Source organism: Molossus molossus, unplaced genomic scaffold, assembly GCF_014108415.1.
Source record: "Molossus molossus isolate mMolMol1 unplaced genomic scaffold, mMolMol1.p scaffold_m16_p_8, whole genome shotgun sequence".
Taxonomy (NCBI): Eukaryota; Metazoa; Chordata; class Mammalia; order Chiroptera; family Molossidae; genus Molossus; species Molossus molossus.
The window spans coordinates 54,802,220-54,863,167 of record NW_023425402.1 but is presented as its reverse complement, the minus strand read 5'-3'; the positions used below and the strand labels follow the sequence as shown (position 1 = coordinate 54,863,167).

At 38.1% G+C, this 60,948-nt stretch overlaps 1 protein-coding gene across 1 annotated transcript; it reads right to left on the bottom strand.

Annotated features, from left to right (window-relative positions):
• Nucleotides 1-1,342: 1,342 nt before the first annotated feature.
• Nucleotides 1,343-33,262, bottom strand: CCNC (cyclin C). Its single transcript, XM_036248619.1, has 12 exons — nucleotides 33,076-33,262; nucleotides 22,199-22,305; nucleotides 21,272-21,356; nucleotides 21,037-21,106; nucleotides 18,329-18,380; nucleotides 9,691-9,746; nucleotides 8,819-8,854; nucleotides 8,058-8,149; nucleotides 7,351-7,418; nucleotides 3,761-3,840; nucleotides 2,721-2,839; nucleotides 1,343-1,933 (listed from the first exon to the last, which is right to left on the bottom strand). The coding sequence occupies exons 1-12, from the start codon at nucleotides 33,105-33,107 to the stop codon at nucleotides 1,882-1,884; spliced, it is 849 nt and encodes a 282-aa protein (XP_036104512.1). The 5' UTR covers nucleotides 33,108-33,262; the 3' UTR covers nucleotides 1,343-1,881.
• Between the last annotated feature and the right edge of the window lie 27,686 nt (nucleotides 33,263-60,948).

The following is a 60,948-nucleotide window of genomic DNA, read 5'->3' as shown; positions in this document are numbered from 1 at the left end:
TAGGAAGAAGGACTCTCAGAAAACAACATAAGGCAGATTCAAAAAGATAAATATTCAAGACACTGGTCAATATAGCTGGAGAATGTACTTTTATTCTTGCAGTTTTATACTAGGAAATCAACATTTAATTTCATAATTCATGGTTCACAATTGACTTATAAAAAATTTTTAATCGTACATCAATATCCTATGACTCCAAATTTTATTTATCACTCTCCTTCAAGTCTGAAGAAAATGATTAATTTATTAAGTTCCACAGACAGCACAGTCCCACTGACATAACATTTAGTCAAGTCCTACGCTCACGTGAGAATTAAGAGTAGCCAGTATCAAACTGGCCTGAAACCTGATTGTGTTCCTGGCTCAGGGTACCTGTCATAAATCTGTAATCCACACTAAGACACAAAAATAAACTAGAGTGTGTATGTCATATAAGAAGCTTTTCACAGTAGAGTAAAAATTAACATTAAAATGTTATCAAATTTCAACCATATTATATTTTATCCAATTAGCTTTTTAGATGCCTGATTTAACTGTGAATCAAATGCAAATAACTTCATGTAGGTTTTTTTTTTTTAAAGTTTGCCCAGCATTTCAAAATGGTTACAGAATTAATATAACTTTTAAAATGTCAAAGTATGCTATACATATTGCACTTTTCTGCTAGGCTGGGCTGGTATTTTCCATGCAAGATACTAAAACTACTGAATAAAATACGCTTTAAAATCAATAGGTACTTGATTAAATTTCCCTGAAATGATCAACATCATTACCAAAATCTTCCAGGATTTTGTAAGATTTGATTCCTTAAATACAGCTTTAAAGTTTAACTTAAGGAGGGGAAAATACCCTCATATATTTCACTTTTATGTCCTTTTTTGGTCCTTCAATGACCAAAGAGAATTTTAAACAAATTATGGTTCATGTTTCCTGGCTTAATAAAAAACTACAATTGCTATTATCCAAATTAAGAAAAATTATTAAGCAAAAGCTATTAATTTTGAAATGTCTGTCTATAGGTCCCCTTAGAAACTTTCCAAACTTCTGTAATCAAGAGACTTTCATCAACTATGTATTAGAATCAAATTAGGTAAGGAAAAACTTATTTTTCAAAAATAAAATCACTTCCCAATGCTTGACAGAAACAAGCTATTCATGTTCATTTGTGTTCCATTGAAGACATTACTGAAATCTGTCCAATGGTTTATTTCCAACTGGTCCACTATGGAATTCTTCGGAATGTTTTAAGATTGGCTGTAGCTAGAATTCTGACTTCCATTTGGACCCTGCTCTCCTTCACTGTTCAAGTGGGGAAGAAAGAGATTTTATACCAATTAAAAGATTCATTTTCAACACCCTGGTAAGCCTATTAATTTTTAAAGTTAGTTATTCTATAGTACAAACTTACAAAACAAAGACATTCCCAACTGTAAGACACAGATGTGGAAAAATTAAAATCCAGAAGACTAACATTTGGTTTTATATTTTTATTCTTATGTAACTTAGTGCCCTCACACATAACAAGCATTCTGGAAGTTAGTGTCCATATACAATCAAAAACTTAAATTAGGGTATGGGATTTCATTGTCATTACAGGTATCACTCAACATATAGATTAGAGCTTCTGAACAAATTTCCTATAAAATTAAATCTTACATATAAAATCTTATTCCTACTAACCAACTATGAAAATCAAGAAGTATTCTTCCAAAAAAATTACTGTCCAAAGGCATACTAAAATCATATGTAAATACAGCAAACCTTTATAAATCAGAAATATGGTAATTTCCTGGAAAATGTTGAATATTTAAAATAAAAATAACTAAAACTGAGAATACCAGTATCTGTGGCAATAGGATTATTGCCTTATCTTGTCCATCATCATCTTGCAGCTTCAGGCCCTGCCACTAGTGGAGAATCACTCAGGGAATTTCTGCAAAAAATGCATCCAAAGGTAGCTGTTTGAATGACTGCCTTAAAACAGCTCCTTGTATAAGTCAAGTATTTATTTTTTTCCCAACAGTGACATTAACTTATCAGACCTACAAATCTATCTCAATGTTTTATAACTTAAGTTTAAGTTAGTTAAGATGGGCAATATTTCTTTATTTTCCATCTGACCTTGCTTCCTTACCCCAAACGATCTGATGTACAGTGAAAGCTAAGAGCCACTAAACCAAATGAACAGATCCTAATAAAACAACAACAAAACCCCCCTTGGCACAACTGATTCATATTTAGCAAAATTACATTACTGGGTGCCATTTGGGTAACTCAAAAGCTAAAATTCTTTATCTTTATAATATCAGATAAATAATCTAATTTATAAAACAGGATAATAGCCAGTATTGGGGGAGAGTGGGGGGAGACAGCACAGAATCAAACTGACATGGGAATACTACAGAACTCTTTATCTCTGAATTTCTAATAAATTGGCCTAATTCTGTCCTGTTTAAACGTATGTATAATATATACCCATATGTTGAGGGATACCTGTAATAGACCTGCCAATCCATGAGGTAAAAACAAATGATCCAATTAATATTTTTAAATGAGACATTCTCAATCTATGAAGTCAGAAATTAAAAAAATTAATATGTATTATAAAGTTTTGGAATAAATTTTAAGGAAAAAAACACATTGTAATCTATGAAAAAAATGTGATAATGAGTATAAAATATATAATTAAATGGAATGTATAATTAAAGTCTACAAAGTACCTGTTTGGAGGAGGTTTTGGTTTTGGCATCTTACTAAGAATAGTTGCCATCTCTTTTCTCTCATCAAAATTCTTCCACTGTTCGTATAGTTTTAATATAACCCTGATTATTTCCAAAATCTAGAAGAAAATATTTGAAAAGTTCTCAGTGGCATTATCAAGCATTTAGTATATAAAGAATATACATCACTTACTAGGCATCCATCAGAAAACAGTGAAAAGACAGAGTCTCTCTCAAGTATTTATGCTAGACAATTCTGATAAACATGAGAGCAGTATTTGTATCACACAGCTATTTAGGCTTTTCCTTCTAGCCTCTCATCTATTAACATGGATGCCCTGTCCATCCTTATTCATCTCTCCTCAGTTGGTTTCCTTCTACCTGCTGATATCTAAACCAAAATAAAATAGTGAGGTACTAGGAAGAGGTCTAAATCATGAAATTTACCACTATACAGTGCTTTTCTAATACTAATTGTTTCAAGCAATTTAGTGGGAGGTAGTGCACAAAAGACATTATTTTTATTCTGTTAACTACTGTAAATGAGTTAAGGTGCTAAAAAATTAACAGCTACAAATCTGTCATATCCAGTTTCCAAATAAGCTCTTTCTTCCTTACCTGAGTAGACTTAACTTTGGGTAATTTTAATGCCATCAACAACATTTCAGCAGGGAAGATAAATAAAAGGGCAAAAAAAAAAACCCTGCTTTGCCAGGAGATAGGCTGTGCTCCAGAAGTTTATAATAGTTTTTAGTGGTCACTAGGTAGCTTTTAAAATAACCCAGGAAATTAGAGGCTGCTCTTCAAATAACCAAACTAAAAGTTGACCACTTTGTTTAAGGTTAAACCAAAAAGGGAAAGAGAACCTTTGTCAACATCAACTCTTTTTGCCAAACATGTTTCTTCATTTTTTTAAACCAAACATTTTTTTACCCTGGTAGACTTCGTAAGACTTTAGGCTCATGATAAGTAAATATTTAAAGTTAATGAACTTTAAAATGTTCAAGTTTATATTACACTAAGGGAATTTTAAAGAATACCTTCTCCATATCCACAGAAAGCTCAGCAAACCACTGTCTGGCATCTTTCTGCTGTACAACACAGGCTACATGTAGACAAGCTGGAAAGAAAATGAGACAAAAGCCCACATTTAACTACGAACATGTAATGTGTGGACTCAGAACTAAAGATAAAATTTTCACGTATATTTTCCAACATTCTTTTTAAAGATTGCATAGGTTCATATAATAGTTACCACTGACCATTAAATTGACCATCAGTTTAATCTGACAGAGATAGAAAAAATTACTAGACCATCTTAAGGTTCTTGACATCTCCAGCTCCTCACTGTGTGCTAGGCATGGTGCAGTTGCCTTGAGAGTCAGGGCATGTTAAAGAGGGAAAAAATCCAATGAGGATATTTAGAGCAGGGAAATGATCTCTGAAAAGTAACACAAAGTCGTGGTCAAAATATAATCAGAAGTCAGTGTGATGAAAAAAAACAAAAACAGAATAAAACCCCCTGGTCAGGTGGCTCAGTTAGTTGGAGCATTGCTCTGTACACAAAAAGGTGGTGGGTTTGATTCTGGTCAAGGCACGTACCTAGGTTGAGGGTTCAATCCTGGTCGGGGTACAAATGGGAGGCAACCAACAGATGTTTCTCTTTCACATCAATGTCTCTTTTCTCTCTAAAATCAATAAACATCCTTGGGTGAGGATATAAATAAATAAATAAATATAAAACAAAAACCCCAGCCCTGCTGGTGTGGCTCAGTGGTTGAGTATCCACTCATGCACTGGTTCGATTCCCGGTCAGGGCACATGCCCACATTGTGGGCCTGATCCCCAGTGGGGGGCATGCGGGAGGCAGCCAATCGATGTTCTCTCTCATCGATGTTTCTATCTCTCTCTCCAATCAATGAAGAAAAAAAATTAAAAAAAAAAAAAAACCCAAAAAACAAAAAACTCCAGCCAAACAATACACTAATAAATTTCAAGAATATTGACTATGTTTTGATATTTCAACTAAAAGTAGTGTTTGTTGCCTCTGCTTTTTTTTTTAATCCTCACCCAAGGATATGTTTATTAGTTTTAGGAAGGGGTGTGAATGGGGGGAGAGAGAAAAACATCAATCAGTTGCCTCCCATATGCACCCCGACCAGAGATCAAACCTGCAACCTAGGTATGTACCCTGACCGGAAATTGAATCCTGTACTGCAGGACGGTCCAACCAACTGAGCAACCAATCTAGGGCTGCTTTTTAAAGTTATTAGTATATCAAATTAGGTGAAAACTGGACACATTAGCACAGAATTGAATGTTGTAATAAAATAGAGCTTAGAAAAAATACATAATACACTGTATATAATTATATACATTATATACAACTAACAAAGACAATAAAAAATGCTCAAAGACAAGTTACATCATAATTTTGCCCAATATAATTCCTACTGAATAACTTGGCTACTCTGATCCTACCCCAGCTTGTTCAGAGTTATTTTCCCTGCTGTGGTCACACATACGACTTTGCTAAGGATGACATCATAGGCAAACAGTAACTCAAATGTGAACTGATGCTGTGGTTGTCCCAAGTCAAATGAAGCTATAAAGTAGGACTTAGATCCAGGAGGGATTAAGAGGCTAAAAGACTAAAATTATAACAATAGGTAATTAAAACACAATAGAAAACACCACAATTAGGGTAGCGTATATGTAGAGTCATTATATCATGCATGAGATGATGTAGGGAGTTTTAATGGGGGGACAGTATAGATAAAAAGGTGAAATCTGAGCAAAATCTTAAAAAAAAAAAAGGTGAGCCCGTCCGGTGTGACTTGGTTGAGCACTGTCCCGTGCACCAAGAGGTCACCGGTTCAATTCCTGGTCAGGGTACATGCTGGGGTTGGAGCTACATCCCCAGTAGGGAGCATGCAGGAGGCAGCAGATTGATGTTTCTCTCTCATCAATGTTCTATCTCTCCCTCTCCCTTCCTCTCTCTCTGAAATCAATAACATGTTTTTTTTTTAAGTGAGAGTGGGAGCAGAGAATGACATGTATATAAATGGTAAAAAGAAGCTGTGGACTTTATCCAAAAATTGGGGGAAGCACTTAAAGGTTTTAATTGGGCACAAATTCTGCATCATTTTCTCCACCTTGGCACTGTTGACACTGTGGGCTGGACAACTGTCTGAGACTGGCTTGTGCACTACAGGATACTTAGCAGCATCCCACTGCAGCTGTGGCAACCAAAACCATTGCCAAATATCCCCCAAGGAACAGAATTATCTCTGGTTGAAAACCAGTAATCTAGCTCAAGTGTGGAGGGCAGTGACTTGACTCTCTGAGAACAGGGATGCTGGAGGCCAACTGATAGGAAGTAGACTACTGTGGTAACCCAAATAGAAACGAGATCATAGCTATGAGATTATTAAAGAAAGGTATTAGTTACCAAGTAGGTGGACGTACTGAGGGAAATGAAAGAGTCTGCTGTGTTTCCAACTAAAGTAACTATCTAGTGGTATTCACCAAGCTAGCAGACATTCAAAGGAGCACATCTGGGGCAAAGTAGTGAGTTCAGTCCTGTTCATGAGTCTGAGATGCCAAGTGAAGCTATCTGTAAGGCAGGATCTAAAGAACTGCTCAGGAGCAAGATCTTGGTTAAATGAAGAAATGTAAATGTTCCAGAACCGAAGAAATAGACGCCACAGGCCTCAGTGGGGCACCCAGGAAGAATAAAGACAGAAGGAATGGCAAAGATGTGCCACGTGGCCTGCTACTCCTTCCTTCCTATCTACGCAGATCCCAGCATTCCTTCTCTCTGAACCCACATGCCACTTTAGAATTCTTCCGAATACAGTGTTTCCAGGGAGTCTCCAGTACTACTAAAATATAAGTATAACCTATGTGTCACCTGATGCAAGAAGGATAAGAAATATTAACATTTAAGGAATAAAAGAAAAAAAAGAATACAGTAAAGAATTTGAGGAAGGAATCAAGATGATAGAATCATGGATATCAATAGAAAAAAAAAACAACAAAACAAAAATGGGAACAAAAAGTACTAAGTGCCTAATATATGGCAGACAATATTTGGTGCTCTATAAGGTGTATCATTTAATTCTTACAACAAGTCTGTATGGAGATGTTAGTATCCCCCACATTTTACAATTTAGGAAATAAACTCAAAAGTTAGATAATTTCCCCATAATTATAAAGGAAGCAAAATTTAAACCTAGGATCATCTGACTCCAAAGACTATGTTCTAACCCATTATAGTACTGCCTTCCACAGATAATAGCATAGTAGCTGACTTTCCCCCCCCAAAGGCATTAAGGATCACAGAAGCTTCTTGACTCAACCTCTGAGGACTTTATTCTGAACTTTTCCCTCTAAACAAACACTAGTTAAAATTATTTTAAATGATTTTTAAAAACTTACCAAAAGGGGGGATTTAGGGGGACAATAATCCAGATGTGACAGTTGCAGTTCATATTATTGAAAGCTCACATGCAAGGATTAATCTATTACTTCATGAAACATAAAAACATAAAGTACAATAGGGTGACATTTCTTTTAGGATGACCTAAATAGGTTTTAATAATTTAACTAATAAACCACACTTACATACCTAAAGCTATCATGAAAGGAGGATACAGTAGGCAAAGATCCGTTCTGTAGGTATCATTCACTATCCTCCTATAGAAATGTAAATCATATTATTATTGAAAGCAGAACTACCTCAAATGATTGTACATTTCCCTCCAGAGAGGGCCATATTTCCCATCTTTGTATATATTATTTCTTTTTTATATTACTGAAGCACACACAGATATAAAGATGAAAACATCAAGGGAAAAAGATGGATACATGAATGATTCAATAAATAAGCATAATTTAATGAATAAAATTATAGCTAAATATATATTTTAAAATTTAAAACCTCATAATAAATTTTAAACAGATTTTTTCCTAATTTTTCAAAAATTAGAAAATCAGATAGGAAGCCAGAAATCATACAATAATTAATATGTACACTGAATACCACCAAAAAGTATTGATAATTTTAAAGATAAACTGACTTTTTAGGTAAACAGTCTGTTTTTCATAATAACCAAATTTTAATGGAAATATTCATCAAATAGATAACTTAAAGATCTTTATCATTTATCATTTGTATCAATATAATTATTAAAGTTCAACAAGTAAATATTTTGTTCAACATAAATATCTTGGGGAACCACTTTAATTACTTTAAAAATACTAAACTTAATATTTAGTTGTCAATCTTCCTAGCTAATAACATGTTACACTATGAATAACTTCTGTTCTAATTACCATGCAAGGGGAAGCAACATGTCTTCTTGGCCCATGTCCTGCACATACTGGAGCAAAGGTCTATAAGGATGATACACTATCAAGCAACAATCCTAGAAACAGTTTAAAAAATGTATATGTATAAAAACAGATTTATTACAACACAAAAACCTTATCATTACCCAACTGATTTGTTAATGTGTATTTCAAATGTATTTCTCTAACTCATGCTTGCTTCCCTCTTATTTTCTTAAGAAAGCAGTATGGCAGCCCTAAACTCTACTATAATAGTGAAGGCAGTGCTCTCTCTGGAATATACCTTGGAAAATCGGTTGGCAGTCAGTCAGCATCCATTCCCTTAGAGACTCAAAGTGTCACATCTGCAACACACTGAAACCTCTTATTAGCCTATAAATCCGTAATTCCCAACTGGAGGAGCAGAATTCTGCCAAAGACATAATCTATCTTTAAATAACACCACACATATACACAAATTGTGCAAATAATTAACAGTGGTTTAATGTCCCAACTGGTTTGCTTGTAATTCTTTTATTATAGTTACTATAGAACAGAAAAATATTCCCATCCTAAGTAGGATATACAAATTATTTTACAGGCTTCCAAGAGGATACAGGTGATGATGCTACTAGGTGCTATGATTTCACCATCATTATCACTTGTATGGTTTAAAATGTACCTCCCTACAAATCATTTCTTTAAATAATTTCTGACTTCACTAAATAAGTTTTACTATATTAATCATAGGGAAGAAATATACTTACCATTAGTTCTAAAAGGTAGAATTCACATTCTAATATCTGTTTAAAAAAGATTATAAATGTCAACATGAAACCAAATTAGATGAATCTACTTAGTCTAACAGCAATTTATAGGCACAGTAATTTATCACAAATTTTTACTAAAGTGTTTTTAAATCAGGAAAATGAACAGAGTAACATATTAGAATTAACATATGCAATAAAAATACTGCATATGTTAATATCACAGAATGCATGAAATTATGACTATAAAGCATTTTAATTCCTAAAAAAAAGCCAGCCTCATATAAGCACTTATTACTTATCTTTATTTAAAATAACCTGTATAAACTTCAGATTTTCCAATATAGTTTCCATTCACCAAATGCAAAACTGCACGTAAATGTTATTCTTATTATATTATAAATCAGTAGAAGGAAAGAATACAAAAAATGAAACCAAAATATACAAGTTAAATGGAATGAAGAAATCCCTTGCAAGGTGGAAAAGGGAACATGCCTATTAAAATGTCAATAGAGATTTATCTTCTCTCACAATGTAAAATTTGAAATATGGTTTTCATACTATTATTGCATTACAGTAGCTCCAATGCACATTAGTATCACCTGGAAGCTTTTAGAAACTATCGGTCCCCAGGCCTCAAGCCTGAAAATTTCCATTTAGTTGGTCTAGAGAGGTTCTGACATCGGTATTATTAGTTCCTCAACCACTGTTATGAAGTACTTTTTAAACATAGAAGTAATTTAGCATTCAGGTTTATATTATAGCATTTGAACCTACCATTTCTAGGAGACTATTCAATTTATTCTAATACAAAATGAAGCAAGTTTATATGTAACTTTGACAAATAGTTTTACTTTATACAATATACTTACATGGTTCATCCTGTAAGGAAATTCCTTTGGAAATGCATATGAAAATCTAGTTTTTACTGCAGAAAACAAAACAAAAAAAAACTTAAATTGAGAAAATGCAAAAGTGAATTAACCCCAAATTTCTTTAACACTGTGTAGAACATTAGAAATAGGGCTAAATAATTTTTAGTAGGGCACTGAAGATGCTTAGGGACCAGATTATTTTTATTTTCAGGTGAGGAGAATAAGTGGCAGCAAGCTCCAGACCCCCATCTATACTACATATGTTTAATATATTAAGGGTTCTGCAGCTTAAAAAATAAAGGTATTAGGAAAAAAAAAAAAATCACTAGCTTTTATCATCTCTAAAAATCTTTCCAGCTCTAGAATGGTATCTTCTTAAGCACCATTTCCATATAATTCCCACACAACTGGACAAAACACAGAAATATATGGTCATAGTTAAAGACAAAAAAAAAAAAAAAATAATAATGCTATAACCAAATATGAAAAGATACATTTTTTTCTAGGAATAACATCTTATCCAATAATCTTTAAAAAGTTTTTTTTCTTTATTGATATCACAGAGAGAGGGGAAGGGAGAGGGAAAGGGAGAGAGAAACATCGGTGAGAGAGAACATCGATTGGCTGCCCCTTGCATACCCCTCAATGGGGACTGGGCCCACAATCTGGGCATGTGCCCTGACTGGAATCAAACCAGTGACCTCTTGGTGCATGGGTATATGCTCAACGACTGACCCACACTGGCCAGGCTTATCCAATATTCTTAAGCAAAAACTTTCACTTGGTAATTTAGCTTAGAAGGAACCTGTTCACAAATATATATCCATATCTATATAAATTGGAAGGATAATACAACCAAAAAATGTTAACAGTGTTTATCTCTGAGATTTAAAGATTTTTACTAATCTGTACTTTCTAAACTTTTTATAAAAACAGGTATTTATTGAAAGATAAATTTTAATAAAAGCATGAATAAATGTGCAAAGGTTTCTAGGATTTTTTTCATATCACACATAAACACATACACACAGATACTACTCTTCTTAGTCACTAAGTACAAATGAGAAAACTATTAATTATCAATCCTCCATTTCCTCAAAATGATATGGGTACATTTAAATACCATTTGACATAATTGTATTCAAGTCTTACGATATATTTCATTCAATCCTGTAACTATGGATAGGTTCTAGAGGATCTGTTCTATGATCCACTCCATTTGTACAAAGCCAAGTGACCTCACAAAGATAAAAAGAAAAAAAGCAGAAAAAGAAAACAGAATTTATTTTATATATTGTATTTTCAAAAAGTTTTATTTTGTAAACTGAGTATCCTAACCGCTTTATTTTTTATTTTTTAAATTGATTTAGAGAGAGGAAGGGAGAGCAATAGAGAAAGAAACATCAATGGGTTGTCTCCCATACACCCCCCACCCCCAACCAGGGGTCAAATCCACAACCTAGGTATGTGCCCTGACTGGGAATCGAAGCCACCAGCTTTTGGTGTACAAGACGACACTCCAACCAAGTGACCCACACCTGCCAGGGCCTAGCCACTAATTTAGATACATAGTATCTGCCGAGATTCAAAACCTAAACTATTTAAACTTGACATTAGTATACTTATGTATACTTAATATTTCCTCTTCTCCCTTAGTGAATTTGAAAACATACCCATTAAGGTTTCTGAATTTCACAAATCCTTCTGATGTAAACAAGATGTGAAGTGTAACAAGTAAAACAGATACTTACATAATGCTAACCAATCAACAAGGTAACATGATCTCTATAAATAAAACAAATCTACACCCCTAACCCTGGACCATGACACTTAATTTACTGAGATTAAATTTACCTGATGTTATCAACTTCTCTCCTACTCTGTGATAAAAACTACTCTGCATGTTGATTTTCTATGCTCTTTTTTTTTTTTAATGTTTTTATTGATTTTTTTTTTTATTTTAAAGAAAGAGAGGAGAGAGAAACATCTATGAGAGATACATCAATCTGCTGCCTCCTGCATTCCTCCTACTGGGGATCGAGCCCGCAACCCGGGCATGTGCCCTGACAGGGAATTGAACTGGGACCTCTCAGTCAATGGGACGATGCTCGATCCACTGAGCCACACTGCAGGCTCATTTTCTATTTTATAATCCTTATCTTATAACTTTAAGGAAAATGAATCCCTCCTCTCTCTTGCTACCTGTACCACTTGTGCATTTGTTTTCATTTACTCAATTAATAGTTCCTACTTTTTTTTGCACTTTTAACCATTCCTCCTCCAATAAATCTGCCCCATCCCTTAATATGTTCAACTTTTCCTTAAAAACAAAAACATTACTTTTATGTGTCATGCCGCCTTAGATTCCACTCAGCCATAACAATTTTTCAGACTTTCCTTGTTTTTGATGACTTGGACAGTTTTTAGGAGTAATGGTCAAGTATTTTGTAGGTTCACCTTCTACTGGAATCTGTCTGATGTTTATCTAATGGTTAGACTGGGGTTTTGGGTTTTATGAAGGAAGACCACAGGATTATGTGCCATTTCTCCAGAATACATCAAAGGTAGACATATTAATGTGATTTTTCACTACTGATATTGACTTTGATCACCTGGCTGAGGCAGTGCTTGTCAGGTTTCTCCACTGTAAAGTTCTCTGCCCCTCACACTTTTCATAATGTTATATTAGAAGGAGGTCACTATGCACAGCCAATACCTAAGGAATGGAAATTTATGCTTCCCATACCTAAGGGTGGACTTAGCAACATAAAGTATTGAAATTCTTCTACATGGAGATTTTCTCTTCTCCTCTAATTATTTATTTGAACATTGATTTATACAGTATGGACTCATAAATATTCTGGTCTCCTCTCCTTGCTTATTTGTAAATTCCCATTCCAGCACTGAGAAAACTGGCTCTTAACATCTGCCATCTCTTTACCATGAATATATCTATTTAGTGGAATTGTTCAACTTCACCATACATTTGTAACAATATCAAAATCGTTAACTTGTACCACTGTACAAGTTAGAGTGCTTATGTACACTTTCTTTTGCCTTTAGTCTTACAGACTAACTCATTTTCAAAGTTACTTAGGTCAGCAGCTTCCCCTCTCACCTAAGCCCATCTTTGGAACACATTTTCTTCTATGCAGCACAAGACACTATGCAACTCTATCTCCTTCTTAAAATTTATCAAGTCCCAAATTTCTATCACTGGCTTCACATTTCTAGGAGGATGTTTTACTGACAGATTTACAACTAGAATGTCTAAGATTAAATTATTTTCAGAACCCCCTTATTCTCCTCTCTTGCTACCTCCTTCACCTCCTCAATGCCCAGGCACAAACCATCAAAAATCGGTATTAACTCTTCTTAAATCCTTTCTTTTCAAAGGTCGTATTGACTCTATCATTCAAATCTAGCTTGCTTGTTCTCCTGGCTGGCTGGCTGGATGCCAAAACACTACTTTAAACCTTTATTAGTGCTCACCAGGATTACTTCAATAACTTAAAAAAAAAAATGTTTTTCCAACTTAAATCTGCTTGCTTTTTCCTACTTCTGGGAATATATCCTAATTAAAAACCCTGAAACACCAATCAAAAAGAATATATTTACCCCTATGTTCACAGCAGTGTTATTTACAATAGCTAAGATTTGGAAACAGCCCAAGTGCTCATCAGTAGATGAATTGATAAAAAAAAAGCTGAGGTACATTTACACAATGGAATACTATACGGCTATAAAAAAGAAGGATCTCTTACCCTTTGAGACAGCATGGATGAACCTGGAGACTATTATGTAAATGAAATAAGCCAACCAGAGAAAGACAAATATCACATGATCTCACTTATATGTGGAATCTAATGAACAAAATGAATTGACCAACAAAGTAAGTCCTAAGGCATGGAACAGAGTGACATACAGTGGGAGGGGGCGGGGACGGACAGATGAGAAGAGATAAACCAAAGAACTTATATACTTATATGCATAGCCCATGGACACAGACAATAGTGGTGAAGGCATGTGGGGGGGGGGGCATAAAGGCATAAAGGAGGGAGAGAAATGAGGGACATTTGTAATACTGTCAACAATAAAAATATATGTATGTAAAAAACAACAAAAAAGAACCTGTTAGCTTTTATTTCTCACAGCACCCTGTAGTGACTGCATTCACTAGTTTACAGTTTTATATGTATTTCAGAGTTTTTATTTTTTATCTTTTGATTGTTTTAAAATTATGGTAAAATACTACATAGAATTTAACATCTCCCCCCTGCCCTTATCTTCAGATAGAGCAGGAGGGAGGGAAGGAGGAAGAGAGAGAGAGAAACATCAATGTGACAGAGTCACATCAATAGGTTGCCACCCACATGACCCCAACCGGAGCTGGGGACGAACCGCAACCGAAGTACGTGCCCTTGGCCAGAATTGAACCTGGAACTCTTTGATCTGCGGGCCAACACTCTAAACGCTGGGCCAAACGGGCCAGGGCAGAACTTATCATCTTTAACATTTTTAAGTATACAGTTCAATAGTATTACGTACATTCACACTGTTGTGCAACAATAACCACAGTTCATCTCCAGAATCCTTTGCATCTTGCCATACAGAAATTCTACACTTATTAAACAATTACTCCCTGTTTTCCCCTCCCTCTGGCCCCTGGCAGCCACCATTCTACTTTCTAGCTCTAGTAATTTAATTATTCTAGGTACCTCATAAAAGTAGACTCATACAGTATTTATCTTTTTGTGACTGATTTATTTCACTTATAATATCCACATGGTTCATCACTGTGGTAGTATGTGAAAGACTTCAAAATGTGTCTAATTCAATTCATACTTTCCCTCAATTCATCTGACATAATTCTGCCAGATTCACCTTCCTGATATACAATTCTGGAATCACCCTCAGGTGGAAAATAAGGTTTTCAAAGGTACCACCACTTCCAACAAAATAAAATTCAGATTCCTTTTGAAGGCCTTCCATTATCTGGCCTTAGCCAGGTAGACTTTCCCCACTATTTCCTTACTTAAGGTCCACTGAATGTAAATCATTACCTTTCCCTATTTTTTTTTTTTTTATCCTCACCCGAGGACATTTTTACACTTTTTGTTCAGGTAGAGTGGGAGGGAGAGAGAGGAACAGAGAGAGAAACATCGATGTGAAAGGAACACATCGAGTGGCTGCCACCCGCACAACCGACCAGGGCCGGGGACAAACTGCAACTGAGGTACGCGCCCTTAGCGGGAACCGAACCCGGGTCTCTCAGGACCGCAGGCCGATGCTCTAACCGCTGAACCAAACCGGCCAGGGCAGCTTTCCCTACTTTTGACCAAAACTATTCAATGTTTTTAGACTGTCCCCCACATTTCCCCAGGTTCAAATTTTATCTTACTTCACTAAATTCCATGTAAACCTTCCCAGATTCATCTAAAAAATAATCTTTTTGCACTCAAAACATTTATTGTATTCTGTTTTTTATGCCATTTATTGTCTTTTGTATTAATATATACGTGTCATATTTTCTCGTCCTTAAGTTCTGTGTATTAATCTTTGCATCCATCACTGCATGCAGTATGGTATTTTCCAGTGACAATGACACTGTTGTTGATGACAGTAGCTACTAAAGTTTAGTAAGTATTATGGACTGAACTGTGTCCCCCTCCCCCAAATTCATATATTTTAGCCCTAACTCTATATGTGACTGTATTTGGATGGGGCCTTTAAAGAAATAATGAAGGCTAAATGGGGTCAAAGGATGGGGCCTTAATTCTACAGGGTTGGTGTCTTTTTAAGAGAAGAGACACTAGGGGTACACGTGCACAGAGAAAGGGCCATTTGAGAACACAGCAAAAAGGTAGCCATCTGCTAGGCCAAGGAGAGAGGCTTCAGGAGAAACTAATTTGTTGACATCTTGATCTTGGAATTCCAGTGTCCAGAACTGTGAGTAAATAAATTTCAGTTGTTTAAACCACTGACTCTGACATTTTGTTATGGCAGCCCTAGCAAATTAATCCCTGAAAAAGGCACTATTCTAAGAGCTTTATTATTTCTCATTTGATCCTCTCAACAGCCCCATGACACAGAGAGGTTGTGTTTTGCTCAATTTTTTACATAGCACTGGAGCAGAAATTTGAAATATTAGCTGTCTGTGCCTATATAATACACTATAAAATTTATGATATAATGAAAATAGTGTACCATAACAGTTTCCTATTCATTGAAAACCAAATTCTTATAAATATACCTTTAAGCCTCTTTGCATGAGAAACAAACCTTGGTAACAGATATTTTACATATTAAAATTTATATACCTTCATCATGGCTGGTGTGCCTCAGATGGTTAGTCGTTGTTCCGTGCACCAAAAGGTTGCCGGTTCGATTCCCAGTCAGGATACATGACCAAGCTGCAGGCCTGATCCCCGGTAAGGGTCATGAAGGAGGCAGCCGATCAATGTTCCATTCTCACATCAATGTTACTCTGTCTTTCCCTCTCCCTTCCTCTCTCTCTAAAAATCAATAAAAGTTAGAAAAATAAACAAATAAATAAAACTACCAGGTGACTTTATTATGCAGGGAAGCTTAAAAAAAAAAATGTATGCCCTGGCTCTGTAGTTAGAGCATTGGCCCGCAGACCAAGGAATCGTGCATTCGATTCCAGCCAAGGGCATGTACCTTGGTTGCGGCCAGTCCCTGGCCCTGGTTGGGGTCGTGCAGGAGGCAACCATTCGATGTATCTCTCTCACAGTGATGTTTCTCTCTCTCTCTCTCTCCCTCCTTCTCACTCTATCTGAAGATAAATGGAAAAAAAATATCCACCGGTGAGGAGTAAAAATTATAAACAAATACACACACACACACACACACACACACACACATTCACCTTCTAAAAATTTTGGAAAACAGAGATCAATAATGTAAGAAGAAAATAAGGCACCTATAATCTAGAACTCAGAGATAAACACTGCTAACATTCTGATAGATTTTCTTCTGGTTGTTTTTCATTTTGTTAATAATTTAAGTTTCCAGAGGGCAATTCGATACTTCATCAATATCATGTATTTGGCATATTAAATTCTGGGACAAAACTGACTACTACGCTTCCATCCTCAAAAAACATAAGATATGGTACAGTAAAGAGTAAACTAGATTATTACACTCTTCTCAGAAATGGGAATGGCCCAAAAATCAGTCTGGCTCCAAAATATAAAAATACAAAGCCTTCTTCTGCCTCTTCTGTGTAAGATCACAGAAATTAAAAAAAATAATCTGGTCCTGGGTGCTGTGACTCAATTGGCTGGATGTCATCTTAGGCACAGAAAGGTTCACTGTTTGATTTCCAGTCAGGGCACACGCCTGGGGTTGCTGGCTCAATCCCTGGTAGGGGGCGTGCAGAAGGCAGCCAATTGATGTTTAACTCTTACACTGATGTTTCTCTCTCTCTCTCTCTCTATCTCTCTCTCTCTCGCCCTCTCCCTTCTTGTCTCTCTAAAAATCAATAAAAATATATTTTTTTAAAAAATCTGTATTTTTTGTTAGGTGATGCCTTTTTGAAGATAAGCATACCATAATTTAAAACCTTGTATACACTATTTTACAATGTTATTTCCTTTATTGTCATAACTCACAGACTGCTAAACCCCATCTTGTTAGATAAGAACTAAGGCCAAAATGTAAAGCAACTTGTTCAAGGTTATGAAGCTGCTGCTTAGTGACAAAACTGGGGCTTTAGAATTAGTTCTACTGACTACAGAGTCAGCATTTTTTTTCTGCACTATGTTTTTCAATATGAAGGGAAAATATATAATTCCTATCAAAAACATACATTACAGTTGCTAAAGAAATAGTCTGTTCCAGCCAGAAGAATGACACAATGGCTAGTCATTAGGAAGCAATAAAATTGGCCTTGGCTGGTGTGACTCAGTTTGAGCATCGTCCCTTGCACTAGTCAGGGCACATATCTAGGTTTCAGGTTCGATCCCCGGTTGCGGGGTGTGTGGGAGGCAACTGATCAAAGTATCAATGTTTCTCTTTCTCTCTCACCTTCTTCCTCTCTCTAGAAATCAATAATTTAAAAAAAGTACAATACTATAAAATTGGGAAGTAATATTTTTGACCCTTGTTATAAAATTAGGAGTAACTGAGTTAATGTTTTTGGCTCAATAGTTACTATACATTTTTTAACATTAAAAGTAATGTCTTAGCCTTAATACTATAAGTGGTTTAAAAAACTTTGTATTTTTAACTTTATTTTTATTTATTTTTTAATCCTCACCCAAGGACATGCTTGGGGGGATGAGGAGAGAAACATCAGTGTGAGAGAGAAACATTGATTGGTTGCCTTCCATACGCTCCCCTACTGGAGATCAAACCCACAACCCAGGCATGTGTCCTGACTGGGAATTGAACCAGCCACCTTTCAGTGCACAGGACAACACTCAACCAACTGAACCACTCCAGCCAGGCTTAACTTCATTTTTAGTCAAATACTATAGCCATAAAGGTGACCTCAGGAGATTTAATAAAGCCAACTAATCTGTACAGGTCTTATAAACTGAAAAACATCAATTTCCTATGCAGCCTCCCTTAGAATTACATCCTTAAAGTAGGATATACTTTTTGCACTTACATACAGAAGTAGCAGCAGAAATCAGTCTTGTATTTGAGACTACTCCAAATTCCTAGAGGAAAAAAAGTGGACAAGATCAGGTATGTAGAATCCCAATGAACCTAAGGTATCTTAGATCTCAAAACAGAGTATTTCCCGTGTTCCCCCATGTTTACATAGAGTGTTCATCTCCGACTTATTTGAGGAATGATGTACTTAAATCTCTAAATATATTACTTGTCCTAAAACTTGCTACAATTTAAGACAAGAGTTTAAATAATTCTAATTTAACATCACTGAGAGGCACCAAATTAGAAACCAAATCTTACAGTGACATGATAGTTTTCTGCACTCAAATTTGCTTCCAAGTAGATTTTTTTAGATTCTACACTTAATTGCAAGAATATAAAGTATGTTTCCTACTCAACTGAACCTGGGCTGACAGTTATTTCATGCCATTTAATAAAAACAAAAACAAAAAACAGTCGAATCTGAAAAAGATAAACTTTAATATCACCAAAAGAATTCAAAAGACCACACAAACAATTATTCTTTGGGAACAGGAAGAGAAGAATGATATAGAGTATAATACTTCCAATGTCAGTTCCCATTTCCTCTTTAAACTTAATATGCCACCATTGTAAAAATGACTAAAATTTATGGTGACCCACCCTGCATATATATTGCTTCATTTAATTTGATTAACCTAGTAAGATTACTAAAGCCTTCAGTTCAATTTAAAACAGAAAAATTAGGAAATTGGTTTCTTATTATACAAAAGAAACTAAACTAAATCTATTCAAATACCTTCAACGTACATCCTTATTCTTGGGGAAGGGGGGGCACTGAAGGCATGTATCTGTATATACATATCTATGTTCACATTTAAACCTCAAACTATAATAACTAAAACTAAAAAGTAAACACCTGAGACACCTTCTTAAGTATCATATCCACAGAATTCCCACACAACTGGACAAAACACAGAAAGATTTGGTCATAGTTAAAGATAAAAAAAAATAGCCCTGGCTGGTTTGGCTCAGCATTTAGAGCATCAGCCCTCGGACCAGAGAGTCCTGTGTTCGGTTTCCGCTAAGGGCACGTACCTCGGTTGCAGTTTGTCCTTGGCCCCAGTTGGGGTCATGTGGGTGGCAGCCAGTCGACGTATCTCTCTCACATGCATCTTTCTCTCTTCCCCACTCTCTCCCTCCCACTCTATCTGAAGATAAATGCAAAAAAATGTCCTCAGGTGAGGATAAAAAAAAAAAGATTAAAAAAAATAATAATGCTATAACCAAATAAGAAAAGACACATTGTTTTTTTTTCTAGGAATAATTTTTTATCCAAAATTCTTAAAGTGAAAACTTTCACTCAGTAAATTATAAAATAGGATTCTACTTAGAAAATCATATAACAAAAACATATTAAGAAACAAGACAAATTAAAATCCCTAAATTAATCTATAAGAGTACAAGTTTATAAAAATCTTGTATAGGTTTCCATACTGGTTGTGCTTCAGATACATAAAATTACATGGCAATATTTGAAAAAACCACCCCATAATACAGGTCATTTAGAAACATTTTGTTTTCCATTGAAGAACTTAACAACAACAAAGCTGGTTCTGCCTCCTTGAATTATCACTTATAATTAGAAAACCTTAACCCTTTAGAAATCTTGTCTTAATATAATTTCTAATAGAGTAAACTCATTATTTCAGGTAACAGGTATGAAAGATATCATGAATAATCCTAGAAAATAGCTAAAACAAAATTCAAAATGAGTATCAAAAGGAATGTAAACTTACTTGGTTAAAATTACATTCAACATTCAAGAATACAATTACTCTTCTAAAGACATAAGCTAAAAATACAAATATAACAGAAAAGTTTCATAATGCTAAAGACTGCATGGATTATTATGTAAAACAGTCCAGATCTGTTACTACTGTCTGAATTATGCCTAAGCTCTCTCAAAAATACTGAAAAGGTAAACTAGGTGGGCAGAGATTTGGTTTCAGCTGCAAGTTCCCATCTCTTTTCTCTCTCTTTCACCTACTTTCTCTACTCTCACTGCTGAAGTAATTCCTCGTTAGAAATCACACAGCTAGAGCTGTCTCTGATCCTTGTCTTCCCTTTTGCTTTCCCTATGATTTGGTTAGAAGCCAATCATCAGGAGGCAGGGAGGGATTACAATAGGATGTAGGAATGGAAGAGCAGGAGGGATATTGTCCAATTACAGTAAGAAGCTGTGGCACTTAAAGGATACTACTTAGTGCCAAACAATAAATGTCTGCAGGCAGTACAGCAAAGCAGTTAAGTGCAGGTGGCTTTCTGCCTACTAGCTCTATGATCTTAGGCAAGTTTTTAACCTCTCTGTGCCTCAGTTTCCTCATTTATATATCTATATATCTCTTTGTTATGATAACTAGTTGTACTGTAGTTGTAAAAGGACTTAAAATAGCACTTGGTCCATAGTAAGCGCTATATAAGTGTTTGTTAAATGAATATATAAAATAAAGATATGTGAACATTTCTTTAATTTTGTGCAAATTTCAGTAGTTTGCATAAATCAACATCTGATGTGTACATTTCTTTAATTTTGTGCAAATTTCAGTAGTTTGCATAAATCAACATCTGTTATTATTGTTACATAAGTAATGTGAAAACTGGGGCAGATTAGACAATACACAAGGACTATACTTGAAGAAAAACAAAATTATTTCATACCTCTACTTTGGATGCCAAAAACACACATGTAGGAGCCATTAACACAGGATCTATACTTTTCAGAGAATACCTAAAAAACAGTAAAACAAAGTTAAATGTAGAAAAAAAAACACTGGGGGAAAGAAGCAAGGCAACTCTATGGCAAACAGATGACTGATTCATCTATACTAAGGTTCATCAAAATTGCATGAGAGTTTCAAATAAGCATAACATTCCCAAAATAAAACAGTCCTACCTGGCATAGAATCTCTTGAAATAGACTGTAGCAGTGGCAATAACTTGTTGTCTTAATTTAAGATGTTCACCTAATGCTTGGATAACTAAAAAGAAAATTAAAGTTTTAAGTGTATCTTCTGGTATCCATGTGGTTAAACCATAACTATATTCATTTTTAACATAGAGAAAAACCTAGACATGCTCAAGTTCTTCTTGGATCACGGCGCTAATATTAGAACTTACAAATTTGTTTAAAAAAATATAGGTATGCATAAACAACCACCAAAGAAATTGCCCCACAGCAAATGCTATTCTTGTATTAAAGAGGCTAAATGATAGGTATTTCTCCTCCACCTTCTAAGAATTTCAATGCCTTTCATATAATCTTTAGAATACATATAAAAAAATATTAAATACCTATCAAACTTACTATAACTACTGATTTATAAAGTTTATTTAAAATCCACAATGAATCCTCAACACAACAGAGAGGTAGGTTTGCAGAAGGGTGAACTGAAAGTTAGAAAGATCATGTGACAAAGCTACCATGTAGCAGAACAAGGATCTTCTGCCTCTAAATCCCCTTCTCTGCAAAGTAAACTTGTGAGATAGGAATGCCCAATACAGAATGTCAATCCAAAATATCATTTATCCTCAAAGTAATCTGCTTTAGCCAATCTTAAATTGAGTTTAATAATACATGATAAAGGCTTAGAAAGATTAATGAATACTTTGAAACTGTCTCAAATATCTCTGACATTAAGATTAAAAAACAACTTTATTTAGATCACTTAAAGATAAATGAGTACGAATTGTAAAAAGATTACACGTATAAATAAAAATGTTCTATAGGACTAAAACAGCTCATCACATATTACTACATAAAAACATTTTAATTCAGAGGTAATCAACTGTACCATTTTAACCAATTAAGAAAAAAGTTTACCATTTGTAAAAAATATTTGTAATTTCCAATATTCTTCTTCTGAGAGAAACTTTAAGTCCTTCTGGCGTTCCTTCAACAGATCTTGTTTATCCAAAATCCATTGCAAACTAGAAGAAGCAAAGATGTTAAACATGCTACAGAAAATCAACTAACAAAGTCATAGAAACATTCTAAGATAGAACAAGTTATTAACATTCTGAGAAATACAAAGTACATATAACCCTGAAAGACAGTCTTTTCCACATTTCTTGAAAAGCCAACATTGAGAATTATTTCACTAAGACATGTAAATAAATTCCTGAAAAAAAATTCTACCTTTTCTCTGTTCCTTCTCAGTCTGTCACTAGCTTTACTGTATTGCACTGATTCTAAAATTCTGATATCAAGATGCATCTTATAATCAGTAATGCCTCAGCCTTTTTAAAAATAATTAATTAGCCTTGGCTGGTTTGGCTCAGAGGTTAGAGTGTCGGCCTGCGGTTCAGAGACCCGGGTTTGGGTCCCACTAAGGGCACGTGCCTCAGTTGCAGTTTGTCCCTGGCCCTGGTTGGGTCGTGTGGGAGGCAGCCACTTGTGTCCCTTTCACGTCAAAGTTTCTCTCTCCCCCCCTCCCACTCTATCTGAACAAAAAATGGAAAAATGTCCTCGGGTAAGAATAAAAAATATATATATACATTAATTAATTTATTTTTGTTACAGATATTTCTCCTTTTCCCCCCATAGATGCCTTAGCCTTTTAATTGGCCCCACGTTTATTCTTTCTTAGTGATACATAAAATAACGGAAAAAATTATTTGGCACCAATTGATGGTGTCTTGGATTTGAGGAAGTATATCTTTTCTCAGTTGTTCACGGGTAACTAGAGATTTAATTTCCCTACATCACAATTCCAATCATGTCAAAAGCTGCTTCAGAATTTATTCACTGATAGCCTCCTTCCTCCCGCCTAGTCTAGTCTATTTTAATCTGATATAAAATTGACATGACCCCACCCCCCAAAAAACTCTTCTGCAACCTGCTTTTGTCACACAGTATGTATTGGAAGTCTTTTTATGTTATTAAATTTATTATTCACCATTCTTTTAAATCACTGTACAACATTACAGATTGAATCATTATTTAGTTAGTTAATCCCTATTGATAGGCATGTGGGTTATTTTCCCCACACATTACAAGTAATACTTTAATGAACATCTTATAATTCATCCTCATATATTTGATTAGTAACATATAAAGTAATTTCCTAGAAGTAGAACTGACAGGTCAATTTTGCTGTTAACTTTGATATAAATTGTCAGTTTAAACTCCATAAAAGTCACACCAATTTCCATTTCTATTAACATGGATGTGTCTTAAAGTATTTAACCCTATGTATTATTATCAATCTTTTAAATACTTTACAAATTAAAGACAAATTAGTACCTTATTATTTTGGTGTTTTTTTTTAAGTGTACATCTGAGGTTAAACATTTTCCATGCCTTTATTAGCCAAATATAGTTCTTCTTTTGTACATTATAATTCTCATATGACCATTTTTTCTAATAGTCATCTTTTTTATATCTAAGAGATTCTTCTAATCTAAAATTTATTATAGAAAATTAATCATTGGTCTGTCAAATATGCTGCAAACATTTCCCAAGTTTAGCATGATCTCTCAATATTTAACTATCACTTATATATTGAGATCTACCCTTATTTTACTTTGACTTTATGCTTGTTGCGCATAAGGGCTTCCCTGACACAAAAATTATAATATATATATTACTCATATTTTCTAAGGCCCTTAAGGCTTTCTTCTTTCAGTTGTGATCCATCCAGAATTTATTTTGGTATAGGGATCAAGCTAAATGTTTGTCAAATGGTTATCCAAATGTCACTAAAGTATTTCCTAATATATAATTTTACTAATGTATTTGGATCTTCTTTATAATTTCCTATTTTTAATTTTGTACTATGCCATACTATTTTAAAACATATAATATTAAATAATTATAATCAAGTATGGAAAATGCCCCCTCCTTGTTACCATTCTTCAGAAAACTTCTGGTTATTCTATTACAATTATTCTTCTAAGACCTAAATATCAAGTCCCAAAAAAAGAAATCCATCCAAAATTTTGTTTGGAGTTCAATTAAATTTAAAGATCTATATAGGAAGAAATGATAGATTTACAATGTTAGAATTCAAACACTATTTAATAGAATCGTTATGTTCTATAAAATTTAAAATATTTCTTCCTATAAGTCCTATATATTTCTTGAGTTTATTCTTGAGAATTTATATTTTCTGTTGCTATTGTAAATTATATTTTTCTAACATTGATTTAATAGAAAGCTTCCTATTTTTATATCTTGTAACTGGTGATGTTCTTAAACCTTTACTATTTCTAATAATTTTTTCAATTAACTGAATTTTCTAATTTTATCTCCAGATACTGATAATTTATCATTCTTTTTACATCTCGTTCTATCAACTGCACTGAGTAGTATATTCAGAACAATGTTAAACAGGTAATTTTTCTAATGTTTCACCATTAACTCTTTCTTGTTGATGCTTTGATATGTTATGTTAAGAACACATCCTATTTGTTTTAGTAAGAGTTTTAACCAATAGATGTTGAACTTCATTAGATGTCTTTTTGATGCTTTCATTGTTAACACATTTCCTAATATTAACTATATTTCTATAATAAAATCGGTCATTTTTTTATACTTTTAATGTAATGCTGGACTCCATCTGGTAGTACTTTATGATGGTTGCATCAATATTCAAAAGTGAGACTGGGAAGATTCCAAAATAGCGGCGGAGTGAATGGAAGCTACACAGAACGTCTCCCAGGACCAAACTGGAATTACAACTAAAACACAGATAAAGCGACGGGAAAAAGCAACAGAAAAGCAGCTTGAGAGGACCATATAACCAGGGGAACTGACTCGATCCTGGTAGGATTGCGAAGGCGCAAGACGGGGGACTGGGAGCCCACAGTTGGCAGCTCAGCAGCAGACTCAGCTGTGAACAGTGCCCTTGGGTTAAACTCGCAAGCGGCTCCACAGCGCAGAGCCCGGACAGAGGCTAAAACAGCCACAGCCACTCACCTTGGGCTCCGGCAGAGGGAGGGCAGACTGGACTGGAGCTGTGTGGGGACACTCAGGATTTGGAGGGCGCTCAGAGCTTTTGCTGAGTGCAGCCACGCAGGACGGTGGCCATATTGCTCCTTCCAGGGCTCTGGGGAGAGGCAGTAGCCCCTCCCTGGGAGATCCAACCCCACCCTGTGGGCCATTGAAATGCTTTTTGAAGCTCAAACAACCAGCATCTGCCCCACCCTCGGGAAATCCCCTTATGCTGAGCACCAGAGGGAGTCTTTCAATCAACTAACAACTCAAAACTCTTCAAGTAACCTGGACTGCTAGCCTCCAGGCAAAAAGCTAGAGGATAACAGTACTATCCCTGGACTAGCAACTCTAACCAGGAAAGTAAGACTTGACAGTGATGTTTAACGTGGGTCCTCCCTCGCTCATCTAAACCCAGGAGAGGGAGCCACAAACAGCAGAACACCAACACCCACAGGGAAAACTTGTCAGGCTCCAAAGCCCACTGGGATAGCCAAAATGGTGAAACACAGAAACAAAAGCCAAATGAAAGAACAAGAGACCTCCAACAAAGATGATATCAATGTGGAGCAGTTAGGCAAGGTAACAGAGCTAGAATTCAGAGCCATGATCATGACGAAGCTCAACAGCATGAGTAAGGACATAGAGATGCTGAAAACAAACGAATTGGAAATTAAAAACCACCAAAAAGAGATAAAAAATGACATATCAGAAATGAAAAACACATTGAAAGGTCTAAAAAGCAGAGTAGAGGAAGCTGAGGACCAGATCAGTGAATTAGAAGACAGGGTAGAAAAAAATAAACCAGCCAGAAAACCAAACGGAAAAAACAAAAAACAGAAAGACACCTTAAGAGAACTGTGGGACAACTGGAAACATAATATTCGCATCATAGGAGTCCCTGAAGAAGAAAATGAGCAAGGGCTAGAGAATATACTCAGAGAAATAGTGACAGAAAACTTCCCTAATTTGGTGAAGGAAGAAGGCATTCAAGTTCAGGGAAGCACAGAGAGCCCCAAGAAAGAAGAACCCAAACAGGCCCACACCAAGACACATAGTAATTAAAATGCCAAAAATGAAAGACAAAGAGAGACTCCTAAAAGCAGCAAGAGATAAGCAACAGGTTACCTACAAAGAAAACCCCATAAGGCTCTCAGCTGACTTCTCAACAGAAACACTACAGGACAGAAGGGAATGGCATGAAGTAATCAAGGTCATGAAAAACAAGGATCTGAATCCAAGACTAATCTACGCAGCAAAGCTGTCATTCAAAATAGAAGGTCAAATAAAGAGCTTCCCAGAAAAAAAAAAAAAAAAAGACTAAGGGAATACATTAGCACCAAACCAGCACTGCAAGAAATGTTAAAAGGGACTGCTGTAATTAGTAGAAGAAATAGGAAGAAAAATATAACCACATTAAACAAAAATGGCAATAAACAAGTACATATCAATAATCACCTTAAATGTAAATGGACTGAATGCTCTGATAAAAGACAGAGAGTAGCTGATTGGATAAGAAAGCATGACTCATCTATATGTTGTTTACATGAGACCCACCTCACAACAAAAGACTCACATAGGTGGAAACTGAAGGAATGGAAAAAAATCTTCCAAGCAAATGGAAAGCAAAAAAAACCTGGGTAGCAATACTCATATCTGATAAAATAGATTTCAAAATGAAGACCATAACTAGAGAAAAAGAAGGCCACTACATAATATTGAAAAAATCTATCCAACAGGAAGATATAACCTTGATAAACATATATGCACCCAATATAGGAGCACCAAAATATATTAAAAATCTTCTGGAAGACTTCAAAGGAGAAACTGACAGCAATACAATCATAGCAGGGGACTTCAAAACCTCGTTGACACCACTGCATAGATCCTCTAGACAAAAAACTAGCAAGGAAACAGAGAGTCTAAATGAAGCACTAGACCAAATGGATTTAATAGATATCTACACAGAATTACACCCCAAAACTACAGAATTCACATTCTTCTCAAGTGCCCATGGGACATTCTCAAAGATAGACCACATGTTAGGGCACAAACTAAGTCTCTACAAGTTCAAGAAGATAGAAATCATATCAAGCATCCTCACAGATCACAATGGCATGAAACTAGAAATCAATTGCAACAAGAACATGCAAAGACATTTGAACACATGGAGGCTAAATACCATGTTATTAAACAATGAATGGGTTACCGAGGAGATCAAGGAAGAAATTAAAAACTTCCTGGAAAACAATGAAAATGAACACATAACAACACAAAATCTATGGGATGCAGCGAAAGCAGTTCTGAGAGGGAAGTTCATAGCACTACAGGCCTACCTCAAGAAACAAGAAAAATTTCTAATTGACTGTCTAACCTCACAACTTAAAGAATTACAAATCAAACAAAAAGAAAACCCCAGAGCAAGTAGAAGGAAGGAAATAGTAAAGATCAGAGCAGAAATAAATGACATAGAGACAAAAAAAACACACAAAAACAATTCAAAGGATCAATGAAACAAAGAGCTGGTTTTTCGAAAAGATAAACAAGATTGATGGACCCTTAGCTAGACTCACCAAGAAACAAAGAGAGAGAACCCAAATGCACAAAATCAGAAATGAAAGAGAAGTAACAACTGACACCACAGAAATACAAAAGATCGTTAACAGCTACTATGACCAATTATATGGCAACAAATTCAAAAATCTAAGCGAAATGGACAAATTCTAGAAATACACAGTCTCCCATAACTTGACCGGGAAGAGATAGAAAACTTGAACAGACCAGTAACAACTAAGGAAATTGAAGAAGTAGTCAAGACTCTCCCAGCAAACAAAAGCCCAGGTCCGGATGGCTTCACGGGGGAGTTTTACCAAACATTCCAAAAAGAAGTAACACCCATTCTCAAACTATTTCAAAAAATTCAATAAGAAAGAAGACTTCCAATCTCGTTTTATGAGGCTAGCATAATTCTAATTCAAAAACCAGATAAAGACATTACAAAGAAAGAAAACTACAGGCCAATATCCCTGATGAACATACATGCCAAAATCCTGAACAAAATACTAGCAAATTGAATCCAGCAATACATCACAAAAATGATTCACCATGACCAAGTGGGATTCATTCCAGGGATGCAAAGCTGGTACAATATTCGCAAATGAATAAATGTGATACACCACATAAACAAAATGAAGAATAAAAACCACATGATCATATCAATAGATGCTGAAAAAGCATTCGACAAAATCCAGCATCCATTTCTGATAAAAACACTCAGCAATGTGGGAATATAGGGATCATATCTTGACATAATAAAGTCCATATATGAAAGACCTACAGCCAACATCATACTCAATGGGCAGAAACTAAAAACATTTCCCTTAAGAACAGGAACAAGACAGGGATGTCCACTTTCGCCACTCTTATTTAACATTGTACTGGAAGCCTTAGCCACAGCAATCAGACATAAAGAAAAAATAAAAGGGATCCAATTTGAAAAGGAGGACGTGAAACTGTCATTATTTGCAGATGACATGATATTATACATAGAAAACCCTAAAGAGTCTATTCAAAATCTACTAGACTTAATAAATGAACTTGGCAAAGTAGCAGGATACAAAATTAACGTCAAGAAACCGACAGCATTTTTATACATCAATGAGGAACTCACAGAAAGAGAAACTAAAAAAACAATCCCATTTACCATGGCAGCAAAAAAATTAAGATACCTAGCAATAAACTTAACCAAAGAAATAAAGGACCTATTTGCAGAAAACTACAGGACATTGAAAAAAGAAATAGAGGAAGATATAAAAAAGTGGAAGCACATACCTTGTTCATGGATTGGAAGAATTAACATCATTAAATGTCCATATAACCCAAAGCAATCTATAGATTCAATGCAATCCCCATCAAAATACCAACGACATATTTCACAGAACTAGAACAAATATTTCAAAAGTTCATATGGAACCAAAAAAGTCCCCGAATAGCCACAGCAATTTTCAAAAAGAAGAACAAAGTAGGTGGGATCACAATACCAGATATCAGATTATATTACAAAGCAACGGTAATCAAAACAGCCTGGTACTGGCACAAGAACAGGCATATAGACCAGTGGAACAGAATAGAGAACCCAGAAATGGACTCAAGGCAATATGCTCAATTAATATTTGACAAAGGTGGCAAGAGCATACAGTGGAGTAAAGACAGCCTCTTTAATAAATGGTGTTGGGAAAATTGGACAGCTACATGCAAAAAAATGAAACTAGACCATCAACTTACACCATACACAAAAATAAACTCAAAATGGATAAAAGACTTAAATGTGACCCGTGAATCCATAAAAATTCTAGAAGAAAATGTAGGCAACAAAATTTTGGACATCATACACAACAGAATCTTCACTGATACATCACCTAAGGCAACAGAAACAAAGGAGAAAATGAACACATGGGACTACATCAAACTCAAAAGCTTCTGCACAGCAAAAGAAACAACCATCAAAATGGAAAGACAACCCACTGTATGGGAGAACATCATTGTCAATGATATATCAGATAAGGGGTTAATTTCCAAAATATACAGAGTACTCATACAACTCAACAAAAGGAAGACAAAAAACCCAATTAAAAAATGGGCAGAGAAGCTGAATAGACACCTCTCCAAACAGGACATACAAATAGCCAAGAGACATATGAAGAAATGCTCAACATCACTAATCATCAGAGAGATGCAAATTAAACAACAATGAGGTATCACCTCACACCTGTAAGAATGGCCGCCATCAACAAATCATCAAACAAGTGTTGGCGAGGGTGTGGAGAAAAGGGGACTCTAGTGCACTGCTGGTGGGAATGCAGACTGGTGCAGCCACTATGGAAAACAATATGGGGTTACCTCAAAAAATTAAAAATTGAACTTCCATTTGACCCAGTGATCCCGTTTCTAGGAATATACCCTAAGCCTGAAACACCAATCACAAAGAATACATGTACCCCCATGTTCATAGCAGCACTATTTACAATAGCTAACATCTGGAAACAGCCCAAATGTCCATCGGTAGTAGAATAGATAAAAAAGCTATGGTACATACACACAATGGAGTATTATGCAGCTGTAAGAAAGAAAGATCTCTTATCCTTTGAGACAACATGGAAGGATCTGGAAAGTATTATCCTAAGTGAAACTAGCCAAGCAGAAAAAGACAAATACCACATGATCTCACTTATATATGGAATATAATGAATGTAACAGTCGGAGGAATAGGGTAGACCCAGAAACACGGAAGTAGGGTACAGACTGACAACCCTCAGAAGAGGGGGTTGCGGGGGATGGGAAGAGATAAACCACAGAACTTATATGCATGTATACATAACCAATGGACATGGACAACAAAGCCGGGGACAGGGCTGGGGGGATGTGGAGGAGGGTGTCAATTGGGTAAAAAAGGTGAAACACCTGTAACAAAAATAAAATTAAAGTAAATAAATAAATAAAGTAAAAAAAAAAAAAAAGTGAGACTGATTTTACTGCTACCTTTGCTGGACTTTACCAGTGTTATTGCAGCTTCCTAATGAAAACTGAAAAGCTTTCTTTCTTTCTGAGTGAACAAGAATAATTTCAAAAGCAGATCCTCTTGAAAGTGAGAAAAAAAACTTACCCATGAAATAATGTGGACCTGGAGCATTTTTAAAGGACTAGGTCTTTGATAACTTTCTTAATTTGATTTAGTTTTCAAATTTTCTACCATGGAGAGAAACCAAATGTACATCTGAGTTTATTTACTTTTCTTATTCCTAATTTTGTATTACTGTATTATCTTTTTTTACCTTAATTCAACTAGTTCAGTCTACTGAACCAGCTCTTCTAATTTCTGACCATTTCTTTTCCTTTTATTAATATGTTTTACTTTTATTCTTTCTTTTTTGCTTAAGTGCATTTCCTTTTAAATATTCTTACACAGAATATTTTACTTCTGTTCTTTTTCAATTATTCAGGATATTAATTTTCTTATAAATTTGGGTGCAATATATGGATATATTAATCTTATTATATTATTTCCTTGATATTATATTACTGTATTTTCAGTTTCCTCTTTGGTACAATCAGGTATACAGAGTTGGTTTTATACTTTTAATTTTTGTCACCTGTTCACTAATTCATTCAGTTTACCAGCCATTATCTAGTGTCCAATTGTTTTTACAAAACATATCCTGCCCCCAGTGATAGGCATTTTCATTATGGCATAATGCTTAGCTTATCAAAAGGCAGGCATGACCCTTTTTTTCTTTTTTAAATATGTTTTTATTGATTTTTTAGAGAGACAGGAAGGGAGAGAGAGAAACATCGATGTGAGAGAGATACATGGATTGGTTGCCTTGGGAATAACCCCATCTGGGGCTGGAGATTGAACCTGCAACCCAGGTCGGTTCCCTTGACCAGGAATTGAACCTGGACCCTTCGGTTCAAGGGTCAACGCTCTAACCAACTAGCCAAACCGTCCAGGCCTTTTTTTTTTTTTTTTTTAATTGAAAAACGTATATAAATTCTGACAAACAGCTAGCTAGCTACCTGTCAATTCTGTCACCTACTTTCAAACTTTCGCAGAATGCCTCTTCTCCACTACCTAAATTTTCTGTATTTTAATTTTGCCCAAGCAAACAGTTCAGTGAGTGTAACAGTGGAAAATAAAAATATAAGAAGTAGGGCCTTCTAAAGTATTTCATCTCCACAGAATCACTCTACAGCAAGAGGAAAACCTATTTTTCTGAAAATAGGTCTCCGAGCCCATTGTTCCTTTTTTCCTGCAAAGGGCTAAAAAAAGAATGAACACTGGAATCCATCTTTTTCACAGAATCAAAACTTAAATTACAATTAGTAATGCTTTTTTGGCATTAAAAATTATTCACACTAAGATATAATTTTTACCAGGTTGTACTCATCTTTCAGTTGTACAGTCTAGTCACAGTTCAATTAGTCCCATCACCCACCTTCCTGACTGCTTAAACAAATGTATTTAGGGGGGAAATGTTTTTAAAATTATCTAGCTCTTCCATGGTCACTGACAGAAACAAAAATGTATTCATGAAAGAGGTTTAAGAAATCGTCAACGTCACTGATAAATACACTCTTAATATATAAGGCATAGATTAATGACATAGATAAATTGTGAGGGCACCTACCCTATACCTTACCAACATTAAAAACAAACAAAAACTCATGTAGACATAAAGCAGAGGCAGGAAGCGGTTAGTGAGAAGAAACAAGCCTAACTCCCTCCCTCCTCGGAATATTAAATTCACTCAACACAGGAGATGAGTGACAAAAGACTACGATACCGACACACTGACGAAATCCCAGGCAAAAAGTGAACCCCAACTGTCCTGAAACACCAGCGACAAGGTCTGAACTGTATCACACTTCCCATAATTATGCCATTTCATCCCACTCCACCCCACCCGCTTCCACGGCCAGCTAATCCAAGAATCCTAAATTAAACTCTGGAACCTTCCTGCCTGGGAGACTGAAACCCCTTTCCCCACCTTTCCGCTCACAGATCTCCCCCCACTCCCCGAAACCCACCCAAACGGCGGGGAGAAGGGAGTTGCCAGGGAAAAAACGCATCCCGCTTCCGGCCGCCACCCCCTCCCGGGAGACTGCGGAGTTCGGGACAGGGGCTGGGATCCAGGCCAAGGGGAGTCGCAGGCCCGGTCCTCACCACTCCCCAAGAGCCAGCCCCGACGAGAAAACGGAAGATCACTTACTAATGGGAGCTCTGCCAAAAGTTCCCTGCCATGGAACACAGCCTGCCCTGATAAAAAAGCACCAGCCGGCGGAGCGGCTCGCGGAGCGACCATAGACCCAGCCCGCCCGGTAACCGCGCTCCTCGATCGGATCTGCTCGGCTCCGCTCCGCAGCGGCAGCGGCGACGGTAAGAGGAAGAGGATGGCACACTATTCTTTTTGACGCCGGCGGGCAACACTCTACTGTGTAAACCCGTTCCTATGGATAAAAGTTCCGGCCGGCCCCACCGTAGGGGAGGAAGTCGGCTGGGAGGAGACAGCCTGTAGACGCGTGAGATAGTGGATGGGAACTGGTGCTCACGAAGGCTCGCGGTCGGGAGGCTCTCGCGAGAGCTACGGGCCAGTTCAGGTCTAGAGCCGGTGCCAGTTGGTCCTCTGCGGGCTGTGACTCTTAGCTTAGTGCGGAAGCAACGCTCTTCGGGTTTTGTTATCGCATCGTACATTTTACAGGCCCCCAAAGCAGCACGGTGGCATTGTATATAAGGTGTTCTGACTTCACTTCATTATCCTGCAGTTGGGAAGAGAAATAGAGATTATTTGGGCTCAAGGACCTGTCAGAACCTAAGGGCACCAAGCGGAATAGCTCTTATTGGAGTACCTTTGGAGTGAAGTGCAACATTTAGGGCAATAGTGTCTTCTTTTATTTTTCTTATTTTTATTTTTGAGGAGAGGATCGGAGAGGGGAGGGGGGGACAGAGGAGAAAACTGTCTTTTTTAATTAAAAAAATTTTTTTTCTTTATTGATTTTAGAGAGAGGTGAAGAGAGATGGAGAGAGAGAGAGAGAGACATCGATGAAAGAGAACATGGATTGGCCGCCTCCTGCATGCCCCCCACTAGGGATCAGGCCCACAACCTGGGCATGTGCCCTGACTGGGAATCCAACCGATGATCTCTTGGTGCATGGGTTGATACTCAACCACTGAGCCACACCAGCCAGGCTCGTCTTTTAATTTTTAAAAATATGTTTTATTGATTTTTTTTAGAGAAGAATGGAGAGAGAGACAGAAACATCAATGGGAGAAACATTGATGGGCTATCCCTTGCACGCCCCCTACTGGGGATCAAGCCCGCAACGCGGGTATGTGCCCTGACCAAGAATAGAACCAGGACCTCTCAGTCCATGAGACTTGCTCAGTCCACTGAGACACACTGGCTGGGCAACAGTGTTTTCTGTTAATGCCAGAGAACCACTAGTTTTGCAGAACAGTATATATGTATGAGTATATATACACCTACGGGTACTAAATAGAAACAGCAAAAAAAAAGCAATAGTTTAATTTTACAAGATGAAATCATCTGTACTTCTCGTTTCCATTATCATTGTGACATTGCAATTATTGTAAAACTTATTTCTAGTTGTTTTTTGTAAAAGTTGGACACAGTTGAAAGTTGTTCATAGAGGACCAGTGTTCTGAGGTAGTTTAAGGAAGTATTTTTAACACTAGGGGTGGAGACCAATTAGGGTGTGGTGAAATTGAATATAATAACATTTTCCTGAATGAAATTTTTAAAAATCAGGAATGTTGGAAATAGCAAGGATATTATTTAAATTTTTTGGTTCAGGTACATGTGAATGTATGTACTATATCAAGATGTGAAATGCCATATGATTTCACTTATACATAGAATCTAGAGAACAAAATAAAGGAACAAACAAAATAGAAACAATTGGTTGTGAGGTGGGGGGTAAAAAAGTGAAGGGATTGAGAAGTACAGATTGGTAGTTACAAAATAGTCACTGGGATGTAAAGTACAGCATAGGGGATATAGTCAATAATATTGTAATAACTATGTATGATACCAGGTGGGTACTGGAAATATCAGGAGGAATACTTTATAAAGTATATGATTGTCTAACCATTATGCCGTACACCTGAAACTAATACAAAATAATATTGAATGTAAACTGTAATTGAAAAATAAAATTTCCATTTAAAAAAAGAAAGATGTAAAATTAATTTTAGTAACTTAACATAAAAGTACTTTATATCACATGTTACTCCCATAAAGTCCCACAAAGTCTGATGTGGATTAGATTGCTCTCCTTGATAGTTGTCCTCCAGATCTTCAAGGATCTACTTATGTTTCTGTCTTCCACCTACCCCATCTTGGCTCTTTGCCTCCAGGCTTAAAATCTTTCTAGAAACAGTGCACAGGACTTTCACAGGCTTGAACCAGACTTGAACCAGTAACAGACTTGAACCAGAAACACTGCCATCACTTCCTCTCTTCCCATTGACCAAAATAGACACATTCTTTTCATTTAACTGCGAGAGAGGCTGAGAAATGTAGGGAAGAATGTAGTAAATTTGATGAACACAACTGTCTGCTACACTGCAGATTACCGTAAAAAAAAGTTTGAAAGGCAGTAGCTTAAGAAACACCAGGCCTGAGGCTACCTCACATTGGTTTGGAATTTTTTCAGCTCTCTCAGAGGTTGCCAGTCTGACATCATCCAGAAGATAAGGACACTGTGACAAATTAGTATTGGTAAATGCTTTGTTCTGTGTACCCCCATTCCACTGTTTCTACCACTTGGCTAGCATTATTTCATACCTAATTCTGCACTCTTCTTCCCATGAAACTTTGAGCTTCTTCATCTTTTTTTTTTTTTTTTTTTACTATTAATTCAGGGTCTAACACATAGTAGGCACAGCAGATACTAGTATTTGTGGGGTGGGGTGATTAATGAAAAACAATAGAACATTATGAACACAAAATTAGGTTAGAAAGTATTTAGAATGCAAAAAGAAATAACAAATTATTAAAACCTGGAAGATTTAGGTCTCTTCCTTCTGTGAACTCTTTTAGGCAATTTACCAGAAATACTACACAGAAATGTTTTCTGTCTGCTTCAAACTCACTACTCCAAATGCCCAGCTGCTCTGGGTGCTCCCAGTGGCCTCGAAAGTCAAGGGCCTGAACCTTAGGCTTCATTAGTTTCAGAGCAAATCATCTCTGAGGGGACTATAGAGGCAGGTTAAATTGAATGACTTGAGCTAAAAGCTAACGCTGGAGGCAAGAGAATCAGGCACCCATGTCCAGTAAGAGAAGTGCCTTAGATAAGCTGATTAAAAAGTTTTATTTTCTTTCTTTCTTTCTTTTTAATTTTATTTTTAAATTATTGACACTATTACATATGTACCCATTCCCCCACCCCCTTTGCCCATCTCCATCCAGCCTCCATACCCCCTTCCTTTTGATCATCACCATACTGTTGTCTGTGTCTATGGGTTATGCCCATATGATCTCTAGCTAATCCAATAGTGTTCTTTATTTTGAAAGTCATGGTTCTGTCATGTTGTAATAGAAAATACCCGAATTTGGTGAGCTAGTGATTTTACCTAGGATTTTATCTTACTTAACTCTAATGGTATTTTTCCTTACAAATTGTAAATTTAATAATAATTAGAAAACATTTAATATGAGTAGTCTTTTTAATTCGCATTGAATACGAAAATCTTTAAACAATTTTTAAGTTGATTTAGGGGTGGGGGGAGGGAGGGAGGGAGAGAAAGAAAGAGGGAGAGAGAGAGAGAAAAAAACAATGACTTGTTCCACTTATTTATGCATTCATTGGTTGATTCTTGTGTATGCCCTGACCAGGAATCAAACCTGAAACCTTGGTGTATATTGGATTGATGATCTAACCAACTGAGATGCCCGGCCAGGACTACAGAAATCTTTACTCAGCTACTGGGTAATCCATTTTTGATATTTATGTGTGAACTGTCACCATGGTTAATAACAGTTACATGTACATATTTTATTTAGTCTTATCAACAAGCCTATTAAATAGGTATTATTATTATTATTATGCTTTAATGGATGAAAAAACTTAGGCTCAAAGGTTAAATAACGAGCCCAGGTCTACATATATAGTATGGTGAAGCAGGATGCAGTAACAATCTATGTGCCTGGAGTGTGGCGTGTGTATAACTTCACATTTTACTGATACTTCCAAGAAGGAACAAACCAGCTGTGTGACAACATTGAACATATTAAAGAGTCACAAATATCACACTCCCACAGGCTATCCTACAGTATTGAGTACTTAGTTATTAGTGGTTCCTCAATAAGTGCTTATTGACAAAACAATTTTTAAATGTCCTTCCTGAAATATAATTACTATTTAGGAATGGTGGGCTAAGCATCAGACCAATATACTGTCAAGGACTCTTCCATTAACTAACCATGGGGCCTTGGACAAATTGTCTGAGGCTCTGTTTTAAAATCAGAATAACAATGCCTGCTGGACCTACTTCCCAAATTTGGGACCATATATGGAAAATATGACATGTTGAACAAATGAAAAGCTTTACAGTCTCAAATTCTAAGTTCAAAGAAGTGCATTAGATAGGGAACCACTCCTTTGGAAAAACCAGCTCAACCTCTACTACACATGTGATTATGTTATAAACCTAGCTCAGCATCCCACCATAAAGTCTGGCTAAGAACTTTGGAGTCCCTTAATAGATTCTACTTCTCTAAACCCTTCTGACGTCTTTATTGGATTTCATCACCCCTCCACTCAAAACAAATCAGGTTCATTTTCAAAGTTATTTTCTGTAGCTAAAGAGAAGGAAGAATGCTATCCAGAGGTTAGACCTGAGGCATTGTATTCAAAGAACCCAGGAATCTTATGTACCTTTTTCTTATCCCAGGCTGTATTACTCATGTAAATTTTTCTGTATATTATGATGTTTTGACATCTTAAAAACATCTTCCTAGAAGGAGAGAGAATGCCCTTTCCAGGGGTAGCCCAAGCGTGTCTTTGATGTGCAAGCTAACCAATCCAGAGCCATACCTTCTCTCTTTGGCCAATACATCCCAAGAGACAATATCCTCTGCCTTAATCATTCCAGGGCCAGATGCCAGGCAAATAGGAAACACTCCTATGGCCCCAAATCCAAAGAAATTATTCAAAATAGCCAATCCTAAACTGTTCACCCTGCCCTGTTTTACCTTTCCCACAGAAATCCCATCACTCTTGCCTACATATATTGCTTGCTCCTGCTTTTTCTTCTTATCAAAACCTGGTGTTCTTCCCATGTCCTTGTGTGTTGATTCATGCCTCTTGTTTCTAGGGGAACTGTATCATTTAACCTTTCTTTCGATGGCATTGACCTCTGTGTTGTCACTCAGTCACCTTTATAAACTAAGATCTAACTGTAGAATACAGGCCCAGCCAGGTGTTTTCAAAGCCAGAAGCTAAAGTAGCTTAAGGGAATGTGGAGTAGCTAGTATTATCAAATTTCTTCTTCAGGATGAGGTTTTCAGGATGTACTCATTTTTTAAAATTCTAATTTCTTTAATCAAAAGCCCTTAATGTAAATTAAAAACAGTGAGCCCTGGCCTGTTTGGCTCAGTGATTAGAGTGTTGGCCTGCGGAGTCCCAGGTTCAATTCCAGCCAAGGGCACATGCCTCAGTTGCGGTTCGTCCCCAGCCCAGGGCCATGTGCGTGGCAACCAATCGATGTGTCTCCCTCACACTGATGTTTCTCTCTCTCTCTTTCTCTCTCTCTTTCTCTCCATTCCTCCCACTCTGTCTGAAGATAAATGTAAAAATATCCTCAGGTAAGGATTAAAAATAAATGAAACAGTGAAGAGTTGCTATGACTTAAACTCACAATGTTTCTTTATGAAAAGGGATTCTGGGTTCTAATGTTAGCCCCATCATTCTTTTTCTTTTTAATCATGGGACTGCCTGTGTACTTCTTTCTCTTCATTCGGTTTTTCTTTGGGTGTTCTTCCATGACACTAGACTGGCAGATTATGTATAGACCATAAAGTATATAAAATATACTGAATAAATTAGTCGATTTTGATTACTTTAACAAAAATACCATATAATGGGTGGTTTAATAACAACGAGCAGGATTCCAAAATGGCGGCAGAGTGAATGGAAACTACACAGACCATCTCCCAGGACCAAACTGGAATTACAACGAAAATAAAGACAAATCATCAGGAAAAAGCAACAGAAAAGCAGCTTGGAGGACTATATAACCAGGTACACTGACTCAATCCTGGTAGGATTGCAGAGGTTCGAGAGGGGGGCTGGGAGCCCACAGACAGCAGCGGCCTTAGCTATGAGCAGCGCCCTTGGGGTTAAACTCACAAGCGGCTCCACAGCTCAGAGCCAGGGCAGATGCTAAAATAGCCACAGACATTCACCTTGGGCTCTGGCAGAGGGAGGGCAGACTAGACTGGAACTGTGTGGGGACACTCAGGATTTGGAAGGCGCTCAGAGCTTTTGCTGAGTTGCGGCCATACAGGACAGTGGTCATCTTACTCCTTCCCAGGGCTCTGGGGAGAGGCAGGAGTCCCTCCCTTGGAGTTCAACCCCACCCAAATGGGCCGTTGAAATCCAAATTGAGGCTCATTAACAACCAGCATCTGACCCACCCCCGGGAAATCCCCTTACTCTGAACACCTGAAGAAATTTTTCATTCAACTGAGAAGCCAAGGCTCCTCAAGTAACTGTGACTAATAGTCTCCAGGCAAAAAGCTAGAGAATAACTAAACCATTCCTGGGCTTGCAACTCTGCCTAGGAAGGTAAGACTTGACAGTGGTGTTTAACACGGGTCCTCCCATGCTCATCCAAACCCAGTAAAAGGTGCCACAAACAGCAGAACACTAAAACCCACAGGGAAAATTTGGCAGGCTCCAAAGCCCACTGAGATAGCCAAAATGGTGAAACAAAGAAACAAATGCCAAATGAAAGAACAAGAGACCTCGCCCTGGCCAGTTTGGCTCAGCAGTTGGAGCGTCGGCCTGCGGTACAGAGAGACCCGGGTTCGGTTCCCGCTATGGGCACGTACCTCGGTTGCAGTTTGTCCCCGGCCCTGGTTGGTCGTGCGGGTGGCAGCCACTCGATGTGTCCCTTCACGTCAATGTTTCTCTCTCTCTCTCTTCCTCTCTCTCCCTCCCGCTCTATCTGAACAAAGAATGGAAAAATGTCCTCGGGTGAGGATAAAAAAACAAAAAAGAACAAGAGACCTCTACTAAAGATAAGATAAATGAGGTGCAGTTAAGCAAGTTAACAGAAATAGAATTCAGAGCCATGATCTTGAGAAAGCTCAACAGCATGTGTAAGGACATGAGCACCATGAATAAAGACATAGAAATGTTGAAAATCAACCAGTTGGAAATTATAAACCACCAAGAAGAAATGAAGAATGACATATCAGAAATAAAGAACACATTGGAAGGTCTGAACAGCAGAGTAGAGAAAGTGGAGGACCGGATCAGTGAATTAGACGACAGGGTAGAAAAAATCAACCAATCAGAAAACCAAACGGAAAAAAAACAATTAAAAAACAGGAAGACAGCTTAAGAGAACTGTGAGACAACTGGAAACGTAATAATATTCGCATCATAGGAGTCTCTGAAGAAGAAGAAAATGAGCAAGGGTTAGAGAATATATTCAAAGAAATAGTGACAGAAAACTTCCCTAATTTGGTGAAGGAAGAAGGCATTCAAGTTCAAGAAGCACAGAGAGCCCCAACTTAGAAGAACCCAAACAGGCCCACACCAAGACACATAGTAAGTAAAATGTCAAAAATGAAAGACAAAGAGAGAATCCTAAAATCAGCAAGAGATAAGCAACAGGTTACCTACAAAGGAACCCCCATAAGGCTCTCAGCTGACTTCTCAACAGAAACACTACAGGCCAGAAAGGAATGGCATGAAGTAATCAAGGTCATGAAAAACAAGGATCTGAATCCAAGCCTACGCAGTAAGGCTATCATTCAAAATACAAGGTCAAATAAAGAGCTTCCCAGACAAAAAAAGGCTAAGGGAATACATTAGCACCAAACCAGCACTGCAAGAAATGTTAAAGGACTACTGTAATTAGTAGAAGAAATAGGAAGGAAAATATAACCACACTAAACAAAAATGGCAATAAACAAGTACATATCGATAATCACCTTAAATGTAAATGGACTGAATGCGCTGATAAAAAGACACAGAGTAGCTGATTGGATAAGAAAGCATGTCTCATCTATATGTTGTTTACATGAGACCCACCTCACAACAAAAGACTCACATAGGTTGAAAGTGAAGGAATGGAAAAAAATCTTCCAAGCAAACGGAAAGCAAAAAAAAGCTGGGGTAGCAATACTCATATCTGATAAAATAGATTTCAAAATGAAGACCATAACTAGAGAAAAAGAAGGCCACTACATAATATTGAAAGGATCCATCCAACAGGAAGATATAACCTTGATAAACATATATGCACCCAATATAGGAGAACCAAAATATATTAAAAATCTTCTGGAGGACTTCAAAGGAGAAATTGATAGCAATACAATCATAGCAGGGGACTTCAACACCCCGCTGACAGCACTGGATAGATCCTCTAGACAAAAAATTACCAAGGAAACAGAGAGTCTAAATGAAGCACTAGACCAAATGGATTTAATAGATATCTACACAGAATTACACCCCAAAACTACAGAATTCACATTCTTCTCAAGTGCCCATGGGACATTCTCAAAGATAGACCACATGTTAGGGCACAAACTAAGTCTCTACAAGTTCAAGAAGATTGAAATCATATCAAGCATCTTCTCAGATCACAATGGCATGAAACTAGAAATCAATTGCAACAAGAACATACAAAGACATTTGAACACATGGAAGCTAAATAGCATGTTATTAAACAATGAATGGGTCACCGAGGAGATCAAGGAAGAAATCAAAAACTTCCTGGAAACCAATGAAAATGAAGACACAACAACACAAAATCTATGGGATGCAGCGAAAGCAGTTCTGAGAGGGAAGTTCATAGCATTACAGGCCTACCTCAAAAAAACAAGAAAAATCTCTAATAGACTATCTAACCTCACAACTTAACTAGATAGCAAACAAAAACAAAACCCCAGAGCAAGTAGAAGGAAGGAAATAGTAAAGATCAGAGCAGAAATAAATGACATAGAGACCAAAAAAAAAAAAAAAAAACAACAATTCAAAGGATCAATGAAACAAAGAGCTGGTTTTTCAAAAAGATAAACAAGATTGATGGACCATAAGCTAGACTCACCAAGAAACAAAGAGAGAGAACCCAAATGCACAAAATCAGAAATGAAAGAGGAGAAATAACAACTGACACCACAGAAATACAAAAGATCATTAACAACTACGATGAACAATAATATTGCAAAAAATTTGACAATCTAAGCCAAATGGATAAATTTTTAGAAACACATAGTTTCCCAAAACTGGACCGGGAAGAGACAGAAAACTTGAACAGACCAATAACAACTAAGGAAATTGAAGAGGTAATCAAGACTCTCCCAGCAAACAAAAGCCCAGGTCTGGATGGCTTCACGGGGGGAGTTTTACCGAACATTCCAAAAAGAACTAACACCCATTCTCCTCAAACTATTTCAAAAAATTCAAGAAGAAAGAAGACTTCCAAACTCGTTTTATGAGGCCAACATAATTCTAATTCCAAAACCAGAAAAGGACATTACCAAAATAGAAAAATACAGACTAATATCCCTGATGAACATAGATGCCAAAATCCTGAACAAAATACTAGCAAATCGGATCCAGCAATACATCAAAAAAATTATTCACCATGACCAAATGGGATTCATCCCAGGGATGCAAGGCTGGTACAATATTCACAAATCAATAAATGTGATACACCACATAAACAAAATGAAAGATAAAAATCCTATGATCATATCAATAAAAGCTGAAAAAGCATTTGACAAAATCCAGCATCCGTTCCTGATAAAAAACACTCAGCAATCTGGGAATAGAAGAATCATATCTCAAGATAATAAAGGCCATATATGAAAAACCTACAGCCAATATCATACTCAAAGGGCAAAAATTAAAACATTTCCCTTAAGAACAGGAACAAGACAAGGATGCCCACTTTTTTTATTTTTTTTTATTTTTTATTTTTTTTATCCTCACCCGAGGATATTTTTCCATTTTTTGTACAGATAGAGTGGGAGGGAGAGAGAGAAAGGGGGAGAGAGAGAGAGAAACATCGACGTGAAGAGACACATCGAGTGGCTGCCACCCGCACGACCAACCAGGGCCGGGGACAAACTTGCAACCGAAGTACGCGCCCTTAGCGGGAACCGAACCCGGGTCTCTCTGGACCGCAGGCCGATGCTCTAACCGCTGAGCCAAACTGGCCAGGGCAAGGATGCCCACTTTTGCCACTCTTATTTAACATTGTACTGGAAGTCTTAGTCACAGCAATCAGACAGGAAGAAAAAATAAAAGGGATCCAAATTGGAAAGGAGGAATTGAAGCTGTCATTATTCGCAGATGACATGATACTATACGTAGAAAACCCAAAGACTCCATCAAAAATTTACTAGACTTAATAAATGAATTTGGCAAAGTAGCAGGATACAAAATTAACATAAAGAAATCGATGGCATTTTTATACACCAATGATGAACTCAGAGAAAGAGAAACTAAGACAACAATCGCATTAACATTGCGGCAAAAATTTAAGACACCTAGGAATAAACTTAACCAAAGAAATAAAGGACCTATTCACAGAAAACTACAGGTCATTGAAAAAAAAAAATAGAGGAAGATATAAAAAAGTGGAAGCACATACCTTGTTCATGGATTGGAAGAATTAACATCATTAAATGTCCATACTACCCAAAGCAATCTGTAGATTTAATGCAATCCCCATCAAAATACTAAGAACATACTTCACAGAACTAAGACAAATACTTAAAAAGTTCATATGGAACCAAAAAAGACCTCGAATAGCCACAGTAATCTTGAAAAAGAAGAACAAAATAGGAGGGATCACATTACCAGATTTCAGATTATACTACCAAGCCACTGTAATCAAAACAGCTTGATACTGGCACAAGAACAGGCATATAGACCAGTGGAACAGAACAGAGAACCCAGAAATGGACCCAAGGCAATATGCTCAATTAATATTTGACAGAGGTGGCAAGAGTATACAGTGGAGTAAAGACAGCCTCTTTAATAAATGGTGCTGGGAAAACTCGACAGCTAAATGCAAAAAAAGGAAACTAGACCATCGACTTACACAATACACAATAATCAACTCAAAATGGATAAAAGACTTAAATGTGACTCATGAATCCATAAAAATCCTAGAAGGAACTGTAGGCAACAAAATTTCAGACATCATACACAGCAGAATTTTCGTTGATACCTCACCTAAGGCAACAGAAACAAAGGAGAAAATGAACACATGGGACTACATCAAACTCAAAAGCTTCTGCACAGCAAAAGATACAATCATCAAAATGGAAAGACAACCCACTGTATGGGGAGCATAATTCCCAATGATATATCAGATAAGGGGTTAATTTCCAATATATATAGAGTCCTCATACAACTCAACAAAAGGAAGAAGACTAAGAACCCAATTAAAAAATGGGCAGAGGAGCTAAATAGACACCTCTCCAAACAGGACATCTAAATGGCTAAGAAACATATGAAAAAATGCTCAACATCAGTAATCATCGGAGAAATGCAAATTAAAACAACAATGAGGTACACCTCACACCTGTCAGAATGGCCGTCATCAACAAATCATCAAAAAAAGTGTTGGCGAGGGTGTGGAGAAAAGAGGACTTTAGTACACTGCTGGTGGGAATGCAGACTGGTGCAGCCACTATGGAAAACAATATTGTGTTATCTCAAAAAATTAAAAATTGAACTTTCATTTGACCCAGTGATCCCTCTTCTAGGAATGTACTCCAAGAAGCCTGAAACACCAATCAGAAAGAATATATGTACCCCCATGTTCATAGCAGCACTATTTACAATAGCTAAGATCTGGAAATAGCCCAAATGTTTTCTAGTAGACCAATGGATAAAAAAGCAGTGGTACATATACACAATGGAATACTATGCAGCTGTAAGAAAGAAAGATCTCTTATCCTTTGAGACGACATGGAGTGACCTGGAAAGTGTCATCCTAAGTGAAACAAGCCAAACAGTGAAAGACAAGTATCATATGATCTCACTTATTTGTGGAATATAATGAACATAACTGTCTGAGGAATGGGGCAGTCCCAGAGAGGTGGAAGTGGTGTACAGACTTACAATTCCTAGAAGAGAGGGTAGTGGGGGAGAGATAAACCACAGAACTTATATGCATGTGTGCATGAACAATGGACATGGACAACAAAGCTGGGGACAGGGCGGGGAGGGGGGCCCAGTGAAATCAGTGGGGGGAAAAGGAGAAACATCTGTTAAAAAGGTCAATTAACTAATTAAATTAAAGAAAAATAACAACAAACATTTATTTCTTATGCTGTGGAGGCTGAGAAGTTCAAGATCAAGACCCTAGCAGAGAGCCCACTTCTTAGTTTTATGATAAATGGAAACATGGGCTCCTTTCCATGCTCCAGCTTCCTCTCCCACCCTGTGGGAAATATAATGAAGCCCATCTGTAAGCAGACTGTGAGACCTTGGGAACCTGGCCAGCAACTTGATGAAAGAAAGGCCAAAGAGTAGCTGCTTCTAGATGTGAGCCTGGATTGTAAACAGCTAGTGTTTTGATCTTACACAGGCACATGCCTTGTTTTTTTCTGTTTTCTGTACCTATAAAACCTTGTGTTGGGAAAGTCTAGGTGGTGACAAAAAAAATAGCACTGGCTGGCCACCCTGGGTGTGGCCTATCTGCAGTCTGGATGGGACTTAGTGGGACAACTTCACCAGTGGCAGAAGTTCAGGGGCAAACTTCGGTGGTTGAACTCCACTGGTGCACACATAAATTTTAATAAACCCATGTCTTTCACAGGCAGTCCTCTGGGTTATTTCTTTGGAACCATGAACAATAGCTGAGGTTGCCTGGGACCTCAGCACTTTGTATAACACCAGTTTACAGACAGTGGCCCTCCCAGGTCCAAAGAGAAAGGAAGCTCTCTAGAGCAGTGGTTCTCAACCTGTGGGTTGCCACCCCTTTGGGGGTCAAATGACCCTTTCACAGGGATCGCCTAAGACATAACAGTAGCAAAACTACAATTATGAAGTAGCAACAAAAATAATTTTATGATTGGGGTTACCACAACATGAGGAACTGCATTAAAGGGTCGCGGCATTAGGAAGATTGAGAACCACTGCTCCAGAGTCTCTTTTATAAGAGCACTAATTCCATTTATTTATTTATTTATTTTTTTATCCTCACCTGAGGACATTTTTGCATTTTTTGTTCAGGTAGAGTGGGGGGGGAGAGAGATGAACAGAGAGAGAGAGAGAAACATCGATGTGAAAGGGACACATCGAGTAGCTGCCACCAGCACAACCGACCAGGGCCGGGGACAAACTGCAACCGAGGCACATGCCCCTAGTGGGAACCGAACCCGGGTCTCTCAGGACCGCAGGCCGACGCTCTAACCGCTGAGCCAAACCGGCCAGGGCAGCACTAATTCCATTTATGAGGACTCCAACCTTATGGCCTAAGCACCTCCTAAAGGCCCTACCTCCTAGCCATCACTTTGGACATTAGGATTAACATATAAAATTTGAGGACAAAAACATTCAGACCACAGCACTGAAAGGTGATTTTTTTTTTTTAATGCCCATAGAACACAGAACTAATACTATAGGAGATCCTTCCAATCATTCTTTACCTTATTCCTTCTCCCTAGAGACACATGGAAGAGGGAAGGGATGGTTTTAGTTCTGTGATAGGCAGTTAGACAGACATGAGTAGAGCAAGGATGATGGGCCAGGTACAGAAGGTCACCAGGGTGAAAAGCCCTAGGTGCCTAACAAACAAACAGTTGCACGGTGGAACCCCAGGATGACCTTTACTTCCCTAACAAATCAGTTGGTCCTACAGTTTAGACCTCCTGAACTTTCCTCCCTAAAGATAACTCTAGGCTTCAGTTGTATTTCAGTTCCAGGCCCAAAAAAGCAGCAAAACCAGATAAGAGAGCCAAGGCCGACCTTGGGATCAGCTGCGTGGAGTAATGACCCCCTGCTCAGGCACTGACCAATTAGTGGAGATCCTGACCCTGAAGGGACATAGCTGGAAAGCTGATGAATATTCTATTGAGATTTTTCCCTAGGATCTCCCGCAAAACTCCACCCTTAAAACCCTTAGGATGAGGACCCAGCTCACTCTCCCTCTGGGCAGCAGCCAGCACCTTTCCGCTCTCCCTCCCCATCCCCACCTCCCCCAGGTGCATCACCTGTACCTTCCTAGCTTCTAAGCTTCAAGGGCCCTTCCTTTGTCCCTATAACTTATTGCTAAGTCCATTTCTTCTACAAATTACTTCTTTTATCTCTGTGGTTTTCTAAATAAATGTTCTCTTGCGGTTGAGTCTTAGCTCTGAATTCTTTCTTGGCCAGAACTCAAGCACAGAAGTGCCATCCCACAGCAGCCAACAGGGCATCTTCCTGGCCCTGTTTCTCCTTCCTGTACTCTGGAGGTGACTTGTGGGAAGGTAGCCCAGAGGTGCATTTTGTTTTCTACAGCTGACATTGATACCTGCCTCTTTTTCATTTATTCAGCCAACAGGTAGTGTAAGCCTGCTGAGGCCAGATGCCTTGTCTTTGGTCACGAACGTGTCAGCGCCTGTCACACAGTGGACGCTCAACAAACATTTGTTAAATGAATGAACCATTATTTTACTGAGCGCTGCTGTGTACCACTCTAGGAGATGAAAATAGGGAGGTAACGACTAGAGAACTAAAACCGACATGCTACCCGGCCTCGTAGAGGAAACTCCAGGCTGAGACCAGTTCAAGGCGGCGCTGGGTGACGCGCATGCCTGTAGGCTCTATTCCTGCCGGGTTTCTGCTTCTCGGTCTCCCGCAGCGTGGTCTGAGCTGCAGCCCCAGCCACAGACCCGGGGGCGGCCTGAATGCCAGATGATTCCTGCCCACGACTCGCCCCAGGCATTCCACTCTCATTCCCAGACGCCTCCTGGTGCTCCCGGTTCGCATCACACACCTGTCGACCTCCTCGGCCCAGCTGAGGCTCAGGCCTGAGTGACTCCAGGGAGCGACTAGCCCTACCCCCACCCCATCCTCAGGCTGCGGGCCTAAACAGCAGCAGGGCCTGAAAAACACACACACACACACACACACACACACACACACACACACACACACGCCTAATTCTTCTCCGAGACTTCACTCACTCTGCTCAGCAGAGGCGTGGAGTGGCCTTGCTTTCATCCCCAGCGCGTCCGCGCTGAGTGTCCTGGGGTCCTCGGCGAAGTGCTTCCACCTCGGTCGGGGCAGCGTCGAATTGTCGCTGTGGGACTTCTCCCAGCGGCAGATTTAGCTGGAGCCAGAGTAACCCACCGGTCCCGGCCGGTCCCACTGGCGCAATTCCAGAGATGCTGTAGCTTGAAATTCTCCTATCTTAAACCCTAAACAGGTTCAAGACACCCAGAGGAGGGAGTATGACTGCCGCGCTGAAGCTGGGGGGTGAAGGGATGGGGGTGGGGTAGGGGTAGGGGGAGTAGCAATAGCAACCGCCAAAGCGGCCAGCGGGGCTGTATGTGCGCCTCCCTCTGCTCGCACAGTCAGCCTTTGCCAGCTTGATCACTCGGTCATCCGGAGAACCTACTAACCATCCTTTACTTAGGCAAAGAGTTGCGAAGCCCTATTACCGCTGCCTGACATCTCCAAACACTGTCAAGCCCTGCAGTGTGGCGAGTCCGGGGGTGGAGGTCGGAGGGAGGACTGGCAGAGGAAGAGTTAATCTCCCTGAGGAATATCGCCTTTGTACCCTCCTGTCACTTGTGTTTTATTTAAAGATAATGGTAAACTTCAGATAGTTCAACTGACAATTTCAAAATTTCACCTACAAAATTTTCTAAAAGAAAAAAAGTCCTCCTTCTTGATAAGCATGCTTTCTCCTTTGTTTCATGATATACAGAATTAAATTGCCCACTATGGACACAGGAAATCAATCTCTACCTTTTACAATCACAGCCATCAATTTTCTGTATTTTTCCTTAGGATATGAATACTTACATTGACTACAGGTTTACTCAGCTGTAGAATAGGTTTTACACATTCAAACCCTTAAAAATAAAAGGAGTAAAAAATAAATATAAAAAATCATCTTTAGAGACATTGATGTAATTTTTCCCAAGCATTAAAACCTGGGCCTGACTCCCAGACTTGACCCTAGGACCATGCAAGCAAATTGGACAACCTTTCCTGTGTGTTCATTGTATCTTTCTTTGTTAAGGGTCACCAAGCTCTCCAGGTCTTTTGAAAGCTGTCTAACAGTTGCCTTGCAGTGCTCCTAAAAACGTGGGGGAAGATCATATTTGAAGTGCCTGGGAGGACCTAAGAGGACTCTTATCAAGCGCCGTAGAGCTGCCCCCATAATAAGTGCTCACTGCGAGTTCTTGGAAACCACGAATGACGCGTAAATTAATCTAGGGTACTCACACCCAGATGCCCGTTACTCAAACTTTTACAGACACATGTGAGCTCCCGCTTCTCATTATCATTTATGTCTTTATCAGTAAAAGGCATGAAATGTTATTATTTTACAAACCTCCATGTCTTGGAAGTGTAATGCCAGCCTGGTACTCTCGCGGCGCCCCCCACCCCGATCCCCACCTCACTCCCGCCCAGCTGTGCGATCTGTGAGACTTAGAGGCCAGGCTTCCGGCGCTTTGCCTTAACTAGTAAGGCCGATCTGGCGAGGCAGGGTGGCAAGCCGCGTGTGAACAGCAAATGCTGGGCAGTAGACCGAAGCAGGGTCCAGGCGGGGCCCACAGATGGAGCTGTCCAGCTCCGTCCGCCCCTGGAATCCGCCCTGACGCGCGCTACTACTCGTACTTTCCAAAGTACTTCTGTCACAGCGCGCGGCTTTCCCTGACCGCGTAGTCCCAGTGTCCCGCGACGCCAGCCGACGCCTAAGAAGGCGCTAGGGTAGTGTGGGACGTCGGGACAGGGCCACAGGGAAGAGGAGAGGTCCGCGCGGAGATCTGGGAACAGCTTTGCCTCTCCATCTCCGCAGGAAAACGGCCTGACCTGCCTGCGAGTCCCATCTCTGGAGGAAAGAAGGGACTCTGCAGCCCGTCCTTTCACGCCCCAGAGGAGTTCCAAACGCGCCCCCTCCTCGCGGCGCCTGGTGTGCAGGAGGAGGCCTAGTCTACGAACTCTGCTCCCGAACTCGGCCGTCCCGCGGAGCCCCTCTTGTCCCGGTGCCCACCCTGGTGCCATCCTCGTCCCCAGCCCACTGATTAGGACGTCGCCTTTCCGCAGCAGGGGGCTGGCTTCGGCCGGATCGCAAAGGTCCCTTGCGTTCCGCTCTCTGCCTGGGCTTCTTCTGCCCCTGCGTTTCTATCGGTGCCCGAGGTCAGAGTGTTTTGCGAGGGGCCTAAGAACCAAATGGGGGATCTGGTGGAGTCTATACTTCATTACTTTTTCTCTTCTGTGTTTGTCAAGGGTGCTTTGGGTGGAGCTTTCTGCACCCGACTATCAGTTTGATGGAGTGAAGTAAAATCTTGTGCCCCGAGCAGTCATTTCTTGTCTGAGATGACCCATTCAATCATTGGAAAACCCAGCTAACTGCATTGCTCCAGAAAGAGGAATCTTTTGCAGATCTCAGTACTCATTGTAACATTTGGTGTCTCCAAACTTGGAATCTATTGTTCGAATTTATTTTCTAAAAGGTGTGTGTGTGTGTGTGTGTGCGCGCGCTGTAATGTGGTTACAAATTTCTAACCAGTAGCAAGCACAGCGGGGGGGGGGGGGGGGATACTAGTGAAAACACCTACTTAAAACTGGTCCCCAATTTTCATCCTCTCTCAGTAATTTTCTTTTCCCTGTTTCAATCCCTAAATTGCAAGAGGAAGAAGAAAAGCAAAATACCCATATCTCACATGTAGATTCCAGATATTGTCGAATTGTTCAAACACCCAACATTTCTTTATTCTTTGATATAAAGGTGTAACTGCCTGGGCTTAAAAAAATTGGGCAGAAATGTTCCTTAGGACAGAACTTTTCCATAGTTGAAGCACTGGTTCTTTTTAATTTATAGATTCAAGCCTGAAGCCTATATAATTTTATTAAACAAGGTCACCCCAATAAATTCAATAAATGAATTTTAAAAGAAAACCAAGCCAGCTCATCCTTGATCTCCTCAAGTGGAACAATTCTACCAAGCAAAGTAGAAAGTACTGGCTAATTCAGAATATGTTTTGGAAGTAATAAGCTTATGATGCTGAGAGCAAAAAGTCTTTTTTTTTTTCTCTTTTAAGTAACATCATTTCTATATAAGTATTTTCTTTTAAAATGAATGTTTCAGCTAGCTAGATCTAACTAAATAGCATGAGTCTTTTTTTTTTATTTTTTAAATACTCACCCAAGGACATTTTTGCATTTGTCTTCAGATAGAGCAGGAGGGAGAGAGGGAGGAAGAGAGAGAGAAACATCAACATGAGAGAAACACATCCACTGGTTGCCACCCACACAGCCCCAACGGGGTGAGGACAAACTGCAACCTGGGTACATGCCCTTAGCAGGAACTGAACCCAGGACTCTCTGGTCCACAGGCCAATGCTCTTACAGCTGAGCCAAACTGGCCAGGACAATAGCATGAGTCTTAAATTTATTTGGTAATAAATACATTTATTAATACAGTTGGTGGACAATATTAATTTTAATTTTCTCTCATGTTTATGACCTTTGGTGCCAAGAATGAAAAGCTATAGGTTAAGGCTTTAAATAAATCACAACCATCCTTAATTCACAATTCTTTCCAACTTGGAAGAGGGTGTGATATTCTTCCTGAGGTGAAATAATATTTCCTTTTATTTTTCATACATTATTTTCTTGACCTCCCATTCGAATAACAGGAAGCCTTGAAAATCTGTCCCTGTTATATAGACAGTATGAAAGAAGTAGGAATGGTTTCAGTGGTTAAAACACATACTGAATTTCTTTTCCTTGTAAATATGTGGATAACCATCATTATCTTCATATCTAAAATAATCAAAATTAGAATTTTGAGGGTAATGCTTCCAGCACTTAAGTAATATCTGTCATTTTAAAAATTGCTTCATTGGATATCTGGGCAAGTTAGCCCTAACTGAGTAGCTATGTTTCCTTAAAATGGAATAAAATTTAAGAAAATGTAGATTGTATCTTTAGTGTTCTCATTATCAAGTAAGCATTTTGTCACTTTTTATCACTCTTTAGATATTTCAGTTTAGGTCAAGTATTTTTAATTTTTTTTGGCCTTAAACACATCAAAATCATAAAGAATATTATTAGAAATAATAACCTGACCTGAATTTATGCCTGCTCTTTGATTACTTTAATGTGACTTTGTAGGGTTTTCCTTCTCATTTTGGGGTATAATTTATTTGTTGCAATGAGAGAGGAAGTATCTCTCTTTTGTTGTACCATAAAATATTGAGGCCAAGGAAGCTCAAATGTGACTAGAGTAGAGGAATAAAGAGGGGAGCAGAAGTTAGAACCTATAGCTCTCAGATGGTCACTTGTTCCAGTATTAGTAAGAGTCAAGTTAAGATGTCTTATGGAATTTATTTTAATTGAGCAACCTAGAGGAGTCCTATTTATTTTATTTGACTTATATCATACTTATATATATTTAGATTTAAAAAAATTACCTGAAGGTTGAGACCCAAAGCCTCTAGATGTCCCATTGGTTCTGAGATGCTTGGCTTCGTGAAATGCAATATAAATGTCTTTAAGGAGTTGCTTAGTAACTAGGTTATGGTGGTGTTTGGTGGGGCTCTGTAAAAAGATGGGAGTTCAGCCAGGCTTGCAAGAAAAAATCATGGTTTCTTAGAGGAGGTGGTCAATTTATTTATTTTTTATTATTTTATTTATTTTTTTGTGGTATGTGCCCCTAGTGGGAACTGAACCAGGGACTCTCTGGTCTGAAGGTCAATGCTCAACTGCTGAGCCAAACTGGCCAGGGGGAGGTGGTCAATTTAAACAAGACTATAAACTATCTTGATTTCAGACCCCAGAATCAAAACTCCTTAGGTGAATACATCTGAAAGCTTGTTTAGATCCTGGTAACCCAAATTGACTGGGACCACAGTGCTTCTTGCAGGAGAGCTAGTGGGCCATGCTGGGGATGCAGGTCAGCCTTTTTGCCTGCTGCAAAGGAGTGCCAGGGACAGTGTCAACCCCTCTGACTTCCAAGAGGAGGCAGGAGAGGACCAAGATGAAAAGTAGACATTGCTTCTCTCACCTTCTCCCTTTATACTGGAGAAAGCATGGTGAAGTGGAAGAGGCAGACTCCTTCTCACTAATTTTATGGCTTTTGGGCAAGTGTGGCTACCTTCTGTGCCTCAGTTTCCTTTTATAAAATAAAGGACATTGGATTTTCATTAAGGCCTTCAGTTTTGTGCTTTGGGGAGAGAGAAGGAAGAATAGTATTAGGGACTTCATTGTTAAGCTTGTCTCCAAGTGTGTTAGAAGTTTGCAGAGATATGTTGTTATCAACCATCCTGATTTAACTCTCATTTAACTCAGCAGTTGTCCCCTCCTCTTTCTTGCATCATCAATATTTTCCTCTTTTGAGAATCATTACCATCATCAAAACAAGCCTGTTGGTAAATATCTACCACCCTTTAAAAAGTTATTGATCCCATTTCCTCCTCTAGTTAATACCCTATTTCTCTAATTCCATGTATAGAAAAACTCATTTAAAAAGTAGCTTATAGCCCGGCTCGTGTGGCTCAGTAAATTGAGCATTGTCCCATGGACTGAGAGGTCCCAGTTAGATTCCTGGATTCCCAGTCAGGGCACATGCCAGGGTTGTGGGTTGTGGGCTTGATCCCCGGGGTGGGGGGGGGTGCAGGAGGTAGCTGATTGATGTTTCTCTCTTGGGTTGATGTTTCTATTGCTCTCTCCCTCCCTCTCTCTCTAAAGAGTAAAATAATAAAATAATAAAATAAAAAGTAGCTCATAGTCACTGTCCCTACTCTTTTCCCATTCTCCTTTGAACCCAGCTCCTATCAGATTTCATCCCCATCAGTCCAAAGGAAAGTTTCCTTGGTAAAGTCAGCATTGACTGCCATGTCTGCTGTGTTGCCATATCTTTTAAATCCTTATTTTACTTGACCTCTCAGCAGCATTTGACAGAGATCAGCATTCTTTTTTGTTTTCTAGAAACTTCACTTGACTTTAAGTGACTCTGTTAGTTCTACTTCACTGGTTGCGACTTCTGTCTTCTCCACTAGTCCTGTCTCACCTCTCTGACTTCTAAAAGTTGAAGTGCCCTAGGACTCAGTCCTTGGGTTTTTCGTCTCGATGTCACTCATTCCTTTTACAATCTCATCCATTATCATGACTTTGAATACATACTCCAATTTATATCTCTAGACTGATTACTTTTCTAAATCCTAAATATATACATTCCAACTTCCTCATTAGCTATTTCACTTGAATGTTAATAGACATCTCAAATTTAATATGAACTTGTGTTTCTCTTCGAATTTGCTGCTCCTTCAGTCCGTTTCATCTTAGTAAATGACAAATCCACACTAACAATTTTTAAAATCAGGATTAACCCCTGATTTCTCAGTTTTTGACATTCCAATCCAATCCATCAGGAAATTTTGGTGGTCTGCTTTAGAAAAGTCTGTAGAAGTTTGCCTCTTCTTATCAGAACCGCCATCCTGGTCCCAGCCACCATCATCTCTCCCCTGAATAGTTGTTATAGTCACCTAGTTAGTCTCTGCTTCCATTTTTGCCCCTTTAGCAGTCAGTGTGATCCTTCTAAAGTAGAATTCCAATTGGGATACATCCCTATTCAAAACCCTATAGTGATTGCCCATATCACCAGAATAAAATCCATAGTCTTTAACATGACTCAATGTCCCTACAGGAATAGGTCCCATTATTTTCTCTTTAATCTTTTCTCCTACCACTCTTCCCCTTACATACTCTGTTCCAGTCATACTGGCCTTCTTGCTATACCTGGAATTTACTAGGCACACTTTTACCTCAGGGCCTTTGTACCTACTCCAGATATCTTATATAACCTTCCCCCTTACTTCCTTTATGTGTCAAGCATCATCTTATTAGAGAGACCTTTTCTAGCCATTCATATGAAGTAGCACCTTCCTCTAGCATTCTTTCACCATTTACCTTGCTTTGTTCTTTTTCACATCACTTATCAGTTCAGAGATTACTTAGTTATTTAAAGGCTGTGCTGCTCTAAAGTTGGTTAATTCAGTGGGTCACAATGACAAGTTTGTGGCCTCCTTAGCATGTTGGTTTCTGCACTCAGGTTTGTTCTCTCATGATTGATTGCTATTACTCTAGGAATCTCATCCTGACACAACATTCAAAGAGAAGTAATGAGGACTCTTTCCTTTTGGACAACACTTTTTAAAAAATATGTTTTGATTGATTTTTTTTAGAGAGAGAGAGGAAGGGAGAGAGATAGCAACACATATGAGAAACATCAATCAGCTGCCTCCTGACCGGGAATTGAACTGAGACCTCTCAGTTAATGGGACGATGCTCAATCCACTCAGTCACAGCAGCCATCCTGGACACCACTTTTTAAGATCAGGATAAACCTTTCCCATGTATCTCCAGAAGACTCTTCCTCATGTCATTTTGGCCAGAATTGTCTCACTTACCCATTCCTAAACCAATCACAAGCAAGGGAAAGGAACTGTCATGACTGATGTAAATGAATCAAGATCCATTTCCTGGAATTTGAAGGGACTTAGCATTCCTAAAGCCTTTGACTACTTTTATACACAAATGAACTCGGGTTCTGTTAGCAAGAAAGAAGTGTGGACAATGGCTGCTGGGTGAATATCTTACAGTGTTTTCTACACTTGTGATCAATCAAAACCTCCATTTTGTTAGCCGTCTCTTTTCTAAATAGGTTGCCCTCTCACATTTCTATGGCTGATCATTTGAATCAAGGCAATCCCTCCATCTCTCTCTCCCTTGTATTTACTTGTATTCACTTATAGGAAATGTATCTATTATCTGATACTGAATAGCTAACCACCTTGAAACTTAGTGGCATAGAACAATTGTTTATTTACTCACAATTCTGCAATTTGGGCTGGAATTTTCTAGATGGATCTTTTGCTGTGATCACCTAAGCTCATCCAAGTGGCTGTAATAATTTGGTGGGCAGCTAGGGTCTGGGTCTCTGTCTCTCCCCATGTGATCTTTTACTTTTAAGACTAGATCAGGCTTCTTCACACAGCAATCAACAGTGTATTAAAACAGAAGCCTCAATGTGCAAATATGTATCAAGTTTCTGCTGGTGTCACAGCACCAGCATTTGTAGATTTTCCACTGAGCAGAGCAGTCACATGGCCTAGCCCAGAGTCTTTGTGAGCAGACACTATACAAGGGCATAGATACTAGGACATTTGATTCACTGGGGACAATTATGTAACAGTTTACCACAAGAGATTAACCATTGAAGAGAAAAGAAAAATTACTGGAAGAACTGCGAAAATCAAAGAGCCATTCTTTTGGGAATATTATACAACTTCTCTAAACTGTGACTGAGCTAAATGTAAAAATGAGAGCACCAAGTCTATGGAATAAAATGTTTGCTTTGTGTGATTTATTGCATATATATTTAAAATTATAAGTTAATGATCTAAAACTAAATTTAAGTTTGGGTGAAGGCAACAGAATCAGGTACAGGATTAAAAATGAAACATCTTGCCCTGGTCGGTTTGGCTCAGCTGTTAGAGCCTTAGCCTGTGGTCCAGAGAGACCCGGGTTCAGTTCCTGCTAAGGGCACGTACCTCAGTTGCAGTTTGTTCCTGGCCCTGGTTGGTCGTGCGGGTGGCAGCCACTCGATGTGTCCCTTTCACGTCGATGTTTCTCTCTCTCTCTCTTCCTCTCTTTCCCTCCCACTCTGTCTGAAGAAAAAATGGAAAAATGTCCTCGGGTGAGGATAAAAAAAAAAGGAACATCTTTCTAGACATTTTTTTAATGTACAAAAGCGACTAAGCTTTATCTCAATTCAGTCTCTCTCTCTTTTTTTTTTTTTTCCTGTCTATTGGTTTTATTTTGCCCAGCATCATTGTGTTGTGAAAACAAAAGTCAAGTCATTATTAAAATAAGAAGCCGAAAATTATCTTCAATTTGTCAACTTCATTAATTACTTCATTAATTGGGTATATCCTTAACAAGACATGTCCTTTCTGCTCTGGTGTAAAATGAGGGAGTAAGTGGCTTCTGATTGGTGCGTTTTGTTAAACCACTCTTTTTGTGGCTAGTGGGCACTGAAATGTCTGTTAAGTCATCACAGATACTAAATATTATCTTTAAAAAATTATGCTTAATTGTATTTTGCCTTGTGAAGTATTAAATCCAGATGCTGTCCTGGCAGAATCCATCTCTCCTCATGGTTTCAATCATATTAATCAGCAAATCATCACAACTTTCTGTTACTCAACTGCAAAGAATTCTTTCTAACAGCCTCTTTCCCTCCCTCTTTTCTCTTCCTTTTCCTCACTCCTGGGCCTTTATCGTCTCCTTCTCACTCCCCATTTCTCTTTTTTATTATTCCTGTCTCTCAAATCAACTCAACTCTTCACATGACTCAAAATGAAGCAGCTGAAATTAAGTAAAACTCTGTTGTCACCACCAGTAGTAAAAATATATTGTTATAATTGGTTGGCTTAATAAGTATATGGTTTGGTTTGTTCTTGGAAACCAGTAAGTGTATCTCCTTCACATTTAATGATGGGAACCTGCTCTCACTTCCTGCACATAACACAGTCTTGCATTTGTTACTCTTCCCTGATAAACCTGAAATATGTTACATAGCTATTTGATATGAGGAATGAATAAGTTAATCAATTTTGAAAACTAAGAAACTGAAAAAGATAGATGTTATGTGAATCATATTAATAGTTAACTGTTTTTTTTATTAAGCAGCTACCAAAATATATTTAAACCTTGAGTCAACTAACAATGTCCATAATTTATGCCATAGATCACAATCCATGAATTTATACCATAGATCACAAGTCCATAAATTTATCCTATAGATCGCAAGCAATGTTGTACTGGATAAAGGATGTCTTTATTTTAAAAAAATTAAAAGGCAGTTATCAGGAGAATGGTTTCTGTTTTAATAATGAATTGAAATTTTTTTCTCCAAGTATTTTGGGTAAAATAAAATCAGTGATACCTCAATGTAAATGGTTTATTTATTTATAAACCTCTTAAATGTAAAACTAACATAAATTGCAAGGAAATCTAAAAAGTAAATTCGTTGATAACAAAAACAAACAAATGCAGAGCTCCCAAAAGAAATAAACCAACATCTTCCATTTGTTAGTGGTACCACATAGGAATTGCTTTCAGCTGTAATAAGACACTCTTCCCTCCTCCTCCTACCCACTCACCCAAAGTAGTGATTTAAAGATACTAGTGTTTCTTTTCACCTAGAAGAGGTCAACACATAGGTAATCCAGGTTTGGTGTGGTGGCCCATTAAGTCTCCTGGGACCTGCTTCCCTCTGTCTTCTCTTTGAGCATCCTTAGCACATGGCTTCCACACACAGGTCATTTCATACACTACAATGGCTTCTGTAGTGACAGCCATTGTGTCTAAGTGCAGGCATAAAGAAGGGCAAAAGGGGGCTGAGTTGTCTTCTTAGTTACAGATAACTCTTTCTTATATCACATTAACCAGAATTTACAGAACCACATCTAGCTTCAAAGAGGTTGGGGACACATAGTCTTTGTTCCAGGTAGTAATATAACCAGCTGTAAAGTAATGCAATCAGGGTTCTGTTAGAAAAGGGGAGAATGGATACTTGGGAAGCAAACAGAAGACTTTGCTACAATGACTAAGGCAATGTACTGAAATTATATTATGCCTCCCCCATCAGAATCTATGAAGACCCTTCAACTATGACTGAGAGTATCTTCCTTGTGTCTCCATCCTTCCCCTATTTGTAAGTCAAAAGCTCATTTTCTCAGCCTTCTTTTTGCTTCTAGGGCATAGCAATGCAGCTTGGGATCTAAGTCAGATGCTAACCCCCAGGTCTTTGACTTGGAAGTAATGTGAAAAAGTCAGTGCCTCTGTGGAATCCATCTGTGTGAGGGTAGCAGCAGAGACATCCCACGTCCTGAGGCAGCAGTGTCAGAGGTCTATGTTCAGAGTTGTCAGTGCAATTCGTGGGGTCTGTGTCCTGTATGGTGGCTGTGGTGTCTTCAGTGGAACCATGCTGTTGTCTAATTTGGGCAGTTTTTCTGGACAGGATCCTCCCAACACTGACTTTCTGGCACTTGGTTAGAATCAGAACTACGTATTATTCCTTTCTGCTTCAACTCTTAAGAACTAGTTCCTGATGCTTGTGTCTGGGTTAGTTTGCTAGAGTAGCTGTAACAAAGTACTACAAACTAGGTGGGTTAAATAACATAAATTTATTGTTTCACAGTTTTGGAAAACAGAATCCCAAAGTCAAAGTGTTGGCAGAGTTGGTTCTTTCTGAACCACCTTGACTGTGAGGGAAGGGTCTGTTTCAGGCCTCACTCTTTTGCTTGTAGATGACCATCTTCATGTTCATGTGATCTTTTCTGTACATTCATGTCTGTGTCCAAATTTCCTCTTCTTATAAGGACACCAGTAATATTGGGTTAGTGATTTCATTTTAACTTGATTACTTATGTGAAGTCCCTATATCCAAATAAGGTTGAATTCTTAGGTACTGGGGGTTAAGATTTTAACAAATAAATTTCAGGGGGACAAAACCCATAACAATACATAAAGACCCTCACTTTGCAGGTATGTCTTGGGACACCAGTTAGGGACATAATACTCCCAATCTCAGCAGTAATACAAAAGGCTCCCCTTTTCCCCCCTGCCTTCCCTCTTTTTTGGTCTCAAAAACAAAACTGCAAGGCTTCAAAGGTTAGGAATGAATGTAAAATAACTTTACTGATATATTTTTTAAGGGAGGTCTTTGTATAAATAAAATTAATTTAGGCCATTTATGATTGACTTAAGCACTGTGTGTTCCAACTGAGAAGAGGAGAAAGGATTTTGTTCAGTGCCACAGAATTAGCATTCTTGATTGTGACAGCTTTGGACAATGTGCCCATGGGTTTCTTAGGCCTGGTGGAGCACTGCTGTAGCTGTGAGGATTCAGGATGGCCATTTAGTTCACAGACTCTGCAACTCAGGACATTGTCTCTGGCTCATTCTTGGTATAACTTCTTAAAAGATCACAGAAAGAAAAAAAAATCACAGAAAAAAAATTTTGCTTTTTCCACATATTTCAGTGAAATATTGGCAGTGTGTACACACCCACTGCATGCCTCAGATCTCTCCTGCCTACTATAAATGTACTTTTTCCCCACCTGTGTGTGTATGTGGCTTGTTCTCCGTGATGCTAGCCATCACTGATGATCATTTTCTGCATCCATTATTTCACCAAGGGTTGCAAAACATTAATATTTGAATTCTCAAATGTCTTCATTTGTTATCTGGAATATGTCTATAAAGAAAGAAGGCTTCCCTCATCAATTATTTGTTGCCCTGAAGTACATATGACTATCTTATGTGACTGCCTACGTGGCCCCTGGTGTCAGGAGTCCTGTTCCATTTCATTTATTATGTACAATTTCCAGCCTAACAGTACAGAAGCTTATCATAGACCTCAGCAAATTGTAAGCATAGGTATCATTATAAAAAATGGATAACTAACATCCTTAAGTACATCCTACATCCTGAGTGCTAAGCTAAGTAGTTTCCATCGACATCTTATAGTCTTCTCAACAACCCTGTGAGGTAGATCTTATTACTCATATTTGACAAATGAAGAAACTGAAGAATAGAAAGGTTACCCTATCACATGGTTAGTAAGTAGCAGAGG

What these genes read in the sequence shown, in the direction of transcription:
- CCNC (XM_036248619.1), bottom strand. Translation starts at nt 33,107, where the DNA reads ATGGCAGGGAACTTTTGGCAGAGCTCCCATTA. An exon ending in TCTACCTTTTAGAACTAATG is followed by an intron (nt 8,150 to 8,818) that starts GTAAGTATATTT and finishes AACTGTTTCTAG; the next exon opens with GATTGTTGCTTGATAGTGTA. An exon ending in TTTCTGTGGATATGGAGAAG is followed by an intron (nt 2,840 to 3,760) that starts GTATTCTTTAAA and finishes ATTTTCTTCTAG; the next exon opens with ATTTTGGAAATAATCAGGGT.